This window comes from Meriones unguiculatus (genome assembly GCF_030254825.1).
Source record: "Meriones unguiculatus strain TT.TT164.6M chromosome 13 unlocalized genomic scaffold, Bangor_MerUng_6.1 Chr13_unordered_Scaffold_34, whole genome shotgun sequence".
NCBI lineage: Eukaryota > Metazoa > Chordata > Mammalia > Rodentia > Muridae > Meriones > Meriones unguiculatus.
Window position 1 is genome coordinate 2,657,381 of NW_026843646.1, and position 72,089 is coordinate 2,729,469.

The 72,089-nt window shown below is 39.1% G+C and overlaps 1 protein-coding gene across 1 annotated transcript; it reads right to left on the reverse strand.

Moving 5' to 3' along the window:
• Positions 1-8,875: 8,875 nt before the first annotated feature.
• LOC132650904 (vomeronasal type-2 receptor 116-like) lies at positions 8,876-38,592 on the reverse strand. The gene is made up of 4 exons (XM_060376236.1): positions 38,464-38,592; positions 33,808-34,002; positions 28,352-28,463; positions 8,876-9,538 (listed from the first exon to the last, which is right to left on the reverse strand). The coding sequence occupies exons 1-4, from the start codon at positions 38,532-38,534 to the stop codon at positions 9,005-9,007; spliced, it is 912 nt and encodes a 303-aa protein (XP_060232219.1). The 5' UTR covers positions 38,535-38,592; the 3' UTR covers positions 8,876-9,004.
• Between the last annotated feature and the right edge of the window lie 33,497 nt (positions 38,593-72,089).

A 72,089-nucleotide genomic window follows, 5' to 3' on the forward strand; every position in this document is an offset into this window, starting at 1 on the left:
GTCAGAGGCAGTCCCTCTTCACATTACTATGTAACCCACTTGGACACTAAACTGCCCTGGGCTACATTTGTGCAGGGGTTGTAGGTTATCTCCATGCCTGGTACTTGGGTGGAGTATGAGTCTCTGGGGAGACCCCTGTGTTCAAATTTTATGGTTCTGTTGCTCTCCTTGTGGGGTTCCTGTCCTCTCCAGGTCTTACTATTTCCCACTTCTTACATAAGATTCCATGCACTCTTCCCAACAGTTGGCCATAAGTCTCAGCGTCTGCTTTGATAGTCTGCAGGGCAGAGCCTTTCAGAGGCCCTCTGTGGCAGGTTTGTAGGTTGTTTCATGTTTTCTTCTTCTTCTGATGTCCATCTGTTTGCCTTTCAGGATGGGGATTGGGCATTTTAGTCAGGATCCTCTCTCAATTAGTTTCTTTAGTTGTACAGATTTTAGTAGGTTTATCCTATGTTATAAGTCTATATGAGTGAGTATATACCATGTGTGTCTTTCTACTTCCGGGACAGCTCACTCAGGATGATCCTTTCCAAGTTCCACCATTTACCTGCAAATTTCAAGATTTCCTTATTTTTCATTTCAGAGTAATACTCCACTGTGTGCATGTACCATAATTTCTGCATCCATTCTTCAGTTGAGGGGCAGCTGGGCTGTTTCCAGCTTCTAGCTATTACAAATAAAGTTGTTACAAACATGGTTGAGCAAATGTCCTTATTGTGTACGTGAGCCTCTTTTGGATATATGCCTAGTAGTGGTATGGCTGGATCTTGAGGAAGCACTATTCCTACTTGTCTCAGAAAGTGCCAGCTGGATTTCCAGAGTGGTTGTACAAGTTTACATTCCTACCAGCAGTGGAGGAGGGTTCCCCTTTCTCCACAACCTCTCCAGCATGTGTTGTCACTTTAGTTTTTCATCTTTGACATTCTGATGGGCGTAAGGTGAAATCTCTGTCGTTTTGATTTGCATTTCCTTAATGGCTAATGATGTTGAACGTTTCTTTAAGTGTTTTTCTGCCAATCAGTATTCCTCTAAAGAGAATTCTTTGTTTAGCTCTGTTCCCCATTTTTTTAATTGGATTACTTGGTTTGCTACTTTTCAGCTTCTTTAGTTCTTTATACATACTGGATGTTAGCCCTCTGTCAGATAAAGGGTTGGTGAAGATTCTTTCCCAATGTGTCTCCTAACATGACCTTGCCTCTCCACTCAACTCCCACTTTTCTTTATAGGTGAACCAACTGCATTGATTCTTCCTGGTACTTGAGGATAGCATGGGAGGTTCTGATTGGGATTTCAGTCATTTACCAGCTGTTACAATGGATAATAAAGTTAGATCTGCCCCTTTTAGTCTTGTCTCTGGTGTTTGATTCTCAGGATTCTGCGTGGGCTCTGTTGCCACTCATTCCAGTTCCCCATGGTTCTGGATTCCCATATTTATGTAAATACTAGCAATCAGGACTAGTTATTTACAAGACCAGCAAAACCTCTTCACTGCTGAGCCAACTCTCATGCCTTATGTTGCCTATTTTTGATCAACATTTACATTGCTGATGCTTTCATCTGTTATTTGTAACTATTTAAATATAGATTTAATTTTAGGAAGATCATATCAATGTTAGTTTAAAGTGAGGCACTTCAAGTTTCTAGAAGATATGTATGTTACTAGAGGGAATGAATAGCTTGTGTAGAAAACTGAGCAAAGAGCTGTCAATTCTTTCTATCTATTGTTTGTTTGATTAATTTTGGCAGAGTATTCTGTGCCCCTGACTATTCTGGAACTCATTGATACCTGCCTCTGCCTCCTGACGGTTGTTGGAATTAAAGGCATGACAAAATACACCCAGCTTACCCATTGTTTTTATACTTAGGAACTGTTCATACAATTTCTCTGAGGTGGGCTAAGCACAGTTGATCTGTTTAATTGTCTCCCCTTCTTTATGTCTATTAATTAGCATTTCTCTTACAAGGCTACATCATGTTTTTGAATTTTTAAATTTATTTTTATTAATTACAGTTTATTCATTTTGTATCCCCTTGTAGTTCCCTCCCACCTACCCTCCTAATCCCACCCTCCCTCCATCTCTCCAGCAGTGCCCATTCCCCAGTCCACTGATAAGGGAGGTCCACCTCCCCTTCCCTCTGAATCTAATCTATAAGGACTAGTCAGGAGTAGCTGCAGTGTATTCCTCTGCGGCCTGGCAAGGCTAGGTGTGGGGAACACCCCTGCAAGGTGAGCACTCAGGAGGCAGAGGCAGGAGGATCACATTTCCAAAACTTTTTAAAGATTTATTTACTATTTATACAACATCTGCCTGCACACTTGATCTCTGTATAGATGCTTGTGAGCCACCATGTGGTTGCTTGGAATTGAACTCATGGCCTTTGGAAGAATATCGAGTAGTGCTCTTAACCTCTGAGCCACCTCTCCAGCATCATCCAAAAACATTAAGAAGGAATTTAAGGTATTAATTTGTTCATGGTGCATTCTTTCTTTCCTACTTTCTTTCTTCTGATTTATTAGTTTATTTATTTATTTATTTATTTATTTATTTATCTATTTACTTATTTTACAGTGTTCTGCCTGCATGTACCACTGCAAGCCATAAGAGGGCATGAGATCTCACTATAGATGGTTGTGAGCCACCATGTAGTTGCTGGGAATTGAAGTCAGGACCTTTACAAGAGCAGCCAATACTCTTAACATCTGAGCTACCTCTCTAGCCCTGGTCTCACTTTACTTCATGTTACTTAAATTTTCTAAAACATAAATGATGTGTTACGAACATATGTAGAAGGAGGCATTTTTTTTTTCGAGGAAGAAAATGAAAAGATGATTAACAAATGTCTTAATGATTCTTTACTATGGTCACACATAAGTTTGAATACTGTCGAGTATATCTCAACAGTTTATGTCACCATGTGGTGAATCAAATTTATCATTGTGTTTTCAGGATGGTGTTTTTACTCCTGACCACTAGGAGGCTGTATGCTGCCTTAGCTGACCTAATAAATTGCGCCTTTTCATCAGGAAGTGGGGAGGCCAACCTTGAACTTGTGATCCTCCTGTCTCAGCCTTCTGAATGCTGGGGTTCAAAGCTTGGGCCGCTAAAGTAAGAATACTGAAGCAGATGGTATATTTATCTGTTTGCGATGATTATCACCTTTTAAGATTTCCAAACTTGATATGTTTAATATATCTCACACATTTAATAAGATATTAAAATGTATCACTCTGCCATGTCAGGCAACCCCTAACCAACTGAAATTCCAATTCCAGGGAATCCACTGTCCTCTTCTATCCTCCAGGGACACACACACACACACATGAACCAATGTGTCTTTTTAAAAGTAAATGTGTAATCGGCATCGCAACCAGAAAAGCACATTTTGAAGAGATGCAGCTGAGAAGCACCGTGATAATGTGACCTTGATGTGCAGAATATTTCCTCAAGTTGTTTCATACCATTCTTCTTCAGTAGAAGGTGTTCACATGTTCTCTATACAAAATAAAAATAGAACCCTGTGTCTCCCCCTAGCCCTTGCCCCATGGGTCTTCTGTAGTTTCTCCTGCCATCTTTGACTTCTTTTGTTTTCAACCCATTAAGAATTTCTTATAATGGAGATTTAAATATTGAAATAAAATCAAGATTTAAATCTTTCTTCCATCCGCCATTAACTCTACTGTGTGCCTTCCTTGTGAAAGGAACCCTGCAAACTGCCTGCAGGCATGGCTCTGATGTTTGGTTTAATATTATTATTATTATTGTTGTTATTTTTATTATTAATATTTTGAATTTTTTGGACAGGATTTCTCTGTGTATCCCTGGCTGTCTTGGACTTGCTCTGTAGGCCAGGCTGGCCTCAAACTCAGAGACATCTTCTTGCCTCTGCCTCTCCAGTGCTGGGATTAAAGTTCTGTGCCACCATGCTTGGTAGCATGCTCTTATAGCCTGGTTAAAGTCATACTATGTAACTTAGAACATGTCTAGATATGTGAGTGTGATGAGCTGGCAGGGGATCCAAGCCCTCGTTTTTGGAGACAGGGTTTCTCTGTGTGGTCTTTCATGTCCTGGACTTGCTTTACAAACCTGCATGTCCTGGAACTGACACCTGCCTCTGCTTGCCCCACTGATGGTCACAGGTGTGTGACACCACACCTGGCTTCTTGTTATAATCATTAAAAATGATTTATAATCTCTGTGTATGTGTCTGCCTTCTTGAGACCAGCCCTGTTTTGACTAGGAGAGTTGGCACTCAGTAACAGAAAGGAGTCAAGTCTGCCTACCCTAAGAACAAGGTACTCTACTCTCAACCGCTGAGTCAGTGAGGGTGTGGGCCCTATAGCTTGTAATAAAAAGATCCTCATGTGTTCTGCAATGGATTCAACTCCTGGTGGTCTTTTGTGGTCTCGTGAACTGAGCACATTTGAGGTAGTCACACGAAGTATTTCTACTATAAGAACAGCCATAAATTCTCTCAGTTATACCTTACAAAAGTGGGTTATGGCAGAGCATAGAAAACTCAGCTATGGGCCTCCAGTGCCATCAGGTAAAATTCTTAACACCGGGTCTGGTAGAAGTTTGTGTTACAGTTAGCACAACCGTACAGGTATTCCTCAGTCCTAATAGAGTAGGTCCACCAAAGAGGCTGGCAAAGAATGGCCAATAAGGGCTAAAGATGGCCCAACACAAATCGTTATTAGGCTCTGGACATACCAACATCATATCACTGCAGATGAAGCAGCAGCAGCATCAGATAATCAAGATATGTCTTAGAATTCTGGGATCCTCAACAAAGGGTCAAGGCTTAGTAATCTACACAATGACCAGAACCCACAGCAGTGATAACAAAGACCGACAGAGCTGTGCAAAAGCGATAACCAGAGGACCCTAAAAGGTGGGGCAGATCACTTGTTTGGGGAAGTGGCTTTATCTCATGGACACACACTTTCCTATTTCATGAAGAGGAAATTGTTAGGCTCCAGTTTTCCAGAAATCATTAAAATGATTTACATGTCTATTGTAATTAATAAAATAGCAAAGAAAGAACATGTGGGATACATATGGGTGCAGTGATACAGATGTCCATTCACAAAGAAATACCATAAAAGCATGAAACCAGAAGCCATAATGTACACAAAGGAACAGTATATAAATATATATGTGTGTCTGTGTGTATGTAGGCAGAAGTGTGTGTATATATATATATATATATGTTTATATATGTGTGTGTGTTTATATACATATAAAGCATTGACAAACCACAAGTATACCCTTGAGCTTTTCTGTTGCCATCTGTTGCTGCTCATGGGACCTAGATGTTAGTCTGGTTTGTTGCCCCAATGAGAGTCCCTTGGAGAAAACTAAGTTTTTCATTTATTATTATTATTATTAGTAGTAGTATTTAAAGAGGTAGAGAGTGTTCTTTTTGGAGTGAAACTTTATTTATGATTCGTGGTGTAGTTCTTTTTATTATAGAAGATTTGTTTATTATTTGTACAGTATTCTGTCTGCATGCCAGAGGAAGTCGCCAAGTCTTACTATAGATGATTATGAGCTGCCACGTGGATGCTGGGAATCGAACTCAAAACCTTTGAAAGAACAGCTGGTGCTCTTAAGCTTTGTGCCATCACTCCAGCTCCCTTAATTTTTATTTGTATTTATTCATTTTACGTCCCTGTCATAGACCCCTTCCTCTTCTCTTCCCAGGCCTACCCTCCCTGTTTCCCCTATCACCTCTCACCTGGCTCCTCAGAGAATGGGATCTGCCAACCCCATGTCCACCCATGTCAGCATATCAAGTCACATCAGGACTGAGAGTATCCTCTTCCCCTGTGGCCTGGTGAGGTAGCCCTGAAAGGGGAAAGTGATAGAAAAGATAGCTTGTGGGTCAGGGTTCATTCTTATGTGTGTTGGTCCTGAAGTGTTTACAAGGCATTGTTACCCTCCTGTCCTTCATCCCCTCTGGCACTTACACTCTGCACACAGAGTACCTTGAGCCCTTAGTGGTGAGAGTTTGCTGGAGACATCTCATTTAGGGTGGAATGGTCCAAGGCCTTTCTCTCTCTCTGCAGGTTGACTGGACCTGGGCCTCTTTATTTGTTCCCATCTGATGCAGGAGGAAGTTTACAATGATGTCCAAGCAAGGCACAGATCTGTGACCATGGCTGTTCTCCTTTAGAGTAACTGTAGCATTTAGATTTCTCTTATGTTCCTGGCTTGTGTAGACTCAGGCTCCTGGGTAACCAAGCAGTATTAGATCCATGTTCCTTTTCATGGAGTGGGCCTCCTGAAACCCAACCAGATATTAGTTGGTCACTTCCATGATGTTTGTGCCACAAGCGCACCAGCAAATCTTGTAGGCAGGTCACCATTGGAGAGCGAAGGCTGTATGGCTAGGTTGGTGTGCACTTTTCTCTTCTGGTGGCATGCAGGGTATGTTCCAGTATCATGAACAGTAGTCCATAGGGGGTGAACATTCTAGGTAGGCGCCAGGTGGGATTACCTGTGTCCAATGACTTGTGGAGTGTTGTTCTCAGCAATAGAATCTTACCATCAGGTTGTGGAGAGCCCAAGGGGGTGGACACAAGTTAGGTGGTCCCAGTCCCTGCTTTGATCTAGCACAGAGTCCTCCCACATCCCGAGGCCACAGGACTCAAGGAGGAGGCCAGCTTTCCAGACACTCCTTGCTCTGTTCTTATTAAATTAAAATAAATATATAGTATTATATTAAGTACAACATCTATGTAAAGCGCGTTATTAAGTGACACATGCTTGCCACAAGAGGGCACCACATCACTTGACAGATGACCCTGTGGTCGGTGGGGATGTAAACAAGCACCTAGGGAAGAGAGAGGGATTCACTGCTTCACAGAGCCCCCTGGCTTTTGGGATGACAGGCATGAGACACTGAGTCCGGCGTTTTGTTTCTTTATTTTTTTAATTCATTCATTCATTCATTCATTCTCCAGCATTATGCCTGTGTTCTATAAGAGGGCACCATATCTCATTATAGATGGTTATGAGCCACCATGTGGTAGCTAGGAATTGAACTCAGGACCTTTGGAAGGGCAGCCAGTGCTGTTAACCTTTGAGCCATCTTTCCAGCCTCCGGCTTTTTGTTTTTAAACTTTAAAAAATATTTATTATCTTTGTGAGGGCATTTCTGCCTTCCTGAGACCAGCCCTGCTTTGACTGGGAGAATCGAAATGACTAAAAAAAGGGGACAGGGACCCCAGAATCCCTTCTCCAACTATGTCAGATCAGGAGAATTCAAAGTGCACATTTTTCCTCCACACAAATTACTTCCAGCAGCCAGGCATGTTTACTTCCAGAAGCAGATGGGTGGGGAAATGGCATCAGGAATCTTCTCCCTGGAAGCTCTGGAGACAGCTAGAGGCAAAGGACAGGGACATTTACATGATACAGGGTGTGTGTAGAGGAATGCTGTGTGCTCTGTGGCGACAGGAAAGGGCTTCTGGGGATACTTCTGGGTCCCCTGTATGTTTTCAGGGTTGATTATTTGGTGTTCAATAACTAACTGATTTTATGCTCTTTTCTGAGAAGGTTTTTTTTTTTTCCTCACACTCTCAGTTTTTATTAGTTCACTGCTGATTTTTGCTTAGGATTCAGGACAATGGTTTCTTCCTGGACCACTTTCGCATGCCTATTGGTGTTTTCCATTTTTCAGTTCAAGTTTGTGCAGGTATATTGGTAAGCCTTTTTTTCTTTGTTAATATTGGTTTGTCTTATGTATGTAGCTTCTGGTATTATTAGGAGGCCCACTACCAGAATATACTCTGATCCTCTGCCTTATATGATTTTTCATCATCTGTTCTGCATGATCTCTGAGCCTGATGATGTGGGAATAGTTTTGTAGATTTATCAGGTGTGAGTGTTCTCCAGAATACTGCCTTGTGATTGGTTGTGCTTTTCAGTCATGATTGCTGTTGCAAAGGAAAGCTTCTTCTGACAGTGGTGAACTATACTTATCTGTGTGCATTATTAAAAATATTTAGGTTGTAACATGTTTATATTCATGCATGGACTTACTTGTATTATAGGGATTTTATGTAGATAATTCACAGTATGATTGCTTAAAACTCTTTCACAAATATTTACTGTTATTTCTCCCACTTCCTTCTTTCATATTTATCCACCTTGATAATTAGGGAACCTTCCCCACATGTTCCCAATCAGATCAATTTTTCCTGCCATTGTATTGCTTGCCCAACATGTTTTATTTCTAGAATTATTCCATGGTGATATTCACATCTGAAACTTTGGAGCTAGATGCCCCAGAGTAGAGAATGAGAGATATTTTTCTTCTGGATATGAGTTACCTAAATTATAATTTTTCTACTTACAAATATTTATGTGTATGATATTTATCATGTTAAACATATTTATGATTTTCCATTTTTTACCTATTGTGAACACAATAGCAATGAAAGTGACTGAGCAAGTATTTGTAGAGTGGGTTGTCGAGTCATTTTTACCTGAGTCTAGGAAAAGAGAGCAGGGTCAGGCAGTAGATTTATTTTTATTTTTACCCTTTAGAAAATTCTCTACTCTGGTTTCTGTAATGGCTCAACCTGTTTAAAAGAAACACCACCAACCCCTTTCCAGAAATTGATTTTCATGCCTGGTCTATAGAAGAATCTCAGATATCACTCAAAACCCTGTATACACACCAAATTAACAAAGAAAAGTATTTAGTTCATGTACTATTTATCTCAATTACTTTCATGTAATTACATTTTGAATATGTATATTGTCCAAAAAATAATAAATAACATGCATAACTTACTTAAATGTGTTTTCAGCAGCCGCTTCTATTCTAAAATAGAGTGTCTGTGATTGTTCTACAAAGTGAGGGGCTCTTATGTTTGTTTAAATATACATTTAAGAAAAAAGTTACTTAAAAGGTAAATAATTTAATTTTAGTATACAAATGGGTTTTATTAGAAAAAAGAAAACTAATACATCAAAATGATCATTTTTATATGCTATTTTTTGTTTTTAATACATCTCAAAGAGTTTTTATCAGGTCTTAAGAGAATAATGTAGCACTTTGGGAAAAAGATGCACCCCAGCAGCCCTGTACTAGAGGCCAATATGGAGAAGACCTCCACAGCCACGACGGTTTTGCCCTTGGTGCTCTGGTAGACAGGGATGAAGATGACCCAGACACTGAGGAAGACCAGCATGCTGAATGTCAGGAACTTGGCCTCATTGAATGTGTCAGGCAGGTTCCTTACCAGGAAAGCCACAGTGAAGCTGCCTAAGGCCAGGGTCCCTAAGTAAGCCAGCACACAGTAGAAAGCAGTGACTGAGCCCTTGTTGCATAAAATGATGACATGAGCATGTTCAGAGTGTTCATCTGTGTCAATATAAGGAGGTGAGGTTCCCAGCCAGACTGCAGAGAGAATAAGTTGGATCAGGACACAGATGGGAATGACAGTATTATAGACGCCTGAGACAAACAACCTTCTCATTGTTCTTCCTGGTTTCAGGACTCTAAAAGCCATAATTACAGTTATAGTTTTTGCCAAAACAGTGGAAAGAGCCAAGGTGAACACAAGTGCAAATGTTATTTGTTGCAGTATGCAGGAGACTGTGTTTGGGCGTCCAATGAAGAAAAAGGAGCAGAAGAAGCAGAGGAGGATGGAGGTGAGCAGGATGTAGCTGAGAGTCCGGTTATTGGCCTTAACAATGGCTGATTCTTGGTGTTTGAGAAAGACCCCCAGAACTGCAATTGTGCTGATAGAGAAGCACAGAGCTGTGCAGGCCAGAGCAATGCCCAGAGGATCCTCAAAGGAAAGGAAGGTCACTGCCTTGGGCAGGCAGTGGTTTCTCTCAGGGTTTGGGTACTCTTGACTTGGGCAAGGGATGCACTCCTGCTGATCTGTGTGGAGAAATTGGATCAACATTTCACCTTATATAAGTCTATTCATTGCACATTTAATTCATTAAAGTGCTTTCCAATGATGTGTGTACCCTGGTATATTCTGCATCCTGTTTACTGCCAAGGACATGACCTTTTTATAATTCGCATTGCTATTGTTTATCTTGTTTAATTAACAATAAGATTTCTGCTCAACAGTTTATAACTGTTTTTTTTTGGGGCAATGAAAACTATTTTCTTTATATTCAGATAAAGTAAAACTGTTAAGTATGCCTTCAAATCCTTTTATTACACTTTGAGTTTCTAAATATGTGTACTTTGTGTTTTGATGACATCAATGCATAAAATGCACTTCCTTGTTTCCATCATCATGGGTTCTTCTCATTTTTCTTGTTATTCACTGTTTCAGTGGATATTTGTTATCCCACTCCTATAATTTTTCTAAGGTAACATGGGAATAATTTAGGTCCCACCTCCATGACCTATGGAACAGTTTCTGATTTGGCAATAAATATACAACACTTGCATCAACAAACTCCCGCTATAATCTCAGACCAATCTTTACCTATCTCAGATGTGGAAGTTGCAAATAAATTTCTATAGTCTTTGATATCCTTTGATTCAGGAGAGGACTCTTGATTTTCATTATTAAGTCCAGAATAATCCTGGGAATTGTTCTAATTTTCACTCTTGTTCTTCCAGTAATATTCTTAAGACTAAAAAAAATTACCTACATGTCATAAATACCATAACTCTACAAAATGTTAAATCAGAAAGGGAGAATGACAAAACCATATTCACTGAAATTGGTGAGAGTCATGAAGCCAGTACAGTTATTGGTGCTATTCCAGCAAAGCTGAGCAGATTATTAAAATCATTGTTCTTCTATTTCTAACTTCTGGGTTCTTTTGTGTGTGTGTGTTTTGCATTACTGGGGTATTTCTGCACTAAGATTCAATTTCTGTTTGTTTTTTTTTTTTTTTTTCTACAGAGAAATTATGTCTGAGTCATTTTTTAAATTAGGCATTTTAAATTAATTATAGTTTCTTCACTTTGTATCTTAGCTGTAGCACCCTTGCTCATTCCCTCCACACCTTCCCATGCTCATCTTCTCTCATGCCCCTCTCCAAGTCTTCTGATAGGGAGGTCCTCCTTCTGTTCCCTCTGACCCTAGCCTATCAGTTCTCATCAGGACTGGCTGCATTGTAAGGGAACCAGGGACTGCCTCTGACATAAACTCAGTGGCTGGCTCTTTGATCACCTTCCCTTACCAGGCCATAGAGGAAGACAATGCAGCCAGCCCTAATGAGACCTGAGCCTTATGATAATACTAAACTTAAATTTATCTATCCACTGTTTAAAAATCTTTGTGACCTGGAGATTGTTAAGCAGAGTTAAGCAGAGAGAGAGAGTTGAGGCCATTATTTCAGGAATTTTCTTGGGGTATATGCCCCTAAAAAGTATATTGGTGCAGGGTAAACAGAGGCAATGTGACTACCCTGAGAGGCCTGGAGATTCATGTATAGGTTTAAGATCCTTTATTATAGGCTTAGAGCTCCCTGAAAATGTAGTTTAAAGATAGAATGTCACATAGGGTACACTCCTGACAGAATAAAACTTAGTAAATAAGATAGATTGACTTAAATAAACTTTTTCTAGTTTGTAGCATAGATGGTGATACATATAGTAAAGGGAGCTCTTTATTTGTATTTGCTGTACATAAAAAGACCAGTTAAAGTATTTTCTGTTTCTCTGGACTGCACTCATACTGCAAACAATGCCAGCCTAAAAGCAGACTTTCACATATTAAATGTGTTTTCTTTGAAGGAGACATTCTTTAGATTATTTAAAGAAGAGTTTTAGGGCGAATAATGATAATCAAATATGTTCTGTGTGTACTTTTTAAATTGTAACTGAGCGTTTTTATTCCTGTATAATAAAAAAAAAATCAAACACCCATTCTGTACCACTTGTATAATCATCTGTGTTCGCACTGTGAAACTTGTATAAACAAGAAGAGCCTTGTCAACAATAAGTCAGAGACAAAGAAAGGTCTGAATTTTAGACGTCAGCTGCTAGATTAACCTGACCACTTCAGCTGACTAATTTCCTCTCATCGCTGACCCCTCATCTGCTCTCTGGAGCACCCTGTAGGCAAAAACCTCTCTTTTCCATGCTCAGCATTGCCCCACAGAAAGGCTCCTGGCACAAGCTCACAGAGAATCAACTCCCAACAATAGAGCACGCATAGGACAGATATGAGATCTCTGCACATACATAACAGTTGTGAAGCTTGGTCCTTATGGGGACACATAACAGAAAGACCAAAGCTGGCTCTGACTCTTTTTCTCCTAATTTTACTGCCTTGTGTAGTCTCAATAACAGAAGTTGTGCTTAATCTTATTGCAACTTTATATGCCAAGGCTGATTGATATCTATAGGGGACTTCTTTTTTTTTTTTAAAGAAAGGGAAGAGGGGCACATTAGGTTGGTAGGTGAGGTGAGAGGGAGGGTCTGAGAGGACAGGTGTGAGCAGATGCTGTGATAGTACACAAATTAATTAATAATATAATAAAAAGAAATAATAACATTGTAATGGAAATGAGTGAAAGAGAAACAAAGAAAACAATACATACAATTAACCAAAGGAAGAGCTGGCTCTTTCTGAAGAGAAAGAAAATTGACAAACCTATATATCAAGTGAATAAAGGAAAAAATTGAGTACTGAAATTAAAGGAAATTACAGAAAAAAACATTACTACAGAATTCAATGAAATTCAGACTATTCTAAGGAAATATTTTTAAAATATACTATATTCTAGTCAGCTTAAAAATGAGATGGATGTTTTAGATTTAGTCAAGCAACCATTATTCAAAGATATATTCAACAATAATTCAGCAACCTAAATAGACCTAAATAGACCTAAACAGACCCAACTCTAAATTCAAAAGATCAGAAAATGCTCCCACCAAAAAAAGAAAATGATGAGAGATCAAAACAAGGAGACTCCAATATGGTGGAGACCAGTGTGCACCATATCTGAGGGGCAGAGATTCAGAGACTCTGAGACCAGTGTATGGACAGGTGGCTAGATCCAGAGCATCAACTTTGCTGCTTCCTGTTCTGGACAGGTCATCCAGGAAATGGAGTTGATCTGATCCAGGCTCTCTGTGGCCATCTCACGGAGTCAGGAGTAGCAAAATTTGGGCCACCTGCCCCTTCACATACTCCAGTGAGTTTGGATCCCCATATCCAGGGACGGTTTGCTCTAGCAGCCAGAATTCATATCCCTCCTGCTTCCCGTAGAGCAGCTTCAGGATTTCTGGGAGAGCATCCAAGCCACCAAGCCACTGTTCTACTGGTCATCCTCAGAGGAATCTGAGTACAGGGAGCACCATTTGGGGAAGGCCTGTAAGTGGCAGCCCAGCTTTAATCTGAGGAATCCAGGGATGCCACTTGGGGCACCTGAACCTTGATAATGATGAGCACCAGTACATGCACCCAAAAATTCATGGTTCCATTGCAAGCACACACTTGTCTTCAATTCACCAGTCCCTACATGTTTATGTGTCCATATGCTGCCATGTGCTTTGCCCTTCAAGGTGCTGGCATCTGAACTGCCAGTATCCATTCTTGAGCCACTGCACATTTGACATCTTCCTGAATACTACTCTAAACTCCAAAGACAGGAGGATCCAGTCTTTGCTGCAGTTTCCAAGAAGAAACAGGTAAGGCTACAGACAACCAGACGGCTAAAGGCCAGCATAGAAACGCAGTCAACAAAAACTGGGACAACCTGGCTCCACCAGAACCCACCTCCAAGAGAAATGAATATTCTAATACAGCTGAAACACAGAAAAAGCACATTAAATATATGTTTATGCAGTTATTAGAGACATATAAAAAGGAAAAGAACAAATGTTTCAAAGAAATACAGGGCAAACAAAGAGAGGCCATCAAAGACAAGAAACCACAATTAAACAGGTGAAGGTAATTATTAAAATTATTCAATTCTTGAAAATGGAATTTGAATCAGTAAGGAAACAAACAAAAAACCCTGGAGATGGACTACGTAGAGAAGAGATCAAGTACCACAGAGATAAGCATCATCCACAAAATATAAGAAATGAAGGAGAGAATCTCAGGCATTGAAGATACAATTGAAGAAACTGATCTATCTCTAAAAGAAAACATACAATCAGAAAAGTTCAAGGACTCCATGAAAATGTGAAACCTAAGAACAATAGGAATAGACTAAATAGATGATTCCAGGCTCCAAGGTACAGAATATATTTTTAATAAAATCATAGAAGAAAATTTCTCCAACCTTAAGAAAAAGATAACCTTAAACATACAAGAGGCTTACAGTACACTAAATAGACTAGAACAGAAAATTTTCTTGCCATAAAATAATCAAAGCAATTAATCTACACAATGAAGAAAAGTATGTCAAAAGCACAAACAAAAAAGATCAAGTGACATATAAAGGCAGACTTATCAGAATCACACCCGACTTTAAAACAGAGGCTATGAAACTCAGAAGGGCCTGGGGGATGTCATGTAGATGTGAAGAGACCACAGATGCCAGAGCAGGCTACTGTACTCAGCAAAACTTACAATCAACAGAGATGGAGGAATCAAGATATTCCATGACAAAACTAAATTAAAACAATGTCTATGCACTATCCCTGACCTTGAGAAGCTACTAGAAGGAAAACTCCAACCCAATGAGATCAACTACACCCACAAAACACATGATATAGATAACTTCGGAACAAAAATAAAAAGAAAATAAGCACACAAACACACTATCCACAATAACACCACAATAAACGGAGCTCATATTCATTGGTGACTAGTATGTCTTAACATCAATGGAATCAGCAATCTAATAAAAAGACACATGCTAACAGAATAGTTATGGAAACAAGATCCACATTCTGCTCCATACAATAAACACACTTCAGCCCCAAAGATAGACACTACCTTGGAGTAAAGTGCTAGAAAAAGGTTTTCCAATCAAATGGACGCAAGGAGCAAGTGGCAGTATCAGCTTAATATCTAATTAAAAAAGTCTTCTTACCAAAATTAATCAAAAGAGAAGTGAACGATACTTCATTCTCATTACAGAAAAATCCACCATGAGGACAACAATATCTTGAACAAGTATGCCCCAAATAGAAGGGCACCTGCATTAGTAAAAGAAACATTATTAAAACTTCAACCACACATCAGTCACAACACAGTAATAATGGTAAATTTCATTACCTCACTCTCACCAAGTGACAGATCATTGTCACAGAAGCTAAACAGTGAAATAATGAAGCTTATATAGGTCATGAATCAAATACCTAATAGAAGTCCTCAAATATTTTCACCCAGGCACAAATATGCCTTCTTCTCTGCAAATCAAGGAACTTTCTCCAAAACTGAACATATATTCAGGCAAAAAGCAAGTCTTAACACATACAATAAGACTGAAATAATCACTTGGATCCAATTACACAACCATGTTCTAAATCTGTACTTCAACAATGACAGAAAGAGCAAAATGCCTACTCATACACATGGAACCTAAACAATTCTACTCAATGACAGGTGTCATGGAAGAAATAAAGAAAGTATTTAAAGATTTCCTAGAATTCAATAAAAATTAAAGCACAACATGCCCAAACTTATGGGACACAATGAAAGCAGTGCTAAGAGAAAAATTCATAGCACTAAGTGCCTTCATATAGGAATTTGAGACATTTCTTACAAGCAATCTAATGCCACAACTGAAAGACCTAGAATAAAACAAGATGTAGACAGGGCCAAGAGGAGTAGAGGTCTGGAAATAATAAAAATCAGTGCTGAAATCAACATACTATAAATGAAATGATTCAGTGAATCAACAAAACCAAGAGCTGGTTCTTTGAGAATATCAAACAAAGAGACAACCTCTTAGCCAAAGTAACTAAAAGGCAGAAAGACACTATCCAAATGAACAAAATAAAAAAGGAAAAGAATGATAGAAGTACAGAAATCAAAGAAATCATTAGCTCTTACTTCAAAAGTGTATACAGCACAAAAATTTAATATCTATATAAAATGGACAATTTTCGTGATAGATTCTACTTACCAAAGTTAAATCAAGATCAGATAAATAAAACATCCTATCTTCCCTAAGGAAAGAGAGGAAGTCATCAAAAGTCCCCATCCAAAATGCCCAGGGCCAGATGGTTTCAGCTCAGAATTTGATCAGACCTTCAAATAAGAGTAAATACCAATACTCTTCAAACTATCCCACAAAAAGAAACAGAAGGAACATTAACAAATTGATTCTATGAAGATGCAGTCACATCACAGTCAAGACCCAAGAAAGACATGAACTTCAGACCAATTTCCCAAATGAACAGTGACACAAAAACCTCAGTAAAATACTTGCAAACTAAATACAAGAACACATAAAAGATATCATCCACCACTGTCCCATAAGCTTTATCCCAGGTATGCAGGAGTAGTCCAGTCTATAGAAATCCATCAATTTAATACACCACATAACCAAACAGAAGGGTAAGAATTCCATGATCATGTCCATAGAAGCCAAAAATCCAACGCCCGTTCATGTATAAAATTTTTGAGAGATCAGGGACACAGACCACATACCGAAACATAGTAAAGTCAATATAGAGCAACCCTACAGAAAACATTAACCTAAACAGAGAGAAACTCAATCCCAACTGAGGACTTCTATTAGGTATTTGATTCATGACCTTTGTAAGCTTCATTATTTCACTGAAATCAGGGATAAGGCAAAGCTCTCTGCTCTCTCCTTATCTTTTTAACATAGGAATTGAAGTCATGTGTCACTCTGCAAGGAATTTAACCTATGATAGCATTAGATCTTAGAATATAAAGAATATTTAATTTTCAACATTTGATCATTTCTAATAATACATAAAAATTCTGTTTGTATTATGGTTGTCTAAGGATTGGCCTTTATAATAGAATAAATAGTAGATTCTCACCATTATATTAATGTATTTTCCTTCTGACTTTTTATTTTCTTGTAAAAATTTTCATTTTAAAAATAATATAATTACCTCACTATGATTCTTCTTTTTCATTTCTCTAAACGTTCTCCTGGACCCACCTTATATTTATTCACTCTCAAATACATAGCCTCTTTTCTCATTAAATATGTTTGTGTCTTTGTGTGTGTGTTTGTATATAAAAATGCAACCTGCTCATTCCATATGATGTTACTTATATATGTTATCACACAGTTGACCACAACCCTAAATAGGCAGCCATGTTTTCATTTACAAAGACTTGCTTTTTTTCTATTGTTGATACTGAAAATGACAACTGTGTTGTAAATGCAGTTCAGTTTCTTGTACATTCAGAAACAATTAGACATGTAGTTTTCCTGGAGTTACTTTGAGGCAAGAATAATTAGGCTTGTTAAACACAGAAATACAAATAGATCCTGGACAGCTGGAGATCTCATATTTAATGGGGAACACTGCAAGAGCTGGTACACTTCAAGAGCTAAGATGGCCCTTCCATGCACCAAAAGGCAGGTTTTTAAAAGTAGGGAGCATATGACACAATAGCATGAGAATTGCTACTCTAAACTTCATACATTGTGTGGCTTCAGCAATGATTAATAATGGATTAAGGGATGAATGTTAGAGACATAGGGAACAGCACTACATTATGACACCAAAGTCACTTCTTAACTTTCCCCCTCTGCATTCCCAAACATTTTGAGTAAAAGTATTATTTTTCTACCTGTCTGGTTGGAAATGTGCTGCTCTGGACAAAATGCACAAGAAAAACAGCAGACTGGTCTGTCTTTTTGTAGAACTTTCCAGAATCCTGGACCACAGCTCTGTGTACATACAGATTGAGGAATCTGAAAGCAACACAGAAAAACTGGTCATGATATTGAGCATCAGTTTAAAATAGTTTAGGCTAAATACACATAACCTATGAAAATTGTATTTGTTTTTGAGGAACTCTGAGGTTTTAATGTGGGAATGTAGAATGGAGATTTAAACTTACCATGCTTTTCAATACTAAATGTTCAACATCCCTTTATGTGACCAAACCATGACTCATTACTACCTAGCCTGTGTGAAATGTATGGGGCATCAACATATCCTCTTCTGTGATGCAGCCAGCCAGAACTCATTTTATTGTATGAATATTGGAACAGTTTGTTTTTAAGACAAGAATCTAATCATACTTGCCTCCAGGCACACTTGTTTCTACCTTTATATTTCCAGTCTTGTAGTAACACCCATGCACACTGATTCAGCTGCAAAAAGAAGTTTAATTTTCTCATGAAAATGGTTTGGCCATTGGTGAATTATAATCTGTTACTGTGACTTTTACCCTTGACTCCCAAAGCTAGTGATTGTTCTTTGCCTTTCTTTTCAAACGTTATTGTAGTCATTAAATGGGATTTCAGCAGTTGCATTCTTAGATAATCACATAACTAATAAAATTCTAATGCAATTTTAATTTGTTATATATTAGAAATTTTGTAGGAGAGAGAATATTTCTATCTTAGACCTCTTTTCTGCCTTGGTTTGGATTCAGTTTCTGTCTAATATGTACATATTAACAGTAATGTGTTTCTGGATAACTGGATCAGCTGTTAAGAGTGCATACAGCTCTTGCACTGAAATATGAATTCAGTAACTGACACACATTTTGGACAGCTCATATGCATTGTTTACAGAAATGTCTTGTGTCCAAATCCATAATTTATTGTTTATGCTAGCTCACAACATTGTGGAATTATTGATATGCTTGACCATAAGTTGTGTGAATGGAAGAATGCTTGAGCATGAGCTAACCTGTATAATTAACATATGTGAAAATTTCATAAGTTTGTGTGCATGTGTATGTTTACATATAGAAACACTCATACATACCACTATATCACCATGAGCTCTCAATTATCCATTCACTGCATTATGAACAAACACAAACATTCAAATTCAATTCATCTAATTCTAGATAAGGAATTATCTGACCTTATGTGTGCATTTGTATGTGTATTTATGTATATATAAATATATGTAATTCTAAAATATTGATTCATTTCTGATTTAAAGTATTCAAACAGAACTAAAGAGATGTTTAGTATTTAACATGCTTGCCACATAAGCAGGAAAATGTGAATTTGATCATGATGAAAGGATGGAAGACAAGCTGGGTGCAGAAAAAAATAGGCCTGTAATCAAAACTTTATGATCATGAAGACAGAGAGAGAACCTAGGTAATGCTGGCCACTGAGTTCAACAAAATCAGAAAGTAAGGGTTTCACACAGATAAAAATAAAGTTGACAGTAACTGAAGAAGATAACCACAGTTTACTGTGGACTTAAGAAGCACATGTGGTCGTGTGCATGAACACCCACACACAAGCTCACAGTCACAATAGAGCTAAGAATTAAAATTTCATAATTATTTTAAAAATTCAAAGAATCATTACACAATCATTTTTTATAATTCTTTACAAATAATTCCCTTCATATTAAATACTGAAAATTTTCCAGACCTGTTTGTAGTTGCTTGGCCATTGAATCAGAACTTCATTGATGAAAAAGCCTTGATCTTGTGCACTCTTGAAGACAAACTCTCCCACTTTAAGTAATAATGCATTTCGAAAACTATATGCAATAAAGTTTTGTATGTCATACGTTTCCCTAATATTCTTGTTCTCATCAAAGCTTATTTCATCTCCAGCAGCATTTATAAATTTAATTTTCCTCAGAAATGGATGCAGCTGAAGAGAGACATCATATGATATGAGTGGCCCACACAGATTACTGGCTGACTTTAAAGAGAATTTCATTTTCCCTCTCTGTAACATGGCTTTCTTTTTGAAAGTGCTTAGTTTGTTTATTTGTCTTCCCAGTTGTTTAGTGAGATTAAAATGATTCCCCATAGAAATAATGCAAAAGCTACTGAACACAAGTAGAAATATTGTCTATGAGATGCAAGATAGTATAGTGTGTAGCATGTCCTTAGTTGAAAAAAGGTCCTGTGTCTTTCTCCAGCACTAGAAAATAATATTTCCATTTAGAAGATGTAGATTTGAAGAGGATCCAAAATGGTGACACCCAGTGTACATTTTTACTAAGGATTTGACTGTAGTGACTTCACAGCAAGTGAGAGGTCATGCTGTGGACTCGAAAATGCCAGTGTCTATGCTTTACAACTGTACAGAAGATACTAGAAAGAAAAGCCAAACCAAAGAAAGTAAACAACACCCAGAGAAACACAGAAAATAAATAACACAGCTGCTGCAAAACCAAAAGAACAGAAACACAAAAACTTGCTGCAATCATAAAAATCAAAATAACAGGCACTAGCAATCATTAATCATTAGTATCACTCAACGTCTATGGACACAGTTCCTCAATAAAAAACACAGACTAACAAAGTGGATGCATAAACAGGACTTATCAACCTGCTGCATACAAAAATCTTAAAAACAAAGGAGGACCTTACCTCAGAGTGAAGGGATAGAAATAGGTTTTTCAAGGAAACTGACCCAAGATTCAAGTTGAAAGAAGCCATCCTAATATCTAATAAAATAATCTTTTAACTGAATTTATTCAAAACAGATATGGGAGGACACATAAAGCAAAAGGATGCATATGATAGAAAAAAAATCCACCAAGATGATGTCTCAATTTTGAATATTTTGCTCCAAATACAAGGGCACCTACATTTGTAAAAGTAACATTACTGAAGCTTAAATTATACACTAATACAGCCAGAGTAATAGAGGGAGACTTCAAAACCCCACACTCACCAAAGTACAGGTCATGAAGACAGAAAATACAGAAACAATTAAACTAACATATGCATGGATCAAATAGATTTAACAGACATCTACAGAATTTTCACCCAGACAAAAAGAATATACCTTCTTTCAGCACCTTACAGAAGCTTCTCCAAAATTGCCCATTGACTTTGACAGAGAGTGAGCCTCAAAAAGTACAATAAAGTTGAAATAACCTTTTATGTCTTATCAGACCACCATGGATTAAAGCTAGATATCAATAACAATGGAAACAAGAGAAAACCTAAAAAAATCTCATGGAAACTGAACAACTCAGTGACCACTGAGTAAGGGAAGAAATAAATTAAAGATTATCAAGAATTCAATGAAAATGAAGGGGCAACATTCTGGGACACAATGAAAGCAGTGCTAAGAAGAACTTTCATAACATTAAGTGTCTTCCTAAAAAGAATTAAGGAATTCTCATTGTAGCAACTTAAAAACACCTATAAAAGCTCTAGAGCAGACAGAAGTAAACACACCCAAGATGAGTTGACAGCAGGAAATAATCAAACTCATGGATGAAATCAGTATCGTAGTAAAAACCAAGAGCTGTTTCTTTTGAGAACATCAACAAGATAGACATACCTCTACACAAACTAACAAAAAATCAGAGAGACTGTATCCAAATAAACAAAATCAGAAATGAAAAGGGGGAATAACTCCAAAGAATCATTAGATAGTATTTCAAAAGACTGAATTCCACAAGTTTCAAAAATCTAAAGGAAATCGAAAATTTTCCTGATAGGTTTCACTTACTAAAGTTAAATCAAGATTAGGTAAGCAGGTTAAAGTGTCCTATAACCCCTAAGAAAATAGAAGCAGTCATCAAAAGTCTCCAACCAAAATAATAATAATAATAATAATCCAAGAACCAGATGTCTTTAGCATGGAATTCTACCACTTTCAAAGAGGAGCTCATACCAATACCTCAGAAACTATTGAAAAACTCAAACAGAAGAAACATTTCCAAACTCATGCTATGAATCCACAGTCACACTGGTACCTAAACCACACAAGAATCCAACAAAGAAAGAAAAGTTCAAACCCATTTCCCTTATGGACTTTGATGCAAAATTACTTAGTAAGATACAGGTAAAACCAGTCCAAGTCCACATCAAATACATCATCCACTATGATCAAATAGGTATCATCCCAGGGATGCAGGATGCAGGGATCCATCACTGTAATTCACTGAAAGAAAAAAAAATAAACATGTTCATCTCATTAGATACAAAAAAAAGCTTTTGATAAAATCGTGCACCACTTCACGATAAAAGTCCTGTGAAGATCAGGGATACAAGGCCCATACATAAACATAATAAAGGTAATATACAACAAGCTGATAGCCAAAGTCAAATTCAATAGGGAGAAACTCAAAGCAATTACAATAAAGTTAGGGACAATACAAGTCTGTCCACTCTCTTCAAATCTTTTTAGTGTAGTACTTTATGTTCTTGCTAGAGCAATAAGACAACTAAAAAAGATCAAGGGGTCCTAATTGGAAAGGAAGAAGTCAAAATATGCCTATTCACAGACGATACACTAGTATATATAAGTGACCCACAAAATTTTACCAGAGATCTTCTAAAGGTGATAAGCTCCTTCAATAAACTGTCTGCTATAAAATTAACACATAAACTCAGTATTCCTCTTGACTATAAATGATAAATTGGCTGATAACAAAATTAGGAAACAGCATCTTTCACAACAGCCAGAAATAATATAATATATCTTGGTAGAACTGCCCAAGCAACAGAAAGACCTCTATGTTAAGAACTTCACATCTCTGAAAAAAGAAACTGAAAAAGATATCAGAATATGAAAAGATTGTCCATGCTCATGGACGGGTCACATTAACGTAGTAAAAATGGCCATCCTACTAAAAGCAATCTACAGATTCAATGCAATTACTATCAAAATACCAACCCAATGCTTCAAAGACCTTAAAAGAACAATTCTCAATTTAATATCGAACACCAAAACAAAAACAAAGAAACAACAACATGAAAAACAGAATAGCTAAAACTTTTTTTGTATAATAACTTTTGGAGGTTATACATCCCTAACTTCAAGTTGTACTACGGAGAAATAGTAATAAAATCTTATGGGACAAAATGAAAGCAGTGCTAGAGGAAGTTCATAGCATAAAGTGCTGACAGAAAGAAGATTGAGACATCTCATACAAAGAACTTAATGACACACATAAAATCCCTGGGGGTGGGGGGGAAACAAGCAGACACACCCAAGAGGAATAGATGGTTAGAAATAATCAAACTCAGAGCTGTAATCAATGAATTAGAAACAAAGAAAACAATTCAAAGAATCAATGAAATCTAGAGCTGGTTCTTTGAGAAAATCAGCAAGATAGACAAACCCTTAATCAAACTAACTAAAAGGCAGAGATAAACTATCCAAATCAGCAAAATCAGAAATGATAAAGGAGACATAATGACAGGTACTGATGAAATCTAAACAATCATTAGGTCTACTACAAAACTCTATATGCCAAAATATTTGAAAATCTAAATTAAATGGACAATTTTCTTGATAGATTCCATTTATCAAAATTAAATCAAGATTGTGTAAATAGATTAAATAGTCCTATATGCCCCAAATATAAGCAGTCTCAAAAGTATCCCTTACAAAAAAGCCCAGGGCCAGAGGGTTTCAGTGCAGAATTTTAACAAACCTTAAAAAGAGCTAACTCTAGTTTGTGTGCAAGGTGATAAGTATGCATCTATTTTCATTTTTCTACATGTAGACATCCAGTTAGAACAGCACCATTTGTTGAAGATGCTATCTTTTTTCCATTGTATGGTTTTGACATCTTTGTCAAAGATCAGGTGTCCATAAGTGTGTAGGTTTATTTCTGGGTCTTCTATTTCGTTCCATTGATCCACCATTCTGTTTCTATGCCAATACCATGCATTTATTTTTACTGTTGCTCTATATTACAGCTTGAGATCAGAGATCTCCAGAAGATCTTTCGTTGTAGAGGATTGTTTTAGCAATTCTGGTTTTCTTGTTATTCCATATGAAGTTGAGAATTTTTCTTTCACAAAACTAAAATCCAAGTGGATCAAAGACCTCAATATAAAACCAGACACACTAAACCTGTTAGAATAAGAAGTGGGGAAGAGCCTTGAACTCATTGGCACAGGAGACAACTTCCTGAACAGAACACCAATAGCACAGGCTCTAAGAGCAACAATCAATAAATGGGACCTCATGAAACTGAAAAGCTTCTGTAAAGCAAAGGACACTCTCCTCAGAACAAAATGACTACCTACAGATTGGGAAAGGATCTTCACCAACCCTATATCTGACAGGGGGCTAATATCCACTATATATAAAGAACTAAAGAAGTTAAAATAAAACAAATTAAGTAATCCAATTAAAAAATGAGAAACAGAACTAAACAGAGAATTCTCGATAGAGGAATACTGAATGGCAGAGAAATACTTAAAGAAATGATCAACGTCATTAACCCTCAGGGAAATGCAAATCAAAACAATCCTGAGATTTCACCTTACATATGTCAGAATGACTACTACCTAAAACTCAAGTGACAGCACATTCTGGAGAGGTCAGGGAGAAAAGGGAACTCTCCTCCACTGCTGCTGGGAATGTAAATTTGAATACCCACTCTGGAAATCAATCTGGAGCTTTCTCAGACAATTAGGAATAGTGCTTCCTCAAGATCCAGCCATACCACTTCTAGGCATATATCCAAAAGAGGCTCAAGTACACAATGAGGATATTTGCTCAACCATATTTGTAGCAGCTTTATTTGTAATATCCAGAAGCTGGAAACAACCCAGATGCCCCTCAACTGAAGAATGGACACAGAATATATATATTGGTATATCTACACAATGGAATATTCAGTAGTAAAAAAACAAGGACATCATGAAATTTGCAGGTAAATGGAGGGAACTGGAAAAGATCATCTTAAAAGCAGAAAGACACACACGGTATATACTCACTCATATAGATATATAATATAGGATAAACCTACTAAAATCTGTACACTAAAGAAAGTAATCAAGAGGGAGAACTCTGGCTAAAATGTTCAAATCCCATCCAGAACAGCAAAGAGGATGGACATCAGTAGAAGGAGAAAATGGAACAAGTTAGGAGCCTGCCACAGAGGGCCTCTGAAAAGCTCTGCCCTACAAACTATCAAAGCAGATGCTGAGACAAATGGCCGACCTTTGAGGAGATTGCAGGGAATCTTATGAAAGAAGTGGCAATTAGTAAGACCTGGAAGGGAAAGGAGCTCCACAAGGAGAGCAACAGATCCAAAAAATCTGGGCACATGGGTTTTCCCTAAGACTGATAGTTAAACCAAGTAGCATGCAGAGAGATAACCCAGAACCCCTGCACAGATGTAGCCCATGACAGTTCAGTCTCCTTGTGGTTTCCATAGTATTGGGTACAGGGCCTGTCCCTGACACAAACTGATTAGCCTGCTCTTTGATCACCTCCCCCTGAGGGGAGAGCAGCTTTACCAGGCCACAGAATAAGACAATGCAGCCACTCCTGATGAGACCTAACAGACTAGGATCAGAAGGAAGAAAAAGAAGTCCTCCCCTATCGGTGGACTTGGGGAGGGGCATGCATGGTAAAGGAGAAGGAATGGAACAATTGGGAGGAGAGGAGGGAGGAAACTACAGGGGGGGATACAAAGTAAATAAAGTGTAATTAATTTAAAAAAGTAAAAAAAAAAAGAGCTAACTCCAATTCTATTCAAACTATTCCACAAAATAGTAGCAGAATGAACATGACCAAACTCATTCTATGAAGACAGAGTCACCTTGATACCAAAACCTCACAAAGACCCAAAAAAAGAGAACTTCAAACCTATCTCTCTTAAGAACATTGATGCAAAAATACTCAATAAGATACTTGCAAATCAAAACCCAGAACACATAAGAGATATCATCCACCATGACCAAGTAGGCTTCATCCCAGGCATGCAGGTTCAATAGACAGAAATTCATCACTGTAATCAATCATAAACAAACTGAAGGAGAAAAACCAAATGATCATCTTCTTAGATGCCAAAAAGGCATTTGACAAAATCCAATACCCATTCATGTTTAACTAAGTCTTGGAGAGATCAGGGATACAAGGCACATCCCTAAACATAGTAAAGACAAAATACAGCAAGCCTCTAGTCAACATCAAACTAAATGGAGAGAAACTTAAACCCTTTTCTATTTTAACTTCTACTTTAAATTATAAGATGAAAATGTTTTATTGGCTTGACCACAGCAAATTACTTACTAATAATGTAAGATTCTAAGCTTCGCCTGCTTATGAGTGAGGCTTACCTGCCATGGTAGAAGCCAGTCTGTGTTTCTGTCTTCTTTAGATCCCATTTCAATTTTGCTCAATAGCATTTTATGTAGGGCATGGGCCACTGCATGTACTGCACTCCAGAAGGAATAGCTTGGCTCAGAAATAGACATCATATCATTTATTTTATCCTTAGTCTTTAGGGAACTATTCAAAGGACAGGGTTTAAAATTTCCACATTGCGAAGCAGGAGGTGAACAATTAAATTTGTCAATCCAGAGTTTAGAGAAGTAAACATCTCCTGGGTAATGGGAGGGTGTAAGGGCCTCAAGAAAGTGCTTGAAGCCAGGGATAGTTCTCTTCTTTAAAAACGATAAGCTTCCACTGAATAGGTTTATCATAATATGCTTTTCATTTATTATAGACTCTAAGTATGTCGAGTGTGGCTTTGCCAAAATCCACACCTTCTTTCTGGTTACAAAGATATTAATGTCTACACAGAAGAACAGCAAGTCATCTATATCACCATAGAATAAATTCACATTTACTTGAGTATGTTGTTTCAAGTTTTGCAAACAATAATCATAGTTTACATTTACATTCAAATTATCTGGGAGTTTTTCTATAAAAGCCACACAGATATCTTCTGTTACCATCTTTACTTTCAGGTCAGAGAGAAACTCCCTTCCTCTCTGATCATCAGACACAATGATCCCCACCCATTTCCAGCCAAAGTGGAGCAATAAAGAGATCAGCCCTTGGGCTAGACCTCTGTCTTCAGTAGACATCTGATAAAGGAATGCAAATGTATCTTTGTCACTAAGCATGGAATCAAATGGTCCATATGTGACCTGGGAAGCAAAGAAAGAAAAAAAGTGATTCTGAGTTTCAGGTATTTGGAATCATCACCCTTAAGAGGAAGTGATTTTATAATTCAAATATGAGGGTTAAAGGACTGACTATTGTTAAGGAGGATGTCTTCTGTGAGATTAGCTTGTCCCGAAATTATGTGGTGCTATACAGTCTTTTACAAATACCATAAGCTCCAAAGTTACTGAGGTGTCTGAAGCAGCCAAGAGGTAAACAATAAGCTGTTCATTGGCTTGAAAGGAATGATAGATCTCTCTTGCTACAATAACAATTCAAAAGAATATCTGATGTAGAGAAAACTGCAGAAGGCATTAACAGGTATTTTCTATTCTCATAACACCTCTGAGAACCTTCACTTTTAGGAAAGCAAATATGGAAAGAGACTAACAGTTTTCAGAGATTCAGTTTCCCAAATTAAAATTATTCAAGTTGTGATTACCTGAGGCCTCATTGCCAGGGGTTATTGTATCATCCCTCTCAATAGAGACAAAACTCAGACAGATGTAAATTATTGTCTTTATTTTTTATTACATTAGCTTAAACTACAATTATGAATTGTTTAACTGAGTGATAACAATGAGAGTTACCGTGTAGGTTTTTTAATCTTGATTATTGCTGACTCTTGTGCTCACCAGGCATTTTCTGTTTGTAGTAATGTGTGCTGATAGATGCTATGCATTTCTTCAGTGTAGCCTGGCAAGAGTCAATTGTGATGATACAGCTAAGTGGTTAGTCTCTGTGGGTGCTATTCTGAGATCAACTTTCCTGAATGAGATCATTAATTCCTTCAAAGATTTTCATCGGTGATGGCATTAAACATTGTTCCAAACTTAGTCACATGTCCTGAACTTTCTTTTTCCATATGTCAGGTATTGACAACCGTAGGAATTTTGAGATGTATATATGCTAGATTGGGTAGTTACGTATCTTTGCTGTAGAATTTGACTTATGATCAAATGCAGACTGAGTATCCACAGTACATCATCCATTGTTTGGAGATAGAATCATGGATACTACTAAGTGATCTGCTCAGAAACTCCCAGAACTAACTGTTCATGCATTTTGCCACACTCTGCCATCTGTTAACTATTAACATATCAAAGTAATTCGTTCACTGCTATTTGAAATCTGCCTACAGTAAACATAATCCACTTCTCTGTTTTCTTTTGTTTGTTCTGTTATTGTTCTTTTGTTGGTTTGTTTGTTTTCATCAAGTCTAAGATGTAATTGTGCTTAAAATGTTTCTAACTTACTTGTGGGACATTGTAGAGCTCTGAAAGTGTTGCAATTGCAGCAGAAAATTCTGGCTTGTTTCCTGAAATGATTCCTAGAGGTTTGTATATCCCTCAATTAGGGATATACTCACTCCTTCCAGACAGCCACATCAGAGGGCCCTCCAAGGTTATTTTGTTAGAATTAAAAGCATTGTAGATGTGGGAACCCAAGGTAATATTGGGAAGCAGGTTTGAGTCCTTATTTATCTCTTCAATGGCAAAGTATAAGGTCAGCAAATATTGATAGTTTCTCCAAGTCACTCTAAACCAGAGGAACAAAAGGTTGGGTATTGTCAGTACATTTTTCTAAAAAAGTCTTTATCAAATACAGGAACCTAGAGATCCTAGCCTTTGACTTTTCCTGTGACATGTAAGTCTTGTGTGAATAAGCTCATGACAGCCCAGGAACATCATCAAACGGCTCCTAAACTCTCAGAGGTTTAAATGTTTCATATATTTTTGGTGTACATTGTGTGCATTAAATATCACGTGTTTGTATCTTATGACTACTGAATACATATGTGCTTATGACATTTCAGCTCATGGAATCACTGGGTTACAGAAGAGTCACTAAGGTTTCACTAGGAATATAAAAAAGAGCTTCCTACCCTTTTCTTTTGTAATGATTCAATTTCATACTTATGAAAATTCTAACAAGTTTATGTGCATTACTAGTGGTAAAGTGTCTCTTTGTGGTATAGACAGATGCCCGGGCATCTATCTATAGATAGATCACTTTGAATAAAAGCTAGCATCTCAGTGCCCACAGGGTGGCCTTGGAAACATGTTTAGGTCCAGTTCATAAGATCCTTTCTGGCATCTTTGGGCACCAGGGACACCTGTGGTATTCACATATATATAAGAAGGTGAGCTCTTGAGTAAATGAAATAAGAATAAATAAGCATGTGCAAAATAGTGTTCTTGGGTTTGAAAAATGATATGTTATGACTAGTTGCTGCTCTTATGGAGGACCCTGATTCAAGTCACAGTAGCCAGTTTTAGGTTTCAATAGTGTGTATCAACAGTTCTATGGGATCCATGTCCTCCACTGGCCTCTGAAGGGACCCTTTACATAAGTGGCACACAAACAAACATGTAGGCAAAACACTCATAAACATAATGTAAAAATTAATAAATCTTTACAAAAACTAAAAAAGTAGTAAAAAAGTAGTAAAAGAAAGATGTTTCTCTAAGCTTGCAGATTAAATGAATGAGTAGAGTTTCCTAGGTAAGGCAGGGGGGAAAAGTAGGTTAAAGTAGCATATGAAAAAGAAAACACCAAGTACATTAAGACAGTACAAAAGTGCTCACAATGGGACAAAGTGGAACTTTGTTGCAGGTGGGTTAGTTGAACTGTGTCACACAGAGCCTTCAGCACTTGGGGATGGGTCCTCAGAAGCTTTTTTTCAAAACCTGTGGTAGATAAGAGTCTGGGTGACCCTAATAGAGGGAGCTTAACAGAAATCATTAGCCTAAAGTCAACTGTGTTCTACTGAAGGAAGGATTCTGCCTTCTGATCTGCCATCATCAAGAAGAAATTCCATTTTGTTTTACTACATTAATCTGGGATCTGTGGCTAGATGTTCTGTTAAGAGAGAATCTACCAGGCAAAAGCAGGCAATTACCAAAAACCGAGAGAAAGACAATTAGTCTTCCTCAAGGATTATACCATACTAAATATTGAATTGTAGGAATATATACATATATACATGAAAATTCCTGGACAGAGCAGTGTCTGCAAAGACTGGCTATAAAAAGTTCATTGATGTGGTAAGATTGCAATGTTGTAGTTTGAAAGGCTCATTACCATAGCGTGGGCTACCTGAGTAGCCATTTCTTGGACACCTCTGTGGTTAAGATGATATATATATATATATATATATATATATATATATATATGTATATATATATGTATATATATATATATATCTGCATCTGTATCTCTATCTATCTATCTATCTATCTATCTATCTATCCTATAGCTGATGAATAAAATCATTTTAGAATATAGTAACCCAGCACTCTACTGGCTTTTGCCAATCTAAAAGATGAGAATGACATCACATAGCCATCTTGGGCCTGTATGATAACTTGCCCCATTTTGCTGTTTAATGTCCTCTCTGAGGTTTCCAGTGATGTATTGGATTTATAGTTTTCTTTATTTATTGTTACTATGAAAATTCATGAAGCTGCTTCCACATTGTATGATGGAATTTGGGATAACATAAACTGTATTCACAGACTCTCAAATTTATTCAAATTTATAGAAGAAATTCTATCTTTTTCCATTTGAGCCGAGGGCTTATGTTTTTTTTCAATCACATAAAAGTGATACTAAAGACTAAAGAATCAATTTAGTTGGTTACACCTGTATACTTATTCATTTATATTTGTGTGACAGGGATACCACAAGAATATCACCAGGGCCAATCAAATAGGGCCCAGAGTTTCCTAAGGAGTCTGATGCATCTACCAAGGACAATGCATGATCTCAAACTAGGTCCTCTACATAGAAGTAGCTGATGTGCTGATTAGGGTTCATGCTGGCCTACTAGTTAGTGGAGTGGACATTACTATATTTTATGTTTGTTGGTCACTTTACCCTGATGGAACTGATCTAACAGACCATAAGGGAGTAACACAAACTCAGTGACCATAAGACTACAGGGGCTGGGGTGTGTAAGTAGGGGGCAGAATAGTAGAGGAGGAAATGGGAGAGAGAGTAAGATTGGGAGCAGAAGAGGGTGGGGCCTATGACCAAGATGTAAATTGAATTAATTAATAAAATATTCAAGTGAAAAATATGGCAATAATTTAGATGCTTTCCTTCAAGGCCCTCATAGAGTTCTGCTGAGTATGGATTTAAGGAATGTAATGAAAATGATTTCTCTGCCAGACATCTTTAGTTGGTAGCTAAGATAGGCAGAAATGGCCTTTCCTTTGATGATATTTCAACTGTGATAATGATGACAACTGAACCATGAATTGTCACATGCTTCATCCAACAATAAATCCCTGCCCAACATTTGGACATTGTTAAGTTAAATGTTCTACTGTGCCTGGCCAAGGTAGGTTACTTTTCCATAAAAATTAACTCAGGCCTCACAAGTCTGATGTTTGGTGGGTCACGATGCCTTGTGTGGCAGCTGAAGACCATGTTGTTCTGTATGGCATCCAAAGACTGTCAACCTCTGATAACTACAAAATCTTTGAGAAAGCAATGGAGGACCCCAGCTTGGGTGCCCACATATTCAGTAAGTCTCTGTCATTTTGACTGATATAGAGGCCATTTGGATTATACGTCCTGCTCAAATTTATCCCTCTCAGAGCTCTTGCCATGTTCACAGCAGGTTGTCACTATAGAAATTTAGCAGAATTTATGAAATTTTAGGCAGCTCCTCTGAACAATGCTGCAGCTGCATGGTCAGTTCATATCATACACAAAAGTCAGGCCTTGTTCTTTTCTACAGATATGTAGAGTCCCTGCTGAAGAAGGCATTAACTTGCTGGCTTCACACTGAAAAATCTAATCTCACAAAATTAGATTTAAATGAGATTCAAATTGAGTCTACTAATACCTAACAGTTTATATTTTATGGTTATTTCATTTAAAAGAACTTACTTTTCAATCATTTTTCCCAGTTATCAAATGACTCTTTCTCCTGGTAAATGCATCAATGGGGGAAACAAACACTTTAAAGTTGATGGAAAGTTTGAATGTCTAAAAATGGGATTTAAGATATGTAAATGCAAGTTGTAAATGTCTGAGAAAGTGGTTTAAAGTATGTGAAAATGAGACTTAAAGAGTTTAAAATTTCAGATTTTTAAAATATTAATCAGTGGAGTTCTTATATACTATGGAAACCACCAGGTGAAAGCACTGGCTAGACTTCTCACAGTTACAGGATCAAAATTTTAATGTCCTTTTATTCCTGCTGAAGACAAACTTCAATGTTTCTCATTGTGCTGAAATCTTATCTGTCATTACATATGCAGATAGAAGAAAGGCTGTTTGTTTTTTTTATCCCAGAACCATTGTTTTTTGGTGCCCAAGCTTAACATAAAACATCAGTCTACTCCAACTGTTTACAGACACTTGTTCCCTGCTTTTCCTACAGTGAGAATTTCAGTGTAGATTATAGATTGTGGTCATGTTAAGATATTAAGAACTTGTATATCTGTGTGTAAACTTTAAAAACTATGATTTAAACTTCAAGGAGGTGAGACTTGATCCACCTATCACAGCTCAAACAGAATCTAGATTAAGAACCGGTCAATTAATGATTCAGTCTTTTCTCCATCTCCGAGAATGGGCTCTTTTCTTCCTCCTATGTTGGGATTCCTTCTCTTTCCGGCTGAAGTGGGCTACTAAACTATGGTTTCTCTATCTTGTAAAAGCATTCCAAAGAGTTCTTTACTTCCAGAATAAATTGGACTTCCTGGGCGTTTTTTTCTTTTTTTTTTTTTTTCTATTCAAATACTCCATAATAATAAAACTACCAGGACCTTAGGCTAGTATGTTTGTTTCCTACTCAGAAAGGAAATATATATTGAAGTTTCAAGAAGGTACTTTTCAGCAAAGGACCAACTTAATCTCCAAATTGATGTTTAATGAACATATGTACCAATTATAGCATTAACTGAAAAACAGTAATATGAAAAAGCCTAATGAGTCCTCCACAGTATCATAAATAACCAACAACCTATCTCAGAGTTTCTTAGAGAGATAAAATGGCAGGTGAATACTTCAGAAAGTAAAGAGATGAACAACAGAAAAGCAGACAGAACCAAGCAATGAATTCAACTGGTCATTGAGAAAAGAATCAGCATTCTCCACCAGAACTTGGATGAGAGATAGAATAAACAGCTGTACACAAGAAAGACTGAGTACCAGAAAAAACAAATCACAAGACAAAATTGAGATTGTGAGGGAGGAGAAAGACAGATAGAAAGGTTGGAAATGAAAATCATAAAACCTCCAATCAAATCAGAGAACACTGTTTTTCAGTAGAGCTAACTAAGCAGAGGACAGAATATAGGCATGAATGACATGAATTTCAGAACACTCCATTACAATATCAATGATAAATAAATAAGTTATAAATATGACCACCACAGTGTCTAAACACTGAGATACTTTAAAGATACTAAAGCCAGAACACATGAAACCAGAGATTCTAATATTTGTGCTGAGCACATAGGGATATTCAATTTCACTTTATCAGAAACTCTCCAAGTCTTTAGAAAGAAACAGATATTCAAACATAAGATATTTAGATGGCCAAATAGACCTGAGAAGAATGGAAACTTATCTTGACATATTACAGTCAGTGTGTCAAAAATATGTAAGTCTCACCATGCAAACACACCATGAGGCAGACATAAAAGTTGTTCTTTTTTCTATCCCTGATTTCTTTCTCACTGGATACATAACAATGAGAAGTGGAAATGTTTGCAGAGGCACAATGAAGGAGAAAAAAATGTGAAACTGTTTTTCACATTGTTCTGTATCTAGTTCATTATTCTCAATGGAATTACATGTGTTTAGCAGGTCATGTAGTATCTTTTAACCAGAACAACCATAGCACATTCAAGCAAGTACTCACAGGTCGAACTTCCATAGTAGAGTTGGTTTTCTGTCAAAAAGGATATGGAGGTATTGTGATAGATCAAGTGGGATGGAAATGGGAATAAATGTAGCGAGGTTAACATCTGCCTCCATGTAGGTGTTGGTCTCTCCTTTATAACCACAAGTGAACAGAGGAAACTCCATCGATGCATACACAGGTTGTAGGAGGAGGCTGAGGCAAAGCAAAGGAAGGGACATGTCAGGTTCTTCACTACACAGAGATAGACCCCTGCGTCAAGGCAGATCCAAGGAGATTATTGGCTTAGGACTTGGAACAGGCTCAGACCTCAACAATATCAGAGAAGACTTTGAATGCTACAGCTGCTTCCTACTGTTGCTTCAGGCTCTCAGTCTGTGCATACACAATGGTTCTCATGACAGGCCAGCACACACACTGCAGCAAAGTCCAGACATCTGAGGGTCACAGTACTGAGATATTTCTGTTGCTGTAGCCAGACTTGCTCTGAATTTGCTGTCTTTTTATTGTTCTGTTTTCTTCTCATCCATGTACTCTTAGAATCCCATAGCCCTGGGGCTCTACACCTGGTTCCTCCATGTGGGTGAAAAACATGTTTGGTTCTTTCTTCAACAATCTGTATGATTTCATCATGGTCCACAGTGACTTTGGAGAGGACCAGAGTCTGAGACAAAATTGTAGTTCATCCAAAAACAGCTTGTTTGTTTTGGATTGCTGTTGTGAGAGTAGTTTGAACATTTGATTTCTCCTAGGAAGGGGAGCAGGGGCAGTCAGACTTTGACCAGTTTGATAGCTCTTTGATCACTTCCACTAGTCAAGGTGGCTAAACTAAGCAACAGGGAAAGTAGATCCAGACAGTTTTGATGAGACCTGATAAGCTACAGTAAGATAGAGGAGGAAGACATCCCTTATCAGTGGATTAGAGGAGGGACATGGGGTTTTGACCAAGAAAGTAAACACTAGTGACTCAGCCTTATGCAGGACACCTGGGTTCAGGGTTCTCAACTCAGCTTTTGCATTCAGACCTCCTCCTGGACGTCTGGCACCAAATTCAGAATTATACAGGATCAAAAGAGGGGGAAAGCTGCTCATAGTCAATATAAGTCATGACAGGCAACAAATTTATGAATTGTGTGCTTAGTTTAGATTATCAGCCACTTTCATCTTTACACTATTTCCTGATTAAAAGTCATACATGAATCACCTGAAGAATCAGAATTGGAGTGGGTTTTGGAGCCTGTAAATATGAATTTAGTTTCGAACCTGGCAGCACATGTCTTGAGATGGCTGAACTCAGCCATCTGTCTCATAACAACAAACAAAAAGAAAAACACTTCATCTCCATACTTTTTCTAATTTACTGAAATATTATTTATCATACTTACTAGTGATATAATTTTGTATTATATATTATTGTTATAATACAATATAAACAATATAATGCAAATCAAAATTGATATCTAACTTATGTAAAATCCATTCATGAAAACAGGACCATAAAATTTCAAAAGAGCTAAAACTGCAAGAAGCTTTGAAGGTAGGAATGTGAAAAAAATGATGTAATGTTAATTCTTATATATAAACAAACAAAATAATGTCTCCTATGTGTAATCTTATACAATTTTGGTTACTGGAATTTAAAAAATGTATACAAATTGCACACACACACACATGTGTGTATCTCCCTAGATATAGATAAATATACCTACACCAGCTTAGTTTCTCTATGTTCAGTGAGTTGTTTATGTGCTGTATTCAGCAATAAAGACTTGCAATCCATTTGTGGAGAGCAAACTATAATCTTGACAAAAGTCTGCATTGTTTAGGCATTCGCATAAGATTCCTTTGGCCAACACCTCAAGTAGATATAAACCATTCCAAGTATTGGAATCCTCATTTGATGACAAGTGGCATCCTGTTGGGATTCTCTTTTATTTTTTCGTTTGGATCACCTTCAGTTATGTATATATTTTAGGAAGCTTCTGCTTCTGCTTAGGAATTAGATTAGATTACTACAGTAACATTCAAATAACATTTAATTTTAGCTGTCTTTCTTCATATTACTTTCCTTAATGTCCCCTTGCCTCCCAACTTCCAACTGATTCTCTCTTATGAGCCCGTTTTCCATCTATAAATATTTTATTGCCCTATCCTAGGGAGATCTATTTACTTCTTCTCGAACACTAGTCCTTTTTTCTGTGTGTATCCTACATGGTTTTATGTACTATAGATTGCTTATCATTCACTTTACAAGTAATATTAAGATGTAAGTAGATACATGCGATATTTGTATTTTTCAACTTGTGTTATTACACTCAGACTGATTTTTTTCTAGTTTACCTGTAGATATGCATTTACTTTGAAATTTCATAATTTACTTTGTAAAATGACTGAGTAACATTTTGTTGTGCAAATGTCCACATTTTCTTTATCTAGTCTTCTGTTGATGGACATCTGGGTTATATCCAATTTCTGGAAGTGCTGATTAGAGCAACATAAATATGTTTGCACAAATGTCTCCATGGAAGGATGAAACATTCTTTGGATATATGCCAAAGAGTGGTATTGCTGGTTCTTGAGGTAGAACAATCCCCATCTTGCTGTGGAAAAGCCACAAAGATGTCCTTAGTGGCAGAATATGTTTGTACTCCTACTAGCAATGTCTGAATATTCTTAGCCATGTGACTCTCTTTAGACCATATATCAAACTACTTTTGGTTTCTATTTCCCTGATGATTATGGACTTTTCGCATATCTTTAAACGTTCCTCAGCCATTTGAATTATTTCTTTAAGAATTCTCTTCTGATATCTTCTTCCATTTCTTTCTTCAGAGACTGAAGTTTTTTTTGGGTTTTTTTTTTTCAATGCAGTTTATTCAGGAACCTTGAACAATCATCTGACCCTGGGGAAAGCCAGCCCACAGCTTAAATAGCTTCTGGGTAGCCAACCCCAGCGTGCCACGTGGGCAATGCAGATAGGTCCACATACATGGAAGCAAGCCAGATCCTCAGCCTTAGCCAAATGTGGAATTGTTCGTGACAGAGAGCACTCACCATCGGGAAGGTGGAAGGCGGGAAACCAGCTCCATCTTTAAGGCATAGAATTCCACAGCTCTCTACAGTTCCCCCTTTTTGTTTTAGATGCATCAGGCAAGAGTAGAGGTCTGATCTCTGATATTAGAAATAAATTGGGACTTTGTACTGATGTTCATTTAGGTGTCATCCACCCAAAGAGCATCAGACCCGACCAATACCTTTTTCTCAGAGGCGGGACCTGGGGCATCAACCCGCATGCATCAGACATGCTCTTCTCTGGGTCCAAAGCAGCTGACCCTGAGTGCAGTGCTTAGCCTCGCATCCTGAGCATAACATTTTAGCTTTTTATGGTAGCCAACCATGCTCAGGGAAACTGTCCTGCTTCAATGGCTGTAAAGGCCTAAATGATCATGGCTGCATTACGCTGTTGTGAGACTCTAATCTTGCATATATACCACAGGCAAACCAAGGAGACCAACACCAGAAGGCCTGCTAACGCTCCTATGCCCGCCCATTCCTTCAGATGATTCATGGCTGCAGCAATCCATGATGATAATCCTGTGGCTAGTCCTGCATCCACTCTGGTAGAATTTACTGTGACAATGGCCACTCTCAGCTGCTCCATCATAGTATCGAATTCTCCAGTCCAATTACCTAAAATATAGCTAGACAATTGTTTAGACAGATTTGCAGCACGGGAAAAATTCTCATGTTGTATGCTAGTGACACAAAGTCCAGCATACTTTCATTGACAACTGAAAAAAAAAAGAATTTTCAGTACATTGTTGTGGTCAATCTGGAAGTATGCATGTAAAATAATTAAAATAGATCCCTATTTTTCACTCTGCACAAAACTCACCAAAAAATAGATTGAAGAGCTCAGTAAAATCAATAAACAGAGAATCTGATGGATGAGAAATTAAGAAAGAGTATTTTCTCTAGTTATGAGAATGTCTTTTTCATGTTTTGGACTGTGTTGATGAGGCTTATCACTTGAGTTTTTGTTAGACTTCTTCAGTTTTTATTTCTAGGCACATCTCAGTTTTTAATTTTATTGATTCCTTTTGTAATAAAATATCTTCAGCTATCTTCAGTGTTTTATTTCACTTTTTTGTTTGTTTTCACAGACATCATTGAGGTTTTACCCAAATCCTCTGTTATAACCTTGATTTCCTCTAGGATGGTTGTGGTGATTTGGTGTCATGGTGTTAATGATTTTGGTTTCGCTCTGGTGTTTAGTTATCTGGATTTGGCATGATTGTGATTCTAGCTGTTGCTATCTGGACTTGTCTAATTTTTGGTTTATGGTGTTTAATTTCTTCACTTTTATTTTCATCTCTGGATCTTAGGAAAGGGTGTTGGCTGTGTATTGTCTTATAGAGAATTCTTCTGAGTGTGTGCCTTGATAGGTCATTAGGGATACTAGACAGAGACTGTTTTTAGGTATTTTAAAAAATAATGATGAATAAAGATAAACCTTACCTCAGAGTATAGGGCTGGAAAAGGTTTTGAAAGCAAATTGACCCAAAAAACAAGATGAAGTAGCCATTTTCATGTCTCAAAAATAAGTTTTTAATCAAAATTAATCAAAAGAGATGGGGAAGAACACTTTATACTTACCGAAAGAAAAATCCACCACTACAACCTCTCAATAATGAACATCTGTGATGGAAATGTAAGGATATCATCATTCATAAAAGAAATATTACTAAAGTTTAAATCACACACTGAATCTCATACATTAATAGTCAGAGACTTCAGCACCGACTTTCTCCAAAGGACAGATCATCAAAACAGAAAGTAAATGGTGAAAAAAGAAACTAACAAACATCTTGAATCAAATGGGCCTACCAGTTGTCTATTGAACATTTCTCAGCGGCTCATGAAACCTTCTCCAAATTTGACCATATAATCAGTCACAAAAGAAGACTCAGAAGATTGAAATAACTCCATGAATTTTATCAGACATTCATGGATTAAAGCTAGACTTCAACAACAAGAGAAACACTTGATCATAGAAGAAACAAAGGAAGAAAAAAAAAGACATTCTAGTTTTCTTTTTTTTTTTTGAGGCCAGCTGAGTTTATTTTTTTTTTATCAGTTACATTTTATTAACTCTGTATCCCAGCCGTGTCCCGATCCCTCATTCCCTCCCAGTCCCTCCCTCCCTCCCTCCCTCATCTCCACCGTGCCCCTTTCCAAGTCCACTGATGGGGGGGACCTCCTCCCCATTCATCTGATCCTGTTTTATCAGGATCAGACACATCCCATTTATCAGACAGATGGGATGTGCATTGAACGTATGACAGGAGTCTACTGAGCGCATCTGAAAGACTCTAACTAGCAGTGTTTTCAAAGCAAAGACTCATGACCAAACCTTTGGCAGAGTACAGGGAATCATAAGAAATAAGGGGAGTTAGTCTGATGGGGAAAGGATAGGAGCTCCACAAGGACCAAATATATCTGGGCACAGGGTCTTTTCTGAGACTGACATTCAACCAAGGACCATGTATGGATATAACCTAGAACCTCCACTCAGATATAGCCTGTGGTAGCTCAGTAACCAATTGGTTTCCCAAAGTGAGGGGAACAAGGACTATTTCTAAAAGGAACTCAATGACTGGCTCTTTGGCCTCCCCACCCCCAAAGGGAGGAGCAGTCCTGTTAGGCCACAGAGGAGGGCTTTGCAGCCAGTCCTGAAGACATTCTAGTTTTCAATGAAAATGAAGGCAAAACATACCCACACTTATGAGACACAATGAAAGCAGTGCTAATAGAAAAGCTTACATCATTTTGATAAATGAAGTGCCTTCCTAAAGCAATTGGAGAGATCCAATACTAATAATTTAGCAGCACACTTAAAAGCTCTCTAACAGAAGGAAGCAAACACACCAACATGGAGCAGTTGACAGGAAATATTCAAACTTGGGGTTTAAATCAATACATTGGAAACAAAGAGACTGATACAAAGAATCCATAAAACAAAAACTGGTTCTTTGACAATATCAACAAAATACACAAACACTTAGCCAAAGTAACTGAAAGGCAGGAGAAAAGTATCCAGATAAACAACATCAGAAACAAAAAGGGGGACATAACTACAGACAATGAGGAAATAAAAAAAAATCATTAGGACTTACTTCAAAGGCCTGTATTACAAAAAAAAAAAAAATTCAAAAATCTAAAGCAAAATAAAATTGATTTTCTGAATAGATTTCACCTACTGAAGACAAATTAAGATCAGGAAAAAGTTTAAACAGTCTAATAACCACTGAGAAAATAGAAGGAATCATCAAAAATCTCCCAACCAAAAAATGCACAGATCCAGATGGTTTTAGTGCAGAATTCTGTCAGGCATTCAAAAAAGAATTAATACAGATACTCTTCAAACTGTTCCACAAAAAGGAACAGAAAGAACACTGCCAAATTCATTTTATGAGGCCACAGTCACCTTGACACCTAAACCACACAAAGATCCAACAAAGAAAGATAATTCCAGACCAATTTCATGCATGAACTTCCGTGCGAAAAACTCAATAAAATACAAACTGAATCCAAGAACACATCATATACATCATCCCGGGGATGCAGGGATGGTTCAACATAAAAAATGTCATCACTATAATCCACCATATTAAAAAATTAAAGAAAAAGATCACATGGTCATCTCATTAGATGGAGAAAATATGTTTGACCAAATCCAACATCCCATTATGATGAAAGTCTTAGAGAGATAAAAAGATACAAGGTCTATATTTAAACATAATAACGGCTATATACAGCAAGCTGTTTGCAAGCATCAAAATAAATAATTGTAGAAATATTGTAGAAAATAAATAAATGTAGAAAAATTCAAAGCAATTCCACTAAATTCAGGGATAGGAGAAGAATACCCACTCTCTCTGTTCCTCTTCAATATAGTACTTTAAGTTCTAGCTAGAGCAATAAGACAACTGAGGGAGATCAAGGGCATACAAATCAGCACGGAAGAAGTAAAAATATTGCTATTTGCAGAGGAGGTGGTAGTGTATGTAAGCAACCTTAAACATTCCACCAGAGAAATCCTACAGCTGATAAACAGCTTCAGCAAAGTATCTGGATACAAGATTAATTTAAAAAAAAAATCTGTAACTCTCCTGTACATAAGGGACATATGTGTTGAGAAAGAAATTAAGGAAACTACACCATTCATATTATCCACAAATGCAATAATGTATCTTGGTGTGACTCTAACCAAATACGTGAAAGACCTGCATGAAAAGAACTTCAATGGTCTGAAGAAAGAAAATGAAGATGTCAGAAAATGGAAAGATCTCCCAATTTCCTGGATCCATAAGATTAACATAGTGAAAATGGTCATCTAACCAAAGGCAATCTACACATTCAATATAATCACATCAAAATACCAACACTGTTCTTTTCAGACCTTGAAAGAAGAATTCTAAACTTCATATGGAATAATAATAAAAAAAAACAGAGCAGCTTAAACAATCCTATACAATAAAAGAACTTCTGGAGTTATCGCCATCCCTGACTTCAAGCTACAACACACAGCAGTAGTAATAAAAACTGCATGGTACTGGCATAGAGATAGTCTGGTTGGTTGATCAATAGAATTGAATCAAAGACCCAGAAATAAACCCACATACCTTTGGTCAATTGATTTTTGACAAGGAAGCCGGAACCGTACAATGGAAAAAGACAGCCTCTTCAATAAACCATGCTGGTCTAACTGTATCTCTGCATGTAGAAAAATGCAAATAGATACATATTTTTCTCCCTGAAATAAATAGCAAATCCAAGTGGAGCAGAGACCTCAATATAACTGCAGACACACTAAATCTGTTGAAGAGAAAGCTAGAAAGAGCCTTGAACTCATTGGTACAGGAGACAACTTCCTGAACAGAACACCAACAGATCAGGCTCTAGGATCAAAAGTTAATAAATGAGACCTCATGAAACTGAAAACTTCTATAAGGAGGAAACAATATCAATGAAACTAAATGTCAGTCTACACATTAGGAAAAGAACACATCAATCCTATTTTCAACAAAGTGCTAATATCCAAACTATACAATGGACCGAGGAAATCAAACTCCAATAAAAATGACCCAATTAAATAATTGGCACAGAAGTATACAAAGAATTTTTAACATCGAAATCTTGAATGGCTTAGAAACACTTAAAGAAATGCTCATCTTCCTTCATCATCAGAGAAATGCAAATCAAAAGGACTCTGAGATTCCATCTCATACCAGTCTGAATGGCTAAGATAAAATCTCAAGTTATAGTACATCCTGGTGAGGATAAGGACAAAGGGGAGCATGCTTTCCTTGCTGGTGTGAGTGTAAACTTTTACAAGCACTTTGGAAAACAATCTGGGGCTCTCTCAGAAAATTAGGAAGGCCTAGGTATACCACTACTGGATATATACCCAAAAGAGCCTCTACAAGAAGGACACCTAATCAGCTGCATTCATAGCAGTTTTATTTGTAGTAGCCAGAGTCTGAAAACCACCTAGATGTCCCACAACTGAAGAATGGATAAAGAAACCATGGCACATTTACACAAAAGATAATACTCAGCCATTGAAAACAAAGCAATCAACTTCCACTGCTTTCCCTAGCCAGCGGTGAGGTTTTCTGAATTCTCTGTTTCTTATCAGGCAAAGAAATCTTGCATTGAGCACACATAGACACACCCTATCCACTCCACCCAATCCCCTTCCCCCATATTGGCTGCATATGACAACAACTTCACGTTTGGGTTGGGACTTCTGAAAAAAAAAAACAAGTTTCTCTAGGATTATAGTAATCAGATTAGAATAGGATAGAATAGTGTCATAGTGATTATGGCATTTAAGGAGACCACAGGCCACAAATGCACATCCTCATGGGTTTTATAAATGGCAAATGCACCCAGGTCAGGCCTGCACAGTTAGATGATGAGATACACTAAGGATGAGGAAAGGAAGACCCCCTCCTCCTCTCCAGAGATGCTCTCCAAGCTCAGACAAACCCAGGAACCTTTGCGGAGGAATTCATCCAAACCCTTCCTGGATGAGACGAGTTCTGGAGGAGTTTCAAATTCCCTGCAGTCACCAGAGTGGTTAGTGCCATCTGAATTCACTGTGCCAATTGCTTGAGAAAGCTAGTCATTGGCAGAGGGTTTAGGTGTCGTGCTAAGCACATTGGCATCTACTATATACAATATATTAAGGATAACCCCCCCCCAGCAAATGATGTCCTCACTAAAATAATTTCTAAACCAAAGGTCCCGAAAACTTCAGTCTTAATTTGCATACATATTCTACTACTAAAACTTCATAATCATTAAGAAGTGAGAAAGTAAACTCATCCAAGCGTTATGCCAGCCAAATCTGAAAACATTAGTAGTGGATATTTTGGGAAAAGTGACTGTTTCTTATATGAACTGATTGGCCTGCTCTTTGATGACCTTCCCTTGAGGGGGGAGCAGCATTACCAGGCCACAGAGGAAGAGAATGCAGCCAGTCCTTATGAGACCTGATAGACTAGGATCAGAATGAAGGGGAGGAAAACCATCCCTATCAGTGGACTGTCGGAGGGGCATGGGTGGAGAAGGAGAGGGTGGGTGGGATTGGGAGAGGAGGAGGGAGGGAGCTACAGGGGGGATACAAAGTGAATAAATTGTAACTAATGAAAATTAAAAAAATTAAAAAAGAAATAAAAAAATAAACTCAATCGACTAGGATAATCTCTAGACTGGACAAAGAGCCCCACGAATTTATCTGACTGCCCTTTTGCAATAGAGCAACTTGGAAGTTAATACCTGCTTCAGCTACCAGAACTTTGAGACAAAAAAAAAAAAAACCAGTGAAATTCAGGTGTTCAGGTCTCCCTGGGGAGAGACAGGACCATTTCAGGAGGATCCTTGGGATGCCCTGATGCCCTGTTCCTAGGAAGAACCCAACTCTCTTGGGCACTCAGAGGAAAGCCCAAGCTAACCGCCCCTAGCCCAGATATCCCAGAAACCATAGGTGCCTCTGAAGATTGCACAAGTCTTTTCCTCCCCCGCCAGCTCGGTGGCTTGTTTCTAAAATTCCCATCTGCACAACATAAACAAAAAACGTGCAGCCAGAAAGTCTGGGCGATGCAAATTCCAAGCTTCCAGCCGAGGGCGAGAGAATCTCCTCCCTGCTGCCAGTGGCAAGCAAGCAGCAGAAAAGAGCAAACTTTCCAGTGACCCCGCACCCCTCCATGCCCTTCTCCCCGCACTGCAAAAGGGAGAGAGAAGGCTGAAGGAAAGACCCCTGATACAAGAAAATAAAGAATAGGGGAGGGGGGCGTTGAAGCAGAGGCCCGGCTTCTAAGAGCTCGGCCTTGGTGGCAAGAATGCGCCCGGCCGCCCACTTCCCAAGCCTCGGGTCCCAGTGGCCACGGAGGAACCTGAAGGCCGAGCCCTCTCGGGTGGGGCGGGGGAGGGGCGGGCGCGAGGCGCAGGGCAGGCGCAGGGCAGGCGCAGTGCGCGCTTCCATTGTCAAGCGTGACGGAAGCGCCGTTGCTATGGCTACAGACGCTGAAGGAAAAACGCTGAGCTCCTCCCAGGCCTGGTGGGCGGCGGCGGCGAGGGCGGCGACGGGAACCCTCTTCCCAGGCGCGGTGGCGGCGGTCCGGGCTTTGCTAGTGGACGACTTCAACGTGGTAGGCTGAGACCTGGAGAAGCCAGGTAAGGGTGTGGGGCGGGCGCCGCCTGGGCTCCGCCTCCACCTCAGGCTCCGCCTCCGCCCTGGGCTCCTCCCTCCATCCCAGGGCTCTACCCCCACCTCGCCCTGGGCTCCGCCTCTGTCTCCCGGGCTCCGCCCCCGCCCTACCAGGCTCCGCCTCTGCCCTCCTCGGTTCCGTCCCCGACCCCGGGCTATGTCTCCCTCCTTCCCCGGGCTCCGCCTTTACCAGCAAGGGCTCCGCCTCCCGTTGTTCCCGGGCTCATCCCCCGTCTCCGTCCAGGGCTCCGCCTCCGTTCTTCCCGTGATCCGCCTCTGCCATCCAGTAGCCTCTGCGGAGCGGGGCGTCGTGACTGGGAGGCGGGGAGGCAAGAGGGTTGGGTCCCGCGGTGGAGAAGCGGCGGGTCCATGGGTGTCCGCCATCGCCCAACGGTTGAGCTTGGCTGGCGGTGGCCGTCTGTGAGGGACCCGCGGGATGGCGGTCACGGGGCGAGGCTTCAGCTTTGCATCCAGGGGCTGGCGGGCTGGGCGGGTCGGGAGAGCCTGCGGGTGTTCTGCGAAGAGCTTCTGTGGAGGCTGCTGTTACCCGGGACCGCGCCCTAGGGCCGCTGGGGTTGGGAGGGAAGGAGCACACTGAAGAGTAACGCTGGGGCCAGTTCGCCAGGAAAGAACATGCAGAGAGTCCAGTGCTGCGTGGGGTGGGGTGGGGTGGGGGAGCTTGGACATCCCAGTTTAATGAATGTACTGGAAAAGGCGACAGGATCCGTGCACATTTCTAGGAACATTGTTTCAGAATGTATGTGCCGGCATTCCAGAATGAAATGATGCTTCTTAAATAAAAGACAGCCAGCCAACCACTGCAGGTGCTCTCTCTCACTTAGCTTTCACGTGATTTGATTGTTCCCCTTATTCATCAGAGAATTCTTCATAAGGAACAGTTTGGCAGATACATTGCTGTTTATACTTTGATGGACTTGCACAACCAGGAGAATACAGGGTTCATGTGGGCTTATTTTTCTATTTGTATCTCTTTGTGTTGCTATGTATAGATAACCAGGACATAATAACAAGGTTACTGTAGAGCTGGGGAAACCTCTTTTATTTCAGGTTAATTCCACTTTTACCCTTGCAAGGAATTTTAGCTACCAGCCCTGTAGCCTCTCGTCTCAGGAGGTGCTTAGGTTGTGTTTTGCTGATTGTTAGTCGTTGGTAGCCCTAGAGTACCACTGTTCTACTCATCTCTTTATTATTTATCCATCCCTAAGAATTTGTTTAAGAGAAGGGATCCTTCACAATTTTTTTCTCACTACTACCTAATTAAGGTCATTTAAGAGAATTGCTTTCAGGTCAGTGAGATGGCTCAGGAAATAAAGGCTCTTGCTGGGCAAGCTTGGAGACCTGAATTCAATATCTGATTTCATGAAAAGGTGGAAGGCAAGAAGTGATCACAAAGAGTTGTCTTCTGAGCTTCCTATGTGTTCCCTAGTATGCATGCTTCACCTGCATCATGCACACACACACACACACACACTAAAAAACGAAGACTTCGGGGTGTATTTAGAGAATCTTCTTGCTGCTTCAAAATGTCATGTCATTTCACTTTTCAGTCTCTTACAGACATAGCCTTACCGGGACTGCCAGTGTGGAGAATCAGTTTTGTTTTCAATCTTGTTTTTAGTTGCATTGTTCTTCCCCCTACAACAATTTTATTTAGTTTTGTTTTGTTTCCTTTTTTTTTTTTTGAGACAAATTCTCTCTATAGAGCCCTGGCTGTCCTGGGTTCCCTATGTAGATGAGGCTGGCATTGAACCTACCTCTGCCTCCCAAGTGCTGGGGTTAAAGACCACGCCCAGCTTCCCCTACAACAATTTTGAAACAATAACAAACTTGAAAAATGTTCCAAGTATGGTACACAGTTAATGGTTATTTTACTTTGGACATTTTGAAAGGAAGCTGCTGACCTTATGTCCTGTTACTCAGAATATTTTATTGTCAATTTTATACAAACAAGAATGTTGTCCTACATAATAACAGTGCAGTTATCAAAACAGGAAATTCACACTGACACAGTATTCCATGTTATTTGGGTTTTGTTGACTATGTTATTACTCACATAAATGTTGAAAGAAGTTGGTACATTTAAGTGTTGCATTATTTCTTTATTTCTTTAGTCTCTTTCAATATGGAACATTTCCCTAATCTTTTTCATGATCTTGTCACTTTTGATGACTACGGGTCAGTTATATTTTTTCTTCTTTAATTTATCTATTTGTTCATTTTATGTCCCACTTACAACCCCACTCCTTCCTCTCTTCCAAGTCCCACTTCCGCACCCATTTTCCCTATAACACGCCACCACCAACCTTGCACATAAAGTTACATCAGGATTAAGTATCTCTTCTTTCGCTGAGGCAAGACAGGGCAGCCCTGCTAGAGAAATGGGATCCAGAAGGAGGCAACAGAGTACAAATCAGAGACAGCCCCTGCTCTAGAAGTTAGGGGACCCACTTGAGGACAAGCAGCCCATCATTTTCATATGTGTAGGGGGTCTGGGACTAGTCCAGGCATGTTCTTTTGTTGGTGGTTGTCTCTATGAGGCGCCATGACCCCAGGTTAGCTAGCTATATATATCTTCTTGTGGTGTCCTACCTCTCCAGCTCCCTCAATCCTTCCTCTAATTCTTCCACAAATCTCCCGAGTTCTGCCTAATATTTGTTTGGCTGTGGGTCTCTGCAACTGTTTCCATTATCTCTTGGTTGAAGCCTCTCAGATGATAGTTATGCTAGTCTCCTATCTATAAGCATAGCTGAGTATTAATAGTGTCAGAAGTTGGGTCTCTCGCATGGGTTGTGTCTCAAGTTATGCCAGTCATTGTTTGGCCATTTCCTCAACCTCTGTTCCATCGTTTATCCCTGCATATCTTGTAGGCAGAAATTTTTGGTTGAGGGTTTTCTGAGTTCGTTGGTGTCCCCCTCCCTCCACTAGCTACAGGATGTGTCCACTTCAGTCTCAATATCCCTGGTGCTAGGAGACTCAGCCAGGATCACCCCCATATCTTCCCAGGCACCTCCAATATTCCAGATATTCATCTTGTCTCAGATATGCCAATTTCCCTTCTCCCCAAGCCCTCTCACCACCATCCCCACTATACCCACACCTGATTTCCCCCTCCTGTTCCTCTTTTCACCCCCTCTCCCACTCACTTCCTCTCTCCCTCCACTTCCTATGTCTGTGATGTCTATTTTATTTCCCCTTCTTAGTGGGAATCAAATATCTTCTCTTGATCCCTCTGTCTGTGGGTTGTACTAGATTATCATGTACTATATGGCTAGTATCCTGGGTTAGTTGTTATATATATATATATATATATATATACATATATATATATATATATATATTTAAATTACAGGTGATTTACTTTGTATCTCCCCTATAGCCCCTCCCTCAATACCTCCCAATCCCACTCTTTCTCCCTCATCTCCTCCCTGATCCTCTCTAAGTCCACTGATAGGGAGGACCTCCTCCCCTTCCATCTGACCCCAGTTTATCAGGTCACATTAGGACTGTCTGCAGTGTCCTGCTCTGTGACCTAGCAAGGCTGTTCCTCCCTTGGGGTCAAAGAGCCTGCCACTGAGTTCATGTCAGAGACAGTCCCTGTTCCCCTTACTAGAAAAACCCAGTTGTATGCTGAGCTGCCACCTCTAAGCAATCTGTGCTTTCATGGATCAATGCATATGCTTGGGCAAGGGTATCACAACAGTGGCACACACTGTGTTTTCTCAGGTTGTACAAACTTTCATTTGATTACATATAATCAGTGTCTGCCAGGTTTTTCTACTATAGAGTTAATACCCTGAACAACAAGGAATACTCTAGGGAAAATGCTCAGAAGGGCATATGGGATATACATTGGAAGCAGAAGTGAGAGAAAGCAGGGATCAGGACATTAGCCTACCACAGAGGAACTCTTAAAGACTCTATGCATCAGGACATTGAAGAAGATGTGGATATTCATAGCAAATTTTGGGGCAGAGTTCACTGAATCCTATGGAAGAATGGGGAGATAGAAAGACCTAGAGGGGAAAGGATCTCCACAAAGACACCACAGCAGCCAAATACTTGGGTCCAGGGGGACCTGTAGAGACAGATACTCCAACCAAGGACTATACATGAAGAGGACCAAGACCCCTTGCTCTGACATAGGCCATAGGGAGCTTAGTGTCCAAGCTGGTACTTTCTTAAGGGGAGCAGGGCCTGTCTCCGACATAAACTCAGTGTTCAGCTCTTTGATCACCTCCCCCTGAGGGTTACAGCCTTGCCAGGCCACAGAGAAGATGCCTCCAGTCCTGATGAGACCTGATAGCCTAGGTCAGATAGAATCTGAGGAGGACCTCCCCTATCAGTGGAGCATGGGAGGAGCATTATGCAAATAGAGGGAGGGAAGTTGGGGGCATTTTGAAAGTAGAGGGAGGGAGGGTGAGACAGGAAAAGATGAGGGATGGGGATACAGCTGGGATTCAACCTAAATAAATTGTAATAAATAATAAATCAAAACATAAAAATGCAATATAAGCAACATTTAAAAGTAGTTAACTAATATATATAGAATAATCCAGTTTTTGTAAGCCTACAGGGTATCAACTATATATATATATATATAAATTATATGCATATATAATTTTTATATATGAACTTTGTATATCTTTGTTATACTAAGAATTTATTTATATGTGATGTATGTGTTGTATAAGCGAATATGGCACATATACATGAGAGTGTATATGCCCCTCAGGCATACCAATTTTTGTTCTATCACTCTTATTTTCTTCAAACTAGGTCTCTCAGTTCTCATTGGAAGCTTGCCATTTCAGATAGTTTGGTCACCTAGCAAACAAGCTTCAATGATAGTTCTGTCTTTCTGGATACTGAGGTTATAGTTGCTCAGAGCTATGTCTGCCTTTTTGTGAATCTGGAGATAAAAACCAAGTTCTTATACTTGTTAAAAAAAACAAACAAAATAAACAAACAAAAATAACATAGGCTCCAAGAAGGCTGCAACAGGGACTTAAAACACCAGCGATTTTGTTTCCCAGGAGAGAAGAAACCTCATGGTGTGGGAAGCAACCTGGTCCATTCTCAGATCACCCAGCTAAACCCTGGAAGAGTTCTAGGGTCCCTGCAGGCACATGGTTGCCATCCCAGAGCGACATGCCTGAGTGCTCTTATCACCATCCCAAACTGAATTGTGAGCACCACAACACCAGAGACAGGTATTTACAATGTAGTAAAAACCCCACAGTGAAAGAACCAACCTCAGGTTACCCAAACAATCACTGGAGAAGGTCCCAGGGTCCAGCAGGCACTCAGCCACCAGCCCAGAGACTTGCCTCCAGGCCTGACTCACCATCTTAAACAGAATTATGTTCCCCAGGGCACTAGAGACTGGGTTTTCTTGTCTGGAGGAAACCCTAAGTGAGGGAAACATCAGGTCCAACATCAGGGCACTCAGCTGACCCACACCTTAAAAAACAGTTCTCTGGAAAAGTTCTTGGGTTCCTGCAGGCACCTAGTCACCAGCACAGAGCAACTTGCCTGTGACTACCTGCTCTCCTCACCATCCTAGACAGAACTGTGAACCCCAAAACACCAGACTCTGTCTCCCCTTCGGGAAGAAACCCCACTGTGGGTAAGATATCAGGTATGACCTCAGGACACTCAGCTCCAGAAAAGTTTCTGGGTTTCCTAGAGCAGGAGGCTCCAGGCTCTAGCCTCCTGCTCTACACATGATTACATGCCATTGATTACCACTTGGGTACTGGGACACAGAGCTCCAGACTCAGACCTACCCTCACTTCCAGCCCTGTTGGATCTAAGAACCCACGTTAGGAGGCGACCACACAGGGTCTAACCAACTTGCTTGTACTCTGATGGTGCTTGTGTTTATGATGGTTTTTGTGGATGCACTTCTCATTCAGCTCATGCTCTGACTTCACATTTAGGCATCTTCACCCTCACTCCCTTTCCATCTTAATGCTCAAGGCCAGTTTGTTCCTTGAACTTTGACCCACAGTTTCTGATACAATGTGTTTGGCTTTGGCCATTCTCTGACCACATGAACAAAGGGAAGATTTCTTTCTTTCCTTTTGTTTTTTTAAATGAAACTCACACTGTTGCATACATTATAATCTGAAGTGTGAAATGTATACTTTTTACTGTTATATTTTTGTATGATTTATATGGCTTATTCAAGCATAATCTTTGTGCAAAAAAATAAGCAAACAGTTCAGTGGTTTTAAGCAATTATATACACTAGTATAATCACTATCACAACCAAGATATTGTACATTTTCTTCCCTATAAAAAGTAGTCTTATAAAGCAGGGCATGCCTGTAATCCCAGCACTGAGGGAGGCATCTGCAGCCAAATCTTTGTAAGTTTGAGGCCAGGCTGGTCTACAAAGAGATCCCAGGATAGCCAAGGCTAAACAGAGAAGTTCTGTCTTGAAAAACAAAACAAAAGTCCTCTTATGCTCTTTTTCAGCCTGTTTTGTCCTTGTTTTCTCCTGGTTACAGATCTGCTTTCTGTCTGTATGATTTTCTTCTTTGTAGAGTGGCATATATATAAAATCAGATATTAAAAAAAATGTTTGGCTTATTTTCCACTTTGATTCATACACTGAGATTAACCCATGTTGTATAAGTTTACCCTTGCACTGCTCCCTTTTCCCTTCAGTGTTGATTGAATTCAGTGCCTCACCCATGCTAAACATGTACACTACCACAAAGCTATAATCTTTGCTCTTCCTTTCCTTCCCATTCTGTTCCTACCTTTCCTTTCTCTTAATTTCCTTTTCTTTCCCTTCCTACCACTCCCCTCCCTTCTCTTCCCCACCCCTTTCCTTTCCCTTCACTTTTCCATCCCATTCATTCTCCTCTCCCTTGCCTTACTTTCCCTTTTTTCTTTTTCTTTTCCCTTCCCTTCCCATTTCTCTTCCCTTTCTCTTTCCTTTGCTTCCCTTCCCTGCCCTTCCCTTCCCCTTTCTTTTCCTTTCCCTTCTATTCCCTTTCCCTTTTTTTCCTTCTTTTCCCTTCCATTCCATTTCCCTTCTCTTCCCTTTCATTCCCTTTCCCTTTTCTCCTTCTTTTCCCCTTCTTTTCCCTTCCTCTCCTCCTTTCCCTTCTCTTTCCCCTTTCTTACCTTTCCCTTCTTTTCCCTTCCCCTTTCTTTTTCCTTTCCTTCCCTTTCCCTTCCATTCCTTTCTCTTTCCCTTCCCTTTTCTTCTCTATCCCATTCCATCCCTTCCCTTTCCCTTCTTATTCCCATTTGTTAGGTATGGTGTATGATTTCCACATAGGAAAGCAGAAGGTGAGCAATCAAAATTGTCAATCCAGAATTTATGGAAGTAAGAATCTCCTAGGTACTGGGAGGGTGTTGGTGCCTTGAGAAAATGATTTAAGAGAGGGATGGTTCTTGTTTTTGAATATGAGAAGCTTCCTCTGAAAAAGTTCATCAAATCATTTTTATTTGATACATTTTATTTGATACAATAAATATAATGTATTGCTTTGCCATGTTCCACAGCTTCCTTCCGGCTCAAAATATTTTATTCACCATGCAGAAAAACATCAATTACTTATACCACTACAGGATACCTGAACATTTACCTGTGTACGTTGGTTCAAGTTCAGCAAATAAACACCAAATAGTACCATGTTTCAATTAGCTGGGTGATTTTCTGTAACAAAACCAAACAAAACACAAACATATACATCTTTCTTTCCTTCCTTCCTCCACCTCTTACTTTTTCTCTTTGCCCATGTGTGTATGCGTCCAGGACAGCAGATGTGCCTAGATCCTTATGAACTAAGTCCCCAGAACCATAACCACTAAGTACAGAGCACTTTATTTACTCAGGCCCAGTACTCTAAGCACTATTTGTACATTGTTCAGCATGAGTATATGCCTTCAGGCCAGAAGAAGTGGCAGGATCCGTATTTAATAATTCCCCAACAACCTAACCATTAATGACAGAGCACCTTACCTACTCAGCATCCAGCACCCTAAGCACTATTTATAGTGTCCTGCCTGCTCGTGCATCCACAGTCCAGAAAAGGGCGCCAGAACACCCTATACAAGGTAGTGCACAACCCGATCCCCGAGGGTTAGGGGTGAGGGCGGAGTTCACCAGTCTCCCCCAGGGTGCATGCTGACATGGCAGAAGTTCCTCTCTCCCGCCATCCCCCTGTGGTTCTGCCCCAGGCAGGAGTTGCTCCAGGACTCCTGGCAGTCAGATGAATGGACACTGGGCAGTGGGTAGGAGGGAGTCGGGGAACCTCGGTGCCACCCCGCCTGTGATCGTGATGTGGAACTCTGTCAAATAGCTTGGGATAGGAAGGATGCTGATCTGGGAAAACGGTCCGGATATTGGCTCACCTGTCACGGAAGTCCCGCCACTTCCGGCTTCGATTCCTTATCCGCCCTTGGAGAGCAGAGACTTCTGGGCTTGGAGGCTCGGCGGTCACCCTCCTTCCCCACCTTCCCACTTCCTGCCATCTCCCTGACCCCGGGGATACAAAGCTTCTAGTCACAGAAGACCTTTGTTTCCCACTTCGGAGCGCTGGAGGCTCAGGGAAGTAACAACAATCCCAAAAGATGCATTGCAGCAGAGGGCCTCCTACCTGAGAACTACAAACATGGCTCAGAGCAAGGACTTCTGGGATTGTACTTGAGAAGTATAAAAATGGCGTCCAGGCGGCGCGACGCGTGCTGGGATTGCTTGCAGTCACGCCTCCCTGCGTCAAGGGCCTGGGCCAGGGTGCCAACTACAAATCCCAGGATTCACCGCGTGCGGTTTCCAACATCATGGGCCGGCGTTCCACAGCTTCCCTCGCCGCTGGCTGACGAGGAGGCCAATAGCTGCTCTTCACTCTGCTGCTGCTCTGACACATCGTCGTCCTCGGAGCACACAAGGCCTTTCCCCTATACTAGGCGTCTGTGCATCTCCCTGGCACGCCATAGTCTCCCTGGGATAAGATTGTCCAGGTGCATTGTGACGTCATCGCCCCGCCCCTGTCCCAGAATTCAGCACACTTTGCTGCTGCTCTTGCTGCTGCTCCTGCTGCTGCTACAGTAAAAAATGTCCAGTCCCTGGGAGCTAGAGAAGAGGTTGCTGCTAATTTCAGTGCCAGTAGCTTGTGAAGGGTCTTTGTGTCTCTGCAACTTTGATTACGTCAATCAGACACAGGTAATAAATCCCTTTTAAATATATTTTTAAAGAGCTGGGTGTGGCGGCACACCCCGTCGTCCCAGAGCAGGCAGTGGCAGGCGGTCTCTGAGCGTTTTTCACCTCAAAATCCCACTGTCAGATGAATTGTAGCTATTTTGTGTGACAGTGATTAATACTCCATTTTTAAAATTACATGACGCACTGCTGGAGTGATGGCTCAGTCGTTACGGCGGTGCCTGCTGCTCCAGATGGACCTAGGTTCAATTCCCAACATCTACTACTGTCTGTGAATCCAGTTCCAGTGCATCTGACTCCCTCTTATACACAGGAAGGCTAAGAGATACTTTTCTAAAAAAAATAAAATAAAATTTAATAAGGAGAACAAAAGCTCTGATCAAAAAAGGATTGTGAGGACGTCAGGGATGTCTGATTTAATGTCTGTGCACACACACACACACACACACACACAGAGATAATATAATCAGAGGTCCCTTCATCCACCCACTCATAAATCTTATAAAAAATTTAGTATATAAAAAAACCCTCCTAAAAAAATTCTTAACAGTCTAAGTTCTTGCCAAATGTGATTACATAAGCCTTTAATCCAGGTACACAAGAATCAGACACAGGCCAATCTCTGTGAGTTCATTGTCAGCCTGGTTGACAGAGAGTCTAGGACAGACAGGCCTACACAGAGAAACCCGCTATTCAAAACAAAGCAAAACAAAAAATAAGATTCAAACAAAAATCTGAGCCAGGTTTGGTGGCACAGGCCTTTAGGACCAGCACTCTGGCCGGCAGCAGCAGGCCAGTCTCTGTCAGTTCAAGGTCAGGTTATTCTACACATCTTGTCCAAGACAGCCACGGGTAAAAGGAGAAACACTGTCTCAAAAATACCAAATCATTAATGTATATAAATATATTTTAACCTGTATGTAAATATATATTATCCAATCTATATTTTAATATATTTATATAAAATATTTAATAAATACATAATGTAATTAATATATATTTAATAAATAGTGTTTTAATCATATATATAAAATCTGAGCCAGGCACGGTTGTACATGTCTATAATCCCAGATCTCCAGGAGGCATAACTATGCTGTTTTGTGTGAGTTAAACATCACCCTGGTCTATAAAGCAAGTCCAGGATATGCAAGACTACAGAGAGAAACCTTGCTGAATAAAACGAGGGCTTTCATACCCACATGTCTAGATATGTCTGAAATCACATACTGTGACTTCAACTAGGCTATTAGAAAGTCATGTCAGGCATGGTAGCACAGATCCTTAGTCTCAGTACTTGAGAGGCTGATGAAGGTGAATCTCTATAAATTCAAGGTTAGCGTGATTTACAGTGATATTCCTGGATTGGCAATGATGCACAGAGACACCATGTCTCAAAAAACAAAACAAAACAAAACAACCCCACACACACATTAACTTAAATTAAATTAAAACAAAAAATCAGAGCCTAGCAGGTTGACACATGCCTGTAATGCGAGTACTCTGTCTAGAAGTAGGAGGTTGATCTATGTGAGGTCAAGGCCTGCCTTGTCTAGAAAGTATGTCAGGTAAGTCAAGTCCATTCCGAGAATCTGTCTCAAAAAAATAGCATCCTGGTATGTAAACAAATAACTTCTAATAATGGAAGGCCAATGCTTTAATAATTTCTGGGGGCTGTGTGGAGGTCTGCTGAGCTGGAAAACTACCCCAGTCATTCCTTTATTTTTTATTTTTATTTTTTCATTTTATTCACATAGCCCAGGGTCACGTTCACTTTGGATTCATCCAGATGTCCCTGCTCTGCTTTGTCTACATTCTTCCCCACATCTACAATAGCTTTCTTCTCCCCCATACCTGGTACCTATCAGGTTCCTTTCTTTTATATTTCTGTTTTTGTTCTCACAGCACTTCTGGTCACTCACTCAAGGGAGAAAAATCTTTGCATTTTCCCTGTGGAGACACGTGACTCCCACTAAACTGACTCAAGTGGGAAACCCAGTCCCCAGGAAACAGCCTGAAAGCTCTCTTATGGACTTAACTGTGTTCTTTAAACAACATGTTGTAGGCCTGTGCATGTATTTTAGTTAGTATAGTATTTGTCTGGCATGTAGAAAGCCCTGGTTTTCATCTTTAGCACCACATATACTATGTATGTTGGCCCCTTCCTGTGATCTCATTATCTGAGAAGCAGAGGCCAGAAGATCAGAGATTCAAGGTTAGCCTCAATTTTATACTCTGACTTCAACCTGGCTACAAGAGACCCTCCTTTAACACAACCAAACACACAAATCTTTAAATGTCAACACCAACTGAAATACAACAGGTGAGAGAGCAAGGGCAGAACTGACACCATCTTGTCTTTCAGACACCATTTTGAATATCCCTGTCCTTTAAGTGACCCAAGTTCTCCCATGAAGATCTTGGCATTTAAAAATATATACAGAAGGAAACTGGCAAGTGAAAAATGCCAGGGGAAACTTGGCAACAACAAATAGGCCCACAGGATGAACTTGGCAAGAATAATTAGGCCCAGCACCTGGAGCCAACCAGTGAAATAAAAGTACATACATAGTTCAGGGCATTGCCCAAGTCAAAGTTCCTTTTTCAATAGCCTGTTTCCTCCTTATGGATTGGCCAACTGGTCCAAAACAATCAGCTTAAAGGTCAATCTACCTCAATCTACCTACTCACTTCTTACCCAACTGTGTAATGCCAAGGCTTGGAATTCCCCGCTTGTGGTTTTTCTTAAAAACTCTACCCTCTCTAGGCTCAGGGACTCTCTTTCTGAATTACTGTGTCAGGGATGATTGATGGCTTAAGCTCAAGCTTGAATAAAAACCCTTATATGTTTGCATCATACTCATATTCCTGCTGGTCTCTTGGAGGCAGGGGACGTCTCATGATCTAGGCATAGCAACAGGACATTATCTTTTAAATATAAACCTTTTTTTTTCTCCCAGAATTACCATGATCAGATGAATTTTTTATGCTGTAACAGTTCAGACAGAATGTTGGGTGAATGTTTTGAATTGCAAACATTGTTATAAACAAAAATGAAAATCCCAGACATTCAATTTTACCAATAAAGAGTCAGGGGCCATATGCTGCAGTGAAAACCTTCTAACTCAGAGAAGAAGAGAAAGCACACAGCTGGCATTACTTTCCAGATCAGGTCCAGATAAATAAATAAATCCCAATAGGTTCACTAGGTAAACTAACACCCAGGAGGAAAAGGCCAAAAAACTAGAGGCTTAAGGCTTACTAGGTCAAAGTCCCCAAAACCAGAGAGCTAAAAGATGAAGTATAAGCTAAAGCTAAAGCCAGAGTTTAAGATAACCCCTTTCTTCTTCTCCACACTGTCTTCAATACACCTCAACTCAAAGTCCCTCCTGCTCTTTAATCTCTGTCAGCTTGTTTTAGGTCCAACTCTTGACCTATGGTTAATTTGTCAAATCCTGTTCACAAAAAGCTCAAAACATAACCTTAATTTTGTATCATTATACAAATTATCTATACCAATGTAACCAATTATGAGCTTAATTTTGGTATCAATGTCCAAACATCTATAAGAATAGATTCAATAATCTACTATTTTCCTATTGTTCCTATATTCCTTCTGTTTTTAAATTTATTTTTTATTAACTTTAAATTATGGTTGTAGCCCCATCCCTCCTCCCCTCTCAGTATCACCTTCCCTACCTTTCTCCCTGATCCTTCTACCCTTTCTTGTTCCTCAGTAAAGGGAAATCCCCTTTCCCATACAACCCAGTTCATCAAGTTGCATTAGGAAATACCATGTCCTCTTCACTTTAGTCTGGCAAGGAAGTCCCACCAGAGGGAAATGATCAAAAAGCTGGCAAGTTAGTCAGCCTTCAGTGCAGACCTCACTTCCCTTACTAGAGGACTCACAAGATTCCTAAACTTCCCATCTGCTACATCTTAGTAGGGGCCTAGGTTCAGCTGATGCATGGATCTTGGTTGATGCATCTGTCTTAGCTAGCATCCCTTGGGCATGGTTGTTTGCTCTCTTGGTCCTCCTGTGGAGTTCCTGTCACCTCCAGGTCCTTCTCTCTTTCCTCCCACTTTTCTACAAGACTTCCTACTGATCATCATATGTTGGCCTATTAATTTCAAGCTATGTTTTGAGGCACTACTACATAGAGTCTCTCAGAGGACATCTCACAGGCTCCTGTAAGGAACCTTAGCAGAGTATCATTTATAGTAAGAGAAATGGCCACTCTCCCATAATATGGGTATTGAGTTTGGACAGGCATTGTTTGGGTATTCCTTCACTCTTGGCTCTAACTGCTCTATCATTTTTCCTACACATCTTGAAGGCTGGGTAAATTTGGGATTGAATTTAGTGAGGGTATGTTGGTGTTCCCCTCCCTGTACTGGGAGACTACTCTAGTTAGTGGGTGCACTCTTCAGTCTCTATGGCCTCTGCTTTTAGGAGTCTCTGCTTGAATTTCCCTCATATCCTCACAGGAGTCTGCTCTGAGTTAGATCTCCAGCTTGTCACAGAGATACAACACCCTCAGGCCATTTCCCTAAAAGTCTTCTGTCTTCTCTCCTCATTTCTGATCTCTACTCTCTTAACTCTCTACACCCCCTCCCTTGCTTTGTTCCCTCTCTTCAACCACTACTTGTGTCCATGCTGACTCTACAACCAAGTGAGATTCATATATCCTCCCTTGGATCCTCTTATGTTGCTTATCTCCTATGGGTCTGTGCCTCATAGTATACTTATCCTGTATGATGTGGCTAAAATCTACATGTAAGTGACTACACACCATGTGTGTCATTCTGGGTTTGCATTTCTTCACGCAGGATGATCATTTCCAGTTCCATCCATTTCCTTACAAATTTCATGACTGCTTTGTTTTTAATGGCTGAGTAGTATTCCATTGTGTAAATGTGCCACAGTTTCTTTATCCATTCTTCAGTTGTGAGACATCTAGGTTGTTTCCATATTCTGGCTACTACAAATAAAACTTCTATGAAACTGGTTAATTAGGTTGTCCTTGTTGAGTATCTTTTGGGGATATATCCAGTAGTGGTGGAGCTGGGTGTTGAGGTAAGGCTCCTCCCAATTTTCTGAGAAAGCACCAGTGCTTGTAAAAGTTTACACTCGCACCAGCAAGGAAGGACTGTTCCCCTTTGTCCTCATCCTAGCCAGGATGTGCTGTAACTTGAATTTTGATCTTAGCTGTTCAGACTGGTATGAGATAGAATCTCAGAGTCATTTTGATTTGCATTTCTCTGATGATGAGGGAAGGTGAGCATTTCTTTAAGTGCTTCTAATCCAGTCAAGATTTTCCTGTTGAAAATTCTTCTTAAATCTGTGCCAGTTATTTAACTGAGTCATTTTTTTATTGGCGTTTGATTTCTTGGGTCCATTGTATAGTTTGGATATTAGCACTTTGTTGAAAATAGGATTGATGAGTTTTTCTCCTAATGTTTAGACTGACATTTAGTTCTGTCAATCGTGTTTTTTTTTCTTACACAAGTTTTCAGTTTCATGAGGTCCCATTTTTTGATTGTTGATCTTAGAGCCTGATCTGTTGGTGTTCTGTTCAGGAAGTTTTCTCCTGTACCAATGAGTTCAAGGCTCTTCCCAACCTTCGATTCTAACAGATTTAGTGTATCTGCTGCTATATTGAGGTTTCCGACCCACTTGAATGTGAGAGGTTTTTTTGGAGGGAGATAAATATGTATCTCTTTGCATTTTTCTACATGCAGAGATACAGTTAGATCAGCACTATTTGTTGAAGATGCTGTCTTTTTTTCCATTGTACAGTTCTGGCTTCCTTGTCAAAAATCAATGGACCAAAGGTATGTGGGTTTATTTCTGGGTCTTTGATTCAATTCCATCGATCAATCAACCAGTCTATCTCTATGCCAGTACCATGCAGTTTTTATTATTATTGCTGTGTGTTGTAGCTTGAAGTCAGGGATAGAGATAATTCCAGAAGTTCTTTTATTGTCTAGGATTGTTTAAGCTGTTCCGGGTTTTTTTATTCTTCCGTATGAAGTTTAGAATTGTTCTTTCAAGGTCTGAAAAGAACTGTGTTGGTATTTTGATGTGATTCCATTGAATCTGTAGATTGCCTTTGGTTAGATGGCCATTTTCACTATCTTAATCCTATGGATCCAGGAAATGTGGAGATCTTTCCATTTTCTGACATCTTCTTCATTTTCTTTCTTCAGAACATTGAAGTTGTTTTCATGCAGGTCTTTCACTTATTTGGTTAGAGTCACACCAAGATATATTATAGCATTTGTGGATATTATGAATGATGTAGTTTCCTTAATTTCTTTCTCAGCACATATGTCCCTTATGTACAGGAGAGCTACGGATTTTTAAAAAAATTAATCTTGTATCCAGTTACTTTGCTGAAGCTGTTTATCAGCTGTAGGAGTTCTCTGGTGTAATATTTGGGGTTGCTTACATACACTACCACCTCATCTGCAAATAGCAATGTTTTGACCTCTTCCTTGCTGATTTGTATGTCTTGATCTCCCTTAGTTGTCTTATTGCTATAGCTAGAACTTAAAGTACTATATTGAAGAGAAACAGAGAGAGTGGGCATTCTTCTCCTGTCCCTGGTTTTAGTGGAATTGCTTTGAATTTTTCTACATTTATTTATTTTTTACAATATTTCTTCATTTATTTATTTTGATACTTGCAATAAGCTTGCTGTATATAGCCTTTATTATGGTTAAATATAAATCTTGTATCTTTGATCTCTCTAAGACTTTCATCATGATGGGATGTTGGATTTGGTCAAACATATTTCCTCCATCTCATGAGATGACCATGTGATTTTTTCTTTAATTTTTTTAATATGGTGGATTACATTGATGATATTGTGTATGTTGAACCCTCCCTGCATCCCTGTGATGATGTATATGATGTGTTCTTGGATTCAGTTTTATTTTATTGAGGTTTTTTTTTTTTTACATGGAAGTTCATGCATGAAATTGGTCTTGAATTATCTTTCTTTGTTGGATCTTTATGTAGTTTAGGCATGACTGTGGCCTCATAGAACAAATTTAGCAATGTTCCTTTTGTTTCTATTTTGAATGTCTGACAGAATTCTGCACGAAAACCATCTGGATCCTGGCTTTTTATTTTATTTTCTTAGTGGTTACTGGATTGTTTAAGCTTTTTCCTGATCTTGATTTATCTTCAGTAGGTTAAATCTATCCAGAAAATCACTTGTTTACTTTAGATTTTTGAATTGTGGAATACAGGCTTTTGAAATAAGTCCTATCGATTTTTTTGGAATTCCTCATTGTCTGTAGTTATGTCCCCTTTTTGTTTCTGATGTTGTTTATCTGGATCTTCTCCCTCTGCCTTTCAGTTAGTTTGGCTAAGGGTTTGTTTATCTTGTTGATATTTTCAAAGAACCAGCTTTTGGTTTTATTGATTCTTTGTATCAGTCTCTTTGTTTCCAATGTATTGGTTCCAGCCCCAAGTTTGAATATTTCCTGTCAACTGATCCATGTTGGTGTGTTTGCTTCCTTCTGTTAGAAAGCTATCAAGTGTGCTGCTAAATTACTAGTATGGGATCTCTCCAGTTTCTTTATAAAGGCACGTCATTTATCAAAATGCTGTGAGCTTTTCTCTTAGCACTGCTTTCATTGTGTTTCATAAGTTTGGGTATGTTTTGCCTTCATTTTCATTGAAAACTAGAATGTCTTTTACTTCTTCTTTTGTTTCTTCCATGATCAAGTGGTGTTTCTTTTATTGAAGTCTAGCTTTAATCCATGGATGTCTGATAAGAGTCATGGAGTTATTTCAACCTTCTTATATCTTCTGAGGCTTGCCTTGTGACTGATTCTATGGTCAAATTTGGAGAAGGTTTCATGAGTTGCTGAGAAATGTTCTGTAGATATCTGTTTAGTCCCATTTGATTAAAGATGTCTGTTAGTTTCTTTATTTCCCCACTTACTTTTTGTCTTGATCTGTCCTTTGGAGAAAGTCAGTGCTGAAGTCTCCTACTATTGATGTGTGAGATTCAATGTGTGATTTAAGCTTTAGTAATATTTCTTTTATGAATGATGCTACCCTTATATTTGCATCATAGATGTTCATTATTAAATGGTTGTAGTGGTGAGTTTTTCCTTCAGTGAGTATAAAGTGTTCTTCCCCATCTCTTTTGATTAATTTTGATTGATAACTTATTTTTTGAGAGATGAAAATATCTACTTCATCTTGTTTTTTTGGGTCAATTTTCTTTCCAAACCATTTCCAGCCCTATAATCTGAGGAAAGGGCTATCTTTATTCATCATTATTTTTTAGTGTAATCACCCACACCTAAGAACAGTCTCTCTCTAGTATTCCTAATGACCTATCAAGGCACACACTCAGAAGAATTCTCTACAAGACAATACACAGCTAACACCCTTCCCTAAGATCCAGAGGGAAAAACAGAAGTGAAGAAATTAAACATCATAAACCTAAAATAGAAAAGTCCAGATAGCAACAGCTAGAATCACAATCATCCCAAACCCAGATCACTAGACACCAGAGAGAAATCAAAATCATTAACACCCAAGACACCAAATCACCACAACCCTACTAGAGGAGACCCTGAGGAATTCAATATAGCCACAGAACAAGACAATGATTTCAAAACATAGATAAATCAAGGATATAACAGAGGATATGGATAAAACCTCAATGATGTTTGTGAAAACAAATAAAAAGTGAAATAAAACACTGAAGATAGTTGAAGACATTTTATTACAAAAGAAATCGATAAACTTAAAACCTGAGATGTATCTAGAAATAAAAAACTGAAGAAGTCTAACAAAAACTTAAGTGATAAGCCTCACCAACACAGTCTAAAACATCAAAAAGTCATTCTCATGACTAGATAAAATGCTAATCCTTAATTTCTCATCCATCAGATTCTCTGTTTCTTGATTTTTACTGAGCTCTTTAATCTATTCTGGTGAGTTTTGTGCAGAGTGATACATAAGCATCTTTTGAATTATTTTATGTGCATACTTCTAGTTTGACCACAACAATGTGTTGAAGATGCTGTCTTTTTTTCCAGTGTTTATTTCAAGATTTCTTATCTTAAAAATATCAAGTGTCCATAAGTATTTGGATTTCTGCCTGGATCTTTGATCCCATCATTGACCAAAGTGTTTTTTACTCTGCCAATACCATCCTGTTACTTACTACTATAGTTTTTTTTTTCAATGCAGTTTATTCAGGAACCTTGAACAATCATCTGACCCTGGGTAAAGCCAGCCCACTTTAAATAGCCTCTGGGTAGCCAACCTCAGCATGCCACGTGGGCAATGCAGATAGGTCCACATACATGGAAGCAAGCCAGATCCTCAGCCTTAGCCAAATGTGGAGTTGTTTGTGACAGAGAGCACTCATATTGAGAAGGTGGAAGGCAGAAACCAGCTCCATCTTTCAGGCACAGCATTACACAGCTCTCTACAGTTCCCCCTTTTTGTTTTAGATGCATCACGCAAGAGTAGAGGTCTGATCTCTGATATTAGAAATAAATTGGGACTTTGTACTGATGTTCATTTAGGTGTCATCCACCCAAAGAGCATCAGACCTGTCTGATACCTTTTTCTCAGAGGCGGGACCTGGGGCATCAACCCGCATGCAATCAGACATGCTCTTTTCTGGGTCCAAAGCGGCTGACCCTGAGTGCAGTGCTTAGCCTCGCATCCTGAGCATAACATTTTGGCTTTTTATGGTAGCCAACCATGCTTGGGGAGACTGTCCTGCTTCAATGGCTGTAGAGGCCTGAATGGTCATGGCTGCATTACGCTGTTGTGAGACTCTAATCTTGCATATATACCACAGGCAAACCAAGGTGACCAACACCAGAAGTCCTGCTAACGCTCCCATGCCCACCCATTCCTTCAGATGATTCATGGCTGCAGCAATCCATGATGATAATCCTGTGGCTAGTCCTGTGTCCACTCTGGTAGAATTTACCATGACAATGGCCACTCTCAGCTGCCCTATCATAGTATCGAATTCTCCAGTCCAATTACCTAAAATATAGCTAGACAATTGCTTAGACAGATTTGTTCAGAGTCCAATTGGGTTACATAGTAATGTGAAGAGGGACTGCCTCTGACATGAACTGACTGGCCTGCTCTTTAGTCACCTCCTCCTGAGGGGGAGCAGCCTTACCAGGCCATAGTAGAGGACAATGCAGCCACTTTTGATGGGAACTGATGGACTAAGATCAGAAAGGAGAGGAGAACCTCCCCTATCAGTGGACTTGGGGAGTGGCATGCATGCAGAGGGAGGAGGGAGGGTGGGATTGGGAGGGGAGGGAGGGGCTTATGGGGGGATGCAGAATGAATAAAGTGTAATTGATGAAAAATTTTAAAAAAAGGGAAAAAATAATTTAAGAACCTTAAATGACTTTTAAAAGTGGAGGAAAACATGGAGTTAGTCAATTTACATGGAGCACGTCTCGCCCCTGGGGTCAATGGTCTCCTGAACCTACTCAGACCTCGGACACCACCACTGCTAGTTATAGAACTGATGCGGGATGTTCCAATGAGGGGGTTAAGGCTTCTCATAATATTTTCTATAAGCCCACACCTGCTTGTTTATATCCCCCATTTTTATTCATTATTAGCCAGATAGAGCCAAGTAATTGTGGTAATGATACTTGCTTTTTTGCCCAATGCTGCAATGCTAGTAAATTTACTAGCTGGTTACTCACATACCTCGCTGGGTGCCTGTGCCCGTTGATGCCCCTCACGCTATAACTCTCTTCAGACAGAAAAGAGATCTTGGAATTACAGCTGCCATTGTTACTGCCATCTCATTGGCGGCTGTTGGAGCTACCACCGCGGCATTAGACATGAGTCATACTGGGCAGACTGCTCAGACCCTGAATAACCTTTTAGCCAATGTATCTCATGCCTTAGATGTAAAAAAAGGAATTAATACTCAACTAAAAGGAGGCTTGATGGTGTTCAATCAGAGGATTGACCTCCTGCAGGAGCAAATTGATACCCTATGGCAAATCGCTCAACTTGGCTGTCAATGAAAGTATGCTGGATTTTGAGTCACTAGCATACAACATGAGAATTTTCCCTGTACTACTATAGTTTTTTGTTCAATTTAAGTTTTGGATGGGTGATACCTCTAGCAGTTCTTATTTAGGATTGTTTTAGCTGTCATGGTTTATTTATGCTTCTATTTGAAGCTGAAAATCGTCCTGTCAACATCTAGAAAGAATTGTCTGGAACTTTGATGAGGATTGCACTGAATGTTGATGTTGATTGTTTTTCTTAGGATGGAGAGTTTTACACTATTCATCTTATCTATGAGCAGTGGAGAGCTTCCTTGCCCTTGCCCAGGCATAAAGATAAATAGTCTTCAGGAATACAGCAGAAAACTGAAAATCTTCTGTATAACAAAGGACTGCCATCATTCTGAAAATGTAGCAGTATACACAAAACTAAAATACTTCTACCATCTACCCACCCAAATAAAGGCTAATATTAAAATGCATAAATAAATCAAAAGAAAAAATATATATCAAGAAAATAGACAATCCAAATAAAACATACCTACAATTCTAAATAAAGAATTTTTTTATTTTTATTAATTACAGTTTATTCACTTTGGTTCCCAGCTGTAGACTCCTTCTCCAACCCTCCCAATCCCACCCTCCCTCCTTCTTCTTCTCCTATACCCCTCCCCAGTCCAATGATAGGGTAGGAGCCCCTCCCCTTCAATCTGACCCTAGTCTATCAGGTCTCATCAAGACTGGCTTTTTTGTATTCCTCTCTTGGTAAGGCTGCTACCCCCTCAGATGGAGGTGATCAAAGGACCAGCCCATGAGTTCATGTCAGGTCACTATTTGCAGATGTTATGATAGCATACATGAGTGACACAAAAAATTCTATCAGGGAACTCCTACAGCTGATAACCTCCTTCAGCCAAGTGGCTGGATACAAAATCAACTCACAAAAAATAGTAGCACTCTTGTATGCAAAAGACAAAAGGGCTGAGAAAGAAATTAGGGAAACAACACCCTTCACAATAGCCACAAAGGACATAAAATACCTTGCTGTAACTCCAACCAAGCAAGTCAAAGACTTGCATTGAAAGAAAAAACTTTCAGTCTCTGAAGAAAGAAATAGAATAAGATATCAGAAGAGAATTCTTAAAGAAATAATTCAAACAGCTGAGAAACATTTAAAGATATGTGCAAGGTCCATAGTCATCAGGGAAATGAAAACCAAAAGTGGTTTGAGATATGGCCTAAAGAGAGTCACAATGGCTAAGAATGGTCAAACATTTCTAGTAGGAGGACAAACATGTTTAGCCACTAAGGACATCTCTATGGCTCTTCCTCAGCAAGATGGAAATTGTTCTGCCTCAGGAAGTAACTATAGCACTCTTGGGCATATATTCAAAGAATGTTTCATCCTTCCATGGAGACATTTTTGCAAAGATGTTTATGACTGCTCTATTCATCACTTCCCAAAATTGGATATAACACTGATTTCCATCAACAGAAGAATAGATAAAGAAAATGTGGACATTTACACAACAAAATATTACTCAGTCATTTAAAAAAGTAAATGAAATTTCAAAGTAAATGCATATCTACAGGTAAACTAGAAAAAATCAGTCTGAGTATATAATAACACAAGTTCAAAAATACAAATATGACATGTACCTACTTACATGATATTATTACTTGTAAAGTGAATGATAAGCAGCCTATAGTACATAAAACCATGTAGGATACACAAAGAATAAGGGACTAGTGTTGAAGAAGAAGTAATAGATCTCCCTAGGATAGGGTAATAAAATAGTTATTTATAGATTGAAGAAGGGCTCATAAAGGAGAATTGGTTGGAAGTGGGGAAGAAAGAAGACATTAAGGAAAGTAATATGAAGAGAGACAGCCAAAATTAAATGTCAATTGAATGTTCCTGTAGCAAACTAACACAACAGTTTGCTTCCTACAATATATACATAACTGAAGGTGATCCAAATGAAATAATATGAGAGTCCCAATACGATGTCACTTGGCATCAAATGAAGACTGGGTTATATCTACTTGAGCTGGTGGCCAAAGGAGTCTTATTGGAATCCCCAAACAATGCACACTTTTGTCAAGATTATAATTTGCTCTCCATAAATTCACTGCAAGTCTCTTTTGCTGAATACAACACTTATTCAACTCACTGAACATAGAGAAATTAAGCTGGTGTCTCCAAAAAAATTCACTATATAGTTATATTTATTTATAGGTAGATAGATAGAGAGGGAGAGAGAGATAGATGATAGACAGACAGACAGACAGATAGATAGATAGATAGATAGATAGATAGATTTGTGTGTGTAATTTGTATATATATATATTTAAATTCCAGTAACCAAAGTTTTGTAAGATTATACATAGGAGACATCAATTAATTATTTTGTTTGTTTATATATAAGAATTAACATTACATCATTTTTTCACTTTCCTACCTTCAAAGCCTTTTGCAGTTTTAGCTCTTTTGAAATTTATATGGCCGTATTTTCATGAATTTTACCTAAGTTAGATATCAAAATTTTATTTGTGTTATATTGTATATATCATATTATAACAATAATATATAATAATACCATGAAATTATATCAGCAGTAATTATGATAAATAGTGTTACAGTAAAGTAGAAAAAGTATAGAGATGAAGTATTTTTCTTTTTGGTTGTTGTTATAAGACAGTTGACTGAATCCAGCCATCTCAAGACTTCTGCTTCCAGGTTCAAAACTGAGTTCATATTCACAGGCCCTAAAACCTACTCCTATCCTGATTCTTCAGTGATGCATGTTTGTCTTTTAATCACGAAAGAATGTAAAGAGGAAAGTGGCTGATAATCTAAACTAAGCACACAAGCCGTAAATGTGTTGCCTGTCATGATTTAAATTGACTATGAGAAGCTTGCCTCCTCTTTTGGTCATGTATTATTCTGAATTATGTGCCAGAAATCCAGGAGGAGGTCTGAATGCAAAAGCTGAGTTGAGAACCCTGAACCCAGGTGTCCTGCATATGGCTGAGTCACTACTGTTTACTTTCTTGGTCAAAACCCCATGTCAAAGTATGACTGAAGTCTCCCTCTCCAGCCCCCCCCACCCCATGTCCCTCCTCAAGTCCACTAAGGACGTCCTCCTCCTCTACTATATTACTGTAGCTTATCAGATCTCATCAAAACTGTCTGGATCTACTTTCCCTGTTGCTTAATTTAGCCACCTTGACTGATGGAAGTGACCAAAGAGCTATCAAAGTGAACAAAGCATGACTGCCCCTGCTCCCCTTCCTAGGAGAAATCAAATGTTCAAACTACTTTCACAACAGCAATCCAAAACAAACAAGCTGTTTTTGGATGACCTACAATTTTGTCTCAGACTCTGGTGCTCTCCAAATCACTGTGGACCATGATGAAATCATACAGGTTGTTGAAAAAAGAACCAAACATGTTTTTCACCCACATGGAGGTGCAAAGCCTCAGGGCTATGGGATTCCAAGAGTACATGGATGTGAGGAACAGAACAATAAAAAGACAGAAAATTCAGAGCAAGTCTGGCTACAGTGACTGAAATATCTCAGCACTGTGACCCTCAGTTTTCTGGACTTTGCTACAGTGAGTGAGCTGGCCTATCATGAGAACCTTTGGTTATGCAAAGACTGAGAGCCTGAAGCAACAGTAGGAATCAGCTGCAGCATACAAAGTCTTCTTTGACATTGTTGAGGTCTGAGCCTGTTGCAGGACATAAGCCAACAATCTCCTTGGATCTGCCTCGATGCAGGGGACTGTTTCTGTGTAGTGAAGAGCCTGACATGCCCCTTCCTTTGCTTTGCTTCAGCCTCCTCCTGCAACCTATGTATACATCAACAGAGATATTTCTAATCCATTGTGGTTATTATGGAAAGTCCAACACCTACATGGAGGCAGATGTTAACCTTGCTACATTTATTCCCATTTCCATTCCACTTGATCTATCCCAAAATGACCAGAACTTTTTTGACACAGAACCAAGTCTATGATGGAATTTCAACCTGTGAGTACTTGCTTGAATGTGCTATGGTTGTTCTGGTTAAAAGATAGTACTAGATGACCTGCTAAACACATGTAATTCCATTGAGAATAATGAACTAGATACAGAATAATGTGAAAAATAGTTTCACATTTTTTTTCTGCTTCATTGTGCCTCTGAAAACATTTCCACTTCTCTTTGTTATGTTTCCATTCAGAAAGAAATCAGGGATAGAAAAAAAGAACGACTTTTGTGTCTCTCCATGGTGTGATTCCATGGCGAGACTTACATATTTTTAACACACTGACTTTAATATGTCAAGATAAGTTTCCATTCTTCTCAGGTCTATCTGGCCATCTAAATGTCTTATGTTTGAATATCTGTTTCCAGAGACTTGGAGAGTTTCTGCTCTAGTGAACTTGAATATCCCTATGTGCTCAGTACAAATCTTAGACTCTCCAATTTCACGTGTTCTGGCTTTACTATCTTTAAAGTATCTCAGAGTTTAGACACTGTGGTCATACTTATCACTTATTTGATCATCACTGATATTGTAATAGAGCGTTCTGAAATCCATGTCATTTATGCCCATATTCTGTTCTCTGCTTAATTAGTTCTGCTGGAAACCCAGTGTTGTCTGATTTGACTGGTGGTTTTATGATTTTAATTTACAACATTTCTATCTGTCTTTCTCCTCCCTCACAATCTCAGTGTTAACTTATGATTTGTCTTTTATGTTACACAGTCCTTTCTGTGTACAGCTGTTTGTTCTATCCCTCATCCGAGTTCTCATGGAGACTCCTGATTCTTTTTGTGTGTGTGTGTGTGTGTGACAAAATTATTATTTTTTTATTTTTTTATTTTTTTTCAAATCCTGTACATATTTTTTTTATTTTTTATTATCAGTTACATTTTATTTACTCTGTATCCCAGCCGTGTCCCGATCCCTCATTCCCTCCCAGTCCCTCCCTCCCTCCCTCCCTCATCTCCACCGTGCCCCTTTCCAAGTCCACTGATAGGGGGGACCTCCTCCCCATTCATCTGATCCTGTTTTATCAGGTATCTTCAGGACTGGCTGCAAAGCCCTCCTCTGTGGCCTAACAGGACTGCTTCTCCCTTCGGGGGTGGGGAGACCAAAGAGCCAGTCATTGAGTTCCTGTTAGAAATAGTCCCTGTTCCCATCACTTTGGGAAACCAATTGGCTACTGAGCTACCACAGGCTACATCTGAGTGGAGGTTCTAGGTTATATCCATACATGGTTCTTGGTTGAATGTCAGTCTCAGAAAAGACCCTGTGCCCAGATATATTTGGTCCTTGTGGAGCTCCTATCCTTTCCCCATCAGACTAACTCCCCTTCTTTCTTATGATTCCCTGTACTCTGCCAAAGGTTTGGTCATGAGTCTTTGCTTTGAAAACACTGCTAGTTAGAGTCTTTCAGATGTGCTCAGTAGATTCCTGTCATACGTTCAATGCACATCTCATCTGTCTTTCTAAACGAGGATTGATCATCTTACCCCATGTCCGCTCAATTGATTATCTTTTTTAGGTGTATAGATTTCATTATGTTTATCATATCTTATAGGTCTATATAAGTGAGTATATCCCATGTTTGTCTTTCTCCTTCTGGGATATTTCACTCAGAATGATCTTTTCTAGATCCCACCATTTGCCTGCAAATTTCATGATTTCCTCCTTTTTGATTGCTGAGTAGTATTCCATTGTATAAAAATACCACAATTTCTGTACCCACTCCACCGTTGATGGACATCTGGGTTGTTTCCAGGTTCTGGCTATTACAAATAGAGCTGCTATAAACATGGTTGAGCAAGTGTCCTTTTTGTGTACTTGAACAAACTTTGGGTATATACCTAGCAGTGGTATAGCTGGGTCTGGAGGAAGCACTATTCCTATTTGTCTTAGAAAGCGCCAGATAGCTTTCCAGAGTGGTTGTACCAGTTTACATTCCCACCAGCAGTGGAGGAGGGTGCCCCTTTCTCCACAACCTCTCCAGCATGTGTTATCGCTTGAGTTTTTCATCTTGGCCATTCTGATGGGTGTAAGGTGATATCTCAGGGTCGTTTTGATTTGCATTTCCCTGATGGCTAATGAGGATGAGCATTTCTTTAAGTGTTTTTCTGCCATTCGATATTCCTCTGTCGAGAATTCTCTGTTTAGCTCTGTTCCCCATTTTTTAATTGGATTACTTGGATTGCTGCTTTTCAGCTTCTTTAGTTCTTTGTATATACTGGATATTAGTCCTCTGTCAGATAAAGGGTTAGTGAAGATTCTTTCCCAATCTGTAGGCAGTCGTTTTGTTTTGATGATGATATCCTTTGCTTTACAGAAACTTTTCAGTTTCATGAGGTCCCACTTATTGATTGTTGCTCTTAGAGCCTGTGCTGTTGGTGTTCTGTTCAGGAAGTTGTCTCCTGTGCCAATGAGTTCTAGGCTGTTCCCCACTTTTTTTTCCAATTGATTTAGGGTATCTGGTTTTATGTTGAGGTCCTTGATCCACTTTGACTTTAGTTTTGTGCAGGGTGATAAATATGGATCTATTTTCATTTTTCTGCATGTAGACATCCAGTTGGTCCAGCACCATTTGTTGAAGATGCTGTCTTTTTTCCATTGATTGGAATTGGCTTCTTCGTCTAATATCGAGTATTCATAGGTGTGTGGATTTGTTTCTGACTCTTCTATGGGGTTCCATTGATTCTCCTTTCTGTTTCTATGCCAATACCATGCAGTTTTTATTACTGTTGCCCTGTAGTACAGCTTGAGATCAGGAATGGACATACCTCCAGATGATCTGTTGTCGTACAGGATCGTTTTGGAGATTCTGGGTTTTTTGTTTCTCCATATGAAGCTGAGAATCTTTTTTTCAAGGTCTGTAAAGAATTGAGTTGGTATTTTGATGGAAATTGCATTGAATCTGTAGATTGCTTTTGGCAGTATGGCCATTTTCACAATGTTAATCCTACCAATCCATGAGCATGGGAGATCTTTCCATCTTCTGATATCTTCTTCGATTTCTTTCTTCAGAGACTTGAAGTTTTTCTCAAACAGGTCTTTCACTTGCTTGGTTAGAGTCACACCAAGGTACTTTATGTTATTAGTGGCTATTGTGAAGGGTGTTGTTTCCCTAATTTCTTTCTCAGCCTTTTTGTCTTTTGTATATAGGAGGGCTTCTGATTTTTTTGAGTTGATTTTGTATCCTGCCACTTTGCTGAAGGTGTTTATCAGCTGAAGGAGTTC

Coding starts and splice junctions, on each gene's coding strand:
- LOC132650904 (XM_060376236.1), bottom strand. CDS start 38,534: ATGATGATATCCTTACATTTCCATCACAGATGTTCATTATTGAGAGGT. Junction 34,003..38,463: donor AGTGGTGGATTTTTCTTTCG/GTAAGTATAAAG, acceptor GCTTTGCCTCAG/CCTCCTCCTACAACCTGTGT. Junction 9,539..28,351: donor TGGGTTCCCACATCTACAAT/GCTTTTAATTCT, acceptor TTGGCAAAAACT/ATAACTGTAATTATGGCTTT.